Raw genomic sequence first — 72,089 nt, 5'->3', positions numbered from 1 at the left:
GGCCATTGAATGTGTATGAAGATCTTAGCGAGATTTTTGAATGACTAAGTATCATTAAAATATTTGCCCTCAACTTGTTCATTTTACGGCCTTTCCAATTTTCATATCCGCGGCATGCACTGCTTTGCTTGTTTAGAATAGATATGGTTCTAAAGTTCGTGTGATAATTTCTTAATAAATAGACAAAAACATGGAAGCATCGATACCAGTTATTTGAGGTACACTTTTTATGACATGCGAGTGTACTCTTTTATGAAAATATGCATATTTTGCTTGTCTTGACACTGCGTAGGGTACAAAAATTCGTTTGCAGCGTCTTTGGCAATGACAATTCTCTTCATTATTGTTGTATTTGAACCCTCGACAATTGTATAAGGAAGAGGCTGAGCTGCAACGTGAGCTCAGCCTCTTCCCCTCCGAACGAAATTTCTGGCTACACTACTGACTGTAGTGCATACATCCTTACAAAAAGTTTATACGTTAATGATTCATGTCATTTCGACAGTAAAAAAGAATCTGATAAAACAACTCAGCAACCATGACAAATGATCGACCTACTGGCTCAACGTTTAATAATTGTTTTCGGGGCGTAAGACGCATAAGAAGTCCATTTACAAACAACAGATGATCGCCCATAGCCCTGCGGTTTAACAGTGGGAAACAATGTGCATTGATCGTGCTACGAAACTATGCTGAAGACAACCACAGCCCGTTAAAGTGAATAAAAGGTGCGTGAAAGCTGGAGGTGTCATGTAGAATAAACAAATACTTACTGTCTCAGGACACTCCTCCACTACAACGTTGTCATCTGATCTGTATTGCACAGCCGATCTACAGACGCACAAATTTCTAAAAAAGATCTCATCATTATAATCATCGTACAAAGAACGACAATCACTGCAGTCTGTGAAACAACCTCGAGGTATCTACGCCCTAAAATTATTTATCTGATTACCCGTGACGTAACTATTAATTATGAACTGGCTATCAGCGAAAAACGTCAATGCTATAACAAAACAACGGTTGTGTAGTAAACAGCTCCGCACGTGCTGCAATGAAGGCTGTGCTATTTTTCTCACGTCCGCGGTGACAGCCGAACTCTCACGGGAGTCAAGCGGCTCTTAGTTGGCGTAAATATAAAGAATGCGCATTAATGCTTATCGTCCCAATTCCAATTTCTGGGCGTAACAAAGCAGTGATATTTTAGGTTTTCTCTTTGTTTGCCCGCCAGAACGCATAGATTCATTATCGAACATGCAGCCCAGTTCAGAACACACCATAGTCGTATCGGTATTCTTAATCCTTAGTGTACTTCGACTTAATTTGTTCGGTTTAAGAAGACTGCCTGCCCGAAATTACGGCACAAGTGGTAAACCGCCAGGCCTTAATCATGGGCGTATATGCTCCCCTAAAAGGAATTTTACATTCCCATTTCCAGTGAAGCCCCGCTCAGGTAGCTCAAGCCAGAGATAACGTAATGGCAAGAAGGTGGTGTTGGTCAGAAGCGATGTTTCTTTCTAAAGGTTGTCCAGCCTGGCCTGCTGTACATGGGCAGATGAAGTCACGAATAAAAGTGACAGCAACATTTAGTATAAGAACTCAATGCTAGTTTCGCACACGTGCACGAAATAAATACAAGTGCGTGTGTTATGTTCTTCCAAGACATAATTGTGTCGTTCGTTTAAGCGAAAGGTTTTACAGTCGGGCATTTATTTAAGGGCAAGCTATTCCGGCTTGCTTTGTGAATCATGCTGCACAATTTCAACCTGAGGCGTTCGAAACAGAAGGGCTCTTTTCCTAGCACAAACGTTTCTTCGAAATACGTTTGTTTTCTACATTTGTATTTCACGGGTACGTAGTAATGGAACTTAGGGGCGGTGGATTTTGCATGGCGTGCAGTAGAACACGAGGAAAGATGGCCAAGGGCAGAACTTTGCATGGAGCCATTCTTTCCAGAATCCAACGGTCTCCTTGGGAAGTGCAATGAGAGCTAGGCAGTCGCTCTCTCTTACAGCCCGTAAATGGAGGCATCTCCAGTGCGAATCATGTGACCACTATAGCTGACGTCTGCCACTACTGCAGTGAAACTCCTTCAGCCGCAGCCGCACCTGCGTCAGCGAAATTTCAGCAGTGGCTTAAAATACTCAGTCGAACTAAGTAGCATTAAAGCTTTTTGAGCTTTGTAGCACTGTTACTCTCCACCCGTGAGGCGTCTTTTATTTCCTTTACTTTTTCTTCTTTTTGCCTTCGGGCTACCCTTTCTCTCTGATAAAGTGCGAATCTACTTCAAAACGGATGAAGGATTTTCTGAATGTTTAATTTATTAAGAGATGGCAAGTGCTATCGGTATTCACAATGAAGAAGAACCTCTGTTATTGTGAAAAAGGCACAGAGTCTCGGTTTGAGCATTAGCACTTCGAGTTCGGAGGTTCTGCCTTGCCGCATTACTAACGTCACGAGCGTAAGCGAAAACAAATTGAAAGACTTGCCAGAAGGGCAGCGACGCAGCGAGCGAGGCAGTGTTGGCTTCGAGGAGACAAGAAAAAAATGTTCTCGAGCAAACAGCTTTGATTACCATTTCAGCATGCGCATGCTCTCTTGCATGCATGATATAATAAATTTTTAAACATTCGTTACAAAATCGAAAAACAAGACAGCGTTGAATTTTAAAGTTATTCGCTGTGTATAGAATTTTAGGTGCTAGCTCGGCTTAGAAGTCCTCCTTAATTTTACCGTATCAAACAAGACGAAACTGCAGCGAAAAAGTACTAATAGAAAACACCTCAGGATGGGGGGGGGGGGACTGTTGCCTTCAATGCGACTAACACTCAAGCAACGCAGCCACACACGGTAGACGCAAAGACATATTTATTTACAATTTAAAATTGTTATTAAGACATTTTCGAGGCTCCAGGTTCGTTACTAATTGCAGATATGTGGTTTCTATTCTTCCAGCTTGGGAGCCCATAAGGGCTACTCAGGCAGCTCAAACAAACAGCAATATAAGCTCTGCAACCGTTTTTTAATTTTTCTTTGAATATACTGTACGCCCTTCACGACCCGTGCAGGAGTGGTACCGAAATGCAATAATAAAAAATCATGATGACAAGTCAATACACTGAATGCAGTTAATAATAGAGTCGATGTTATTGCAACACAGAATATCGTTAGTTAACTTGTTCCACTGGGAAATGGCCGACGGAAAAAGGGAACGTTTGTGAACATTAACACGACTTGGGGGAAGATTGATTATTTGGAATGATTTAGTCTGGTTGAGCGTTTTGGAGGATCTTGCAGGTAATGAGAACGTGATATCTGGAAATGAGTATGGTATAATTGATAGATGAATTTTAGTCGCGAAATTGCTCTTCTCTGCGAGACGGATTTTAGGTTTGCCCTTTCTAGCAGACCTGAGATACTGGACTGCCTTTTGTAATCAGAATATACAAACCCAATTGCTAATTTTTGTATGCGTTATAGTTTATTTATAAGGCATTTGCGATGATGGCTCCAGATTAGATCAGCGTATTCTAGGCATGGTCTTATTAGTGTTTTGTACGCATTTAGTTTGAGGTGTGGTGGTGCTGCGCGCAGTCTCCTTTTTAAAAAGGACAGTTCGCCTATGGCTCTTTGACACATGGTCGAAATATGAGGCTCCCAGTTAAGGTTAGGCGTGAGTTTAATGCCTGGTTATTTTACCTGGTCGCTTTTGTTGCTTGTTGACCTTCCGATCGAATATGTAAAGCTAAGCGGGAGTTTCTTATTTGGGAAAGACATGCAATGTGTTTTGATGTGTTCAGTTTCATGAGCCAAGTGTTGCACCAAGAGTAAATAGTTTGCAGTGAATTATGAAGTTCTATCTGGTCTTCTCGGTTGTGTACACCACACAGTCATCAGAAAACACGCGCACCTGAATTGAGTTTTAATGTAAAACTGGATGTCGTTAATGTACATCAAGAACAAAAGTGGTGCCAGAAATGATCCTTGAGGTACTCTGGAGTAGACATCGAGTTGTTGTGAAAGATGATTATCGATTGCAACGCTCTGTTTACGATTGGTTAGAAAACTGTTGATCCAGGATATTATTTTATTACTCATACCAAAAGCTTTTATGTAGTCATAACTCACGACACAGTTGGGTCAAAGTGCAGCTGATGTATTTTGCCTATGACATCCTACTGGGCAGCACGGACAACAGCGTCTGCACCTCTCGACGCCAAAAAAGGAGCTTTTACTAAATGCCGCTTTTTTCTCCGCCGCTGGGACTTTAAAGTTGTGGTTCAGCACGTCGGAATTCGAATGAACGGCGATGTAATTGCATAGGATTCTTTTTAAAGCGCACCACTTTATTTTAATTACCAACTATACGAGACTTTCTTCTCAGTTTGGTCAGTAAATTGTTTGCATGGTAGCATGCTTGAAGGTGGCAGCTTTCCTGTCCATAACTCCATTGCTTGATAGTGTACACATGTCAAAGCTGCGACATCAAGAAAGAAACAAAAAAAAGGCCGACAGTTGCTGTTTTTAGGCCGATCTTATTCGCGCTGTATTGGTCGTGCAAGTGGGGAAGACGTGCGAAATGGCCTGAGTGAGCCTTGTTTTCTTTCTAATGTAATGAATAAAGAACCATGACTGCCCCTAGGAAGACCGTTATGTCTATAGATGTGGCTTCTACAGAAGTATATTCGTCTGCGCGTTTCATTTTTTTTATGCCCATAGAGAATTTGTACATGGTTTCGCGAGTGATTAGCGTGCAAGAACAGACGATCTTCATGATCGGGCTCACTTTGCATACACAGTTTAAAAACGGAAATTGAAATATCATTTTGGCACGACTTTTAGGTTGACGTTCTCCTGTCTGACGTCTATAGTCTGATGCTATCTTGTGTCACGTCTGTAATCTGACGTTCTTTCGTTCTTGATAAATATTTCATGAAGACGATGAAAAACAAATTTTTAAGAAAGCATCGAATCATAAATATCAAGATAAAGTAAAATGCGGAAAGTACAAAAAAAAATCCCTTAAGAATTGAGGATTCGAATTTACGCATCGGAATCCACCATCTTCATACTGCACCACGCCGAATTTTGTTTATTGCATAGAAAAATCAGTGATGCCATGCTAAAATTATATACACTACCTTTCGACGCGCAAGAAAATCACTACGCACATCAATTGAAGTTCAAAATTGGTCACACAAACGTCAACGTAGCAGAAGTCGTGGATTCTGTTGTTTCTCCCTGGTTGCACTTTTCATTTCGCATAAAATTTGTCCGTTCAGTGCAAATTAACTAAAAGGATATTCATGGATAAATGCTAATTTACATAGCGTACGAATTTCGCATGGTAGCGCGGATGCGAGAATGTTGACACCCGGGCAAGACGGATTTTCAATGTAAATTTGTGAAACAACCAAACATTTCTTCTCCACTATAGGTAAAAGCTCAGGCACTACTTCTGGGAAGTTATTCAATATGTCAGCGTAACAATTGGCGCAAGGCCACACGACTGTGCTTTACAGCTGACAAAATAAAACAAACTGCCCGGCCGCCTTTAGCGTTCATGCGATGATTTCGATCAGCGGTCAGTTTTCAGGGGGCCGACAATGCCATTGTTTGTGCCGTGACCTTACGTCACAATTACGACAAATCCAAGTCATTAGCCACGTCACCACCAATACCGGTATCGGTGCTATTAGCATTCCCGAATACAGAGAACCCGACCTTAAATACTACAGAAGGAAAAGTACTTTGTACACCCACGATGCAAGGCAGGCAAACACATTCAAAGCGTCCCAACGTGACAATTTATGTCGTTTCGCTGGTAAGTAGCACATTTATGACGCCGCGATTGTCGCGACGATAAGGTCGCGGCAGATAGTTCCCTTTCCGACGTCAGAATCGCTCTAGCGACAGAATGCCTCGGTTGCAACTTCCTCTCTGTCACGGCGACAAAGTTTTTCTTTTACAGCATCTAAATACCTTGTCTTTGAGACAGAATGTTTTTGTTGCGACTTGAGAATTCATGGTCGTCACAACAGAATGTTTTTGTTGTGGCGTAGGAATTGCTTCGCAACTACGGTAACTGATGTCATATCTCAGAAACTTCGGTCGTACGACAATAAATTTCTGTAGTAGTGACCGAAATTTGTGTAGTTGGGAAACGACTTCCTGTAGGCTTTTGCAACCGGGTAGTACACTGTCATTGTGGATTTCATTTTATGCATTTTACTTGTTTTCTCAGTGGAGGTGCCTCCTACAAATCTTAAAGTGCGTCAGATATTCCCTGCAAGTTTGCTTTTTGCTGCTGTAGGTAGGATTCGTTGAAGTTGTCAGCTCCTCGGTCTGGAGACTGAATAACAGTCGCTGATGAGTGTGAAGCGCAGTGATAGTGCTGATTTGTGCACTAATGTCAAGACGCAAGTGAAGAGAGGCGATACTGATAACGATGTAGAAAAGGCCGTTGACAAAGTGGCCGTGGTGGCACGCAGCTGTTACTGATGAACGGCCGCAGCATTTTCCGCGTATAACGAACAGGAGGATGCACATCGATGAGGAACAGCTCCAAAATGGCGGCGGTAGTAACACAGATTATGGCAGGATGAAGCGCATAAAGCTTGCGCAAACGAGTGACGTGTGGAAGGCGGCGTAAGGCGCTGATGAAGTGGTGCGAGTCACTGGTTAGAAAATTGAATGTCTAGAAATTCTTGACACAGGTAGGCTACTTGAGAAGCGAGATTTTCTACATATATAAGGAGGAAATCTACCTCGTAAACTGGAGATGCACAAGAGATGTATCCCGCTGGAGTAAAGGACTCATAAATAAGAGCTTTCGACGGCAACAATTCGTTGTGTTGCTCATCTGATTGAATGCTAACGCATTTCCGTCCACAGTAAATGTGAGGTTGCCTCTGCAGCATGTTTTGTTTTCATTTTATTCTACGATTCTCCTCATAGGGTCTTTTTCTCCCTTAACCCCTTCCATTGCAGCAGATCATGTAAACAAATATTTCTAAGTCCGCAAATCTGCCTGCTTTAAAGCAATCTCTGTCAGTCTAATAACTTCTCGAGTGGGACATCGAAAATGCAATTGTTCGTTAGATGAAGAATTGGCAGCTCCGGCTGAAGTCAACGCATTGAAGAATACAGCAAAGTTTAGACTTGTGATTCGGCTTCTCACGCAGTATGGCATGGTAAGAAAAAGTTAATTCAGGTCTTTCAGGTCGCTCCACATTCCTAGCCCGAAGCGCACCGCTCCCATGTCGGGACGGAAAGGGGTAGCCTCTCGGCCGCATCACGGGCCCGATAGCCTGCCCATGTCAGTTCTAGTTTTAAGCTACGCAGTGAGGGAGTGAGCGAGTGAAAAACTTTATCAGCTCTAGGTTCGCTGATCGTCTGTGGTCTTCAGATGGCTTCGTGCATCTTCTAGCACAACGGTCCGTTGCACTTAGTCCAGGGCTCCCCTGGATGCGGGGAACCGCGTCCCAACGCTCTTTGGTGTTGTCCGTGTCGCTGTGTAACGCGGTGCACCGTCTGAGCATATGTTCTAAGGCTGCTACGCTACCGCAATCCGGGCAAGTGTATGAAGCCAAGGCTCCGGGATAAATTTTGCTAATAAATAGGGTATCCGGTGAGGTCCCCGTCTGCAAGAGCCTGGGGGTGAGAGCTTGGGGTCTGTGTAGTTTTAAGTGCGGAGGCGGATATATAGGCGGATACGCCAAGTAAAAGTGTTTCGTCAGTTGGCTGTATGAGATAACATGGTCCTTTGAGTACGTGACCTCATAGTATCGTGAACCGTACGTAACGTCGGGAGCCGTCTCGTTCGGATTAGTCGGGGCTCCGTCAATTTCAGCCATGTGTGGGGGAAACCAAATGAGCGTGTACGGTTTAACGTCCTTGGCGGGAGGATCACCAGCGCCTGTCTGGAAACAATGCCCTGCGCAAATGCTCTCATTGCCGCCCTCGACTAAATGTGCATTCTGGTTATCTTGACATCCAGCAGCGCCATGCTGCTATGATAAAATGCCAAGGCGACATGTGTGACATAACATCAGAGAACCCTTCAGCTGTGCATTATATATAAAAAGCACACTGGCAGAAAGCAAGGATGTTATTTTTCTGGCGCGATGTGGAGTGCTGGCTGTGGCGTCGCAGGTACCGCACATTTATGAACTCTTCAAATAAGCTGGTAGCAGCGCTAGCGCCATGGCTGCTTTGATGCATAATTTCATGCTTGTAGACGTTGATATATTAGGAAATTCCCAGAACTATTGTCCAAGCATTTACCCAGCAGAGAAGAAATTTTGGGTTGCTTCACAAACTTCCACGAAAATCCTTCTCCCCCGGGTGTCAATATTGCGGAACCGGCGCTACTATGAGAAATCGGTACCCTGTGTAATTCAGCATTTATTTACGAACATTCATGAAGTTATTTCGCATTGAACGGGCAAAGTATAAGCGCACTCAAAACATAAGAAGCGATAGATAGCTGCGGAAATTAGCAATAACAACCCTTACAGCGTCACCGGCCACCATTGTGTATTTGTGAATTTGATAACTCAGATACACATCGTTAAGCACAATCAATGTTCCAGCACTGGAGTACTTGTCTTTGGTAACAACACTTTTGCTCTTCAGGAGCTGCACCTATTAAGGTCGCGGACTGAAAGCGAACCTTTACTATCTACGTATATGTGTAAACACCAGTCCAGACGCACTTTTTCAATGTTGACATTGTCAAAATGTAAAAGCACTAATACGTTTAGCTTTATTAGAACAAATTTTAAACTTTCATTCAACTGCGTAGTATCTGTGCGCTGGTTTTTTTATGGGTGCAGAAAAGTAAGAAGGAGAAAACTTTATTTAATAGAATGGTCCAGCGGTTGTGGTTGTGGTGGTCCCAAGGTGGAGGCTCGATGTTCGTGGGCTCGGCCGGCATCTTCGGGTTGCTGAATGGCACAGGTGTGGTCTTCCAGCTCTGAACTTTTGAGATTTGCCTCGAAGCGGCGGCGTCGTCGGCAGAGAAGGTCTTTGGCGGCTCCCCAACAGGGCCAGCGTCGGGGAGGAGAGAGCTCGACGCTTCCTGCACGCTGGTAACCGCCGCGGTTAAGGACGCGTTGCGAACGGCGGCGGTTTCAGTACTGCTGTTGCCGCCACATTACCAGAGCATGTGTGGCAGTATTGCTCTGTGTTTGCGCGCTTTAACTGCATACGTCGTGTATAATCATGGTTACCACTAGTGTAGGACGCCCGGGGTAGGGTGGTTTTGTGTTTGCAGGAAGCGTTAGGTTACATTCTCGTTCCTGTTTAATTTATTGTGTGGTGACAGGAATGCGCGTCTTTCGACTCTGTAGTTTTGGGTGAGGTTTCTCAATGTGGTCATGCGATCGCCACACGCCCATTGTGATTCTTGTTGTTGCTGCCTTTCTTCCGAGATGTAAGGTAAATAATATTAGTATGACATTACTCATATTTCTAAGCAATAAAGAAAAAAATTCCTTGTGATTCATTGGTAAGATGCTGTATTCGGATGCGCATGTTATAAACCCCATTCCAGACGGGATTTTTTTGCTTTTTGCTTTATACCTCCTTTAACGCCAATGTAATCTTTTCCATCTTTTTCAATAAATAATGATCAAGAGCTAGAGGACGTTACAATACAGATGTCATATTACCGACGTCATACCACAGACGTCAGATAAACCAACGTCTGACTACAGATCTCAGACAGCAGGACGTCAGACTAAAAGACGTGCGAAAACGAAATTTTCATTTCTGCTTTCCAACGGGCTAACCAATGAACAATGAAATTACACGATCACGAACATATTCTGTTCTTGCACACTGATGCACTCTCGTAACCATGTACTAATTTCCCATGAGGAAAAAAAGAAATGCATACAGAAATTTACTTCTACAGAAACCACGCGTATACAAATACCGGTCAACCACGGGGTTCTTCGTTCGTTACATTAGAAAGAAAACTCGGCTCACTGAGGTCATTTCACACGTCTTCCTCACTTACACGATCAACACAGCGCACATAAAACCTGCTCACAAACAGCAACTGCTGGGCTTTCTTGTTTCTTCCTTGGTGTGGCAGCTGTGCCACGTCTTCAATATTAACAACTCGCTTTATGGATAGGAAAACTGTCTCCTTGGCAATTTCTTCCGTTTCTTCGAACTGTTGGAAGCATCCCAAATATAGACGCGTTTAAAGCCATTGAAATGCACGAGGCGTGTCATCGCTTCCGGTTATCTGCCACGAGACGCGGACTGTCAAGCGGAGACATTTACGTTCACTTTAATATGCTTACACTGTCAAGAAAATGGTTTGTCGGCACGCAGATGTCAGCTCCATTTCACGTATACTTCCAAGATAAATCTCAAGTGAGAAGCAGCTGACAGTAATGCATGCTGTACGTATATTCTGTTTTGTTTGCTTCCCGTCACAAGCAGAAAATTATACCTCAATGAAGCCATCGCGCTAACGCTGCTGCAAGTTTTTCAACGAGTTCATCATTGTGTGGCACCTGTAACACTACTGCCAGCGTTCCTAATCCCGTCGGGGTTGTTACATGCTTCGTTTCTGCCAGCGTGCTTTTTATATATACTGCGCAGATGAATTGTTTTTGCATGCTAAGTCGCATATGGCGCCTTGGCATATATGTTTTTATTGAAATGAATATTAGGAAAGATTTGCGCCCTTATGGCGGCACCGTCTACACGTTGTCACTTGGCAAAGGAAACAAATTTACGTAAAAAAGGAGAATAGTGACACAAAATATGATACTCAGTAAAACACCAGACGAATAAAAACTATACAGTCCTACAGTACATGAACCGCGAACTTTTGTGCATGACTTCAGTACACATACGCATATATAAAGTGAGATAGTTTGAATCTTGGCATATTATTATAAAACTATGGATCGAGAGACGGGCGAACAGGTAGCCATCGCCCTGGCACTCCTGGATGGCAAGATTACGAAAATACACAGCGACTCGAGGGGGGCAGTGAGAGCCTTTGCCAAGGACACCGTTTCCAGACGGGCCCCGGCGACCCTCCGCTGTAAGGGCTTAGAGACCACGTGGCGCTAGGGCAGCCATGCTTGGAGGTTACATATTGTAGGGACCACCTTTTCTCATACAACGAACTCATGAAACACTTTTACTTGGCGGACAGGTCACATGCGCCTCCGCACATAAAGGTAAACAGACCGCAAGCTCTCGCTCCGAGGGTCTTTGCAGACGGCGATGTATCCGAATCCCCTATTAATGAGCAAAATATATCCCCAAGCATTGGTTCGATACCCTTGCTCACAATGCGGTAGCGTGGCCGACTTAGAACATATGCTCTGGTAGTGCTCCGCGTTACACAGCGACAAGGACAACATCAAAGAGCGTTGAGACGTCGCTCTCCGTAGTCTCGAACTAGACGGACAGACATGGGCAGTCCATCGGGCTCGCGATGCGTCCGAGAGGCTAGGCCTTTTGGCCCCGACGTGTGAGCGGCCCGCTTCGGTCTATCTAGCGTGACCTGTACGACCTAAATAAAGTTTTTCCTACGATACCGTACTATGTGAGAAATTGAATCGCAACGCTAAACTTTGCTATATCTTTGAAGGCATTGCTTACAACCGGAGTTGCGAATTTTTCGTCTAAATAGCAATTGCATTTTTGATGTCCCGCTCAAGACGGTAATAAACAGAGGGAGACTTCTTTGAAGCAGACAGATTTGCCGGCGTCAAAATATTTGCTTATATGCTCTGCTGCAATGGAAGGGAGGGAAGGAAAAAAGGCCCTATGAGAAGAATCGTGGAACAAAATGAAAACAAAATATGCAGCAGAGGCCGCCTAACATTTACCGTAGACGGAAATGCTTTAGCATTCCATCAGAGAAGTGACACAACAAATGGTCACCTTCGAAAGCCGTTATTTATGCTTCCTTTACTCCAGCGGGAAAGCACTTTCGGGCATCTCCAGTGTCCGAGCTACATTTCCTCCGTATAACTGTAGAAAATCTCGCGTCTCAAGTAGATGACCTGTGCCAAGAATTCCGAGACATTCACTTTTCTAACCGGTGATTCGCACCAGCTCATCAGTCCCTCACGCCGCCTTCCACACGTCGCCCATTTCCGCAAGCTTTATGCACTTCCTCGTGCCACAATCTGCGTTACGACCGCCGCCAATTTGGAGCTGTTGCTCATCAATGTGCGACCTCCGGTTCATTACACGCAGAAAATGCTGCGGCTGGTCGCCAGTAACAGCAGCGTGCCACCACGGCCACTTTGTAAGTGGCATTTTCCACATCGTCATCCGTATCACCTCTTTGCACTTGCTTGTTGACATCGGTGCACAAATTAGCATTATCATGCTTTTCACAGTCATAGATGCCTACGCGCAAAGGGAGCTCCACTTCAGGCTAATAAATCGTTAGTTATCGCAACCTACGGTGAGGAGCTCCTCAATATTGACATCTGCCTGAAGAGGTAGTTTCAATGGGAATTCTGAATAGCAGCTGTACACTATGCAATCTTAGAAGCCACTTTCGTAAGACATTTCCACCTATTCCTGGACATGAAGTGCTGTCGCCTAGTTGTTAGCATCACCACTGTGAGTGTCAGTGGTGTACTGTTGGCCGCTGTTGCTCCATACCCAACTTTCGTCAAGCCGCCTGCCCCTGCGAGTACGGCTCTTCTCACCAAGTTTCCTGAGGTCACTTGGCAGGCCCCGATGGGCCAGCCCCCTAAGCAGGCCCTGACACGTTGATTTGTAACCACAGGCCCACCTGTGTCCTGCCCCCATGCTCGACTCATTACTGGCAAACTCGATGCTGATCGGAAAATATTCGCGTATGTGTTGCAACTGAACATCTTTCGACATTCAACAAGCTCGTCGCCGGCGCTCCACATGGAGCTTAAAAGAAAAGATTGGCGGCCCTGTCGTCAGCACCGCGAGCTGAATGCGATCACTGTCCCTGACCGCTGCCCTCTACCTAACCTTACGGTCTGCACCACCTTTTCTTCTGGGACGACGATAGATATGGTCAAAGGCAAACCTCATCAGGACTTATCACTGGATCACTGTTAAAACAACTACGTTCCCTAAAGTATCGCCCTCCTGCTAGGGTCATAACTGAAGGGGACCTTGGCGCTAGAGTCGAAAGAGCATCTGCTCTAAAACAGCCAATGGCGGCCGTGCGGAGATTCACCCTTTAGGCCGACGCGCATTACCGGCAGATCAGATTTTCGACGATCGCCGACTGTGGTGGCTAATATCGCAGTTATTTGAGTGTACCCTATTTTGAGGGCACAGATTAACCCAATAACACGTTCATTTCATCATTCCCACTTTTGGTGCTTTCTGGACGGTCACTACTACGTGACAGTATTTTGGTATCGCAATCAGTTTTTGCGTCCCTTGCGAAACTGTGTCTTTTATTTCTTTCGCCTTCAAACGGGTGTTGCAAGGTGTCACTTTCAGAAGACCAGTGATAGCCTGCTTCAGTTTCTCGCCCGTTTTTGGTGTTTCTAAGTATTTATATTATTATTAATAACAACAATTGGGGATGCTTAGTGCCGCATCTGGTAGGCGTAGCATGAAATAGCTGGTTTTTTGCTCTGTTTTCTACATAGTGTTTTCGAATTGTTCTGAACAACTTCTGAAAGCTATTTATAACTGAAGTTTTATATAAGTGAGTGTTGTATAAACACATTCTCGCAAATCAAAAAGTACAGAAAGTGATTTAGGAATTGCCCGACAACATTAATTTCGGGAACTATGGCATGGTTCTCAAAAAGCACGTCCAGACTAAGTTCAACCTTCTTTGCTTGCTCTGGCATCCTCCAGGTCAACGCCTTTATCGTCGCCACCACAACATCGAGAAGATAAAGACGCGACACTCTCCTCCATCCAGAGAGAGCATCGTTGCAACGCTATCCGGGTTGCAGGTTTTACACAGGCACTGAGAGAGCCTCCACTTCAGCCCTAAAGATGGAGCTTTGTGCCACAACATCTACGCTCTCACGGAAATGTTGAGGGTGCCGCGAGCGGAATAGAGCGTGTTTCTTTACAGTACTTTCCAAGAGTGGTAGCTCAGCATTTGCTCCACGCAGTCAGGTACGTGAACAACAAGAAAACAAAAGAAAATGGCTATAACAATGTGTAAATAATCATTGGTCTGCGGCTGCTGAAACGCCCTCCCCCTCACCACGCGTTAACCCTCGTAGAACCGACTTCTTATCTGACATCACTAAATCGTAGCGGAGCCTTGTACTGTCCAAAATATAGGCGTAGGAGCTTACCCGAGAGCCGTCTACGGTACACAAAATTCCTAAATCTGATCCTTTGACCACGCTGGTAAACAATTTCTTCATGATTAAGATGGTAAAGCTTGGTTTCGCTATATTGAGGGCTCGTTATTCTAACATTTCGAGCAAGGCAGCTCATGATTCTAATGAGAAGTTTCCTTTGGTGCGCTGGCCAAAAATTGCAACGGCAGGCATAGAATGGTTGCAATACTGGGACTAGCGCTCTTCAAACATGATACATAACGCCGTCAGTTTGGTCGTTTTTTAACCTGACTTATGAATTTAAACGTTACATAAGGGGAAGTTGGGTCTGAATTATTGTTCTCCATGTCGGTGTTGATGAAGAGTTATGTCTATGCATGCAATGGTCAATGTGTTCGGTTAGCTGCAGTATTTGTCGTTGATAGGCAGCCATATTCTCATGCATCACGTCTCTGATTGAACCTGTATAGATACCATAAAAAAGTCAGCCGCACGACTGCATAGAATTTCGCCCGTTGTTTTGGATGGATTCTAACTAGTTGCGATCGAGTTCATAATTTGAGCGAATGTGGAAGGATTAATACGACTGATGGGCGTGCAAGGTGTAATATATGTGGACGAATTATTGTTTTTGCAATTCCTTTCCGCGGTCGGGCACAAAATACACTGTTGACAGAGGCGCTCTTCTTGACAATCTGCTAAAAGATAACCTTCCCCAAGCATGCTTGCCGCAGTTAGTGTTCCCAGAAGGGTCAGCTGAAGACCTCCTGCATTTAATGATATGGGTCCTTTACGATCGCGCTGTTGTAAGTAGCGATCTCCAATTAGGCTTACGGGCTTTCTCCAAGCATGTAGGAAAACAAGGGACCGAGTATTTCCTGAATTAATCTCTGATCTCACAACGCAGTTATGAAGTGGGCGTTTCGTTGAAACATTTCTATTATCTTTATTGATTCGTTCATGTGTTCTAGCGTCTCCTCCAAACATTTGACCTATCAACAACATTGTAGTGGAGTGCTCTGGTGTAATTTCGACTGTCCGGAGTTTTTTCACATATACCTAAACCTAAATACACCAACTTTTTTGCATTTCACCTACACATAAAAGCGGCCGCCGCGTTGGAGAAGCTGCTGGGCCACCGCAGCATGTGTTCAAATCAGAAGTCGCGCAACACAACAGACGTTTCAGACATGGCGCAGTTTTTAAAACAGAGGTATAGCGACAGGAGCAATGATCACGATGCGGCCCGTACCATTGAACTTTGAGTTAAAAACACCTCCACGTAAAAAAAAGAATATCGCGGTTTTAGGTGCCAGCCTAAATCCGCGAGATTTCTGCCAGCGATGCTACGCTAACCACTAATGAGGTTTGTAAATACCTGTGTGATGGCTGTACTAAGATAGTCTGTAGTGCATTTTACTGACTTTGATGCCGATCCCTGTAAAGTGTACAACTTGTGCACAGACGTGGTAAAAAAATAGATTCTGTGCCATGCTATAAGTATACCCATTGCAGTTGACATTGACTTTTTTTTCAAAGCTTCGTTTTTAAGCTATTTTGGCTTCTTCGTATGGCTATCGTTATTAGATTGCAACATACTCTATCTCCGAGATCATGGCATCAGTGAGCGCTTCAAGTTTTGATTTCTTGACACCTTACGAGCTAAGCACCCGTTATCAGACAAAAAGCGGTAACATTCGTTTCTGCATCTGAATGCTCGATCAGCGCGAAAAGAAAGCGATGATGTACGTGCCTTTCTTTCCAGCTTTAGCTTTACGTTTGACGTTTTCATGATCTCTGAGACATGGTACGAAAGCCACTCTGCTTTTCTTAATCCACTTGAATAGTCCACATTTTTCCTTAACCGGAGCTCTAAGAGATGTATGTGTGGGGGGGGGGGGTCGCGTTGCTGTGGGAAATGCTTTTAAAATGCGAATTACTTGACAATTTCTTTGTTGTCACCGATGACTACGAGGTGCTTACCCTAAAATCTAATTCCTTGCTCTTTACTGTCACATACCGCCCAGGCCGAGGAAGCAGTAACAAATTTCTCCATTTTATAGACGAGTACTTCAGCTGGGTAAATGATCATAAATACACTCGTATTACGCGGGGACTTGAACATAAACATGCTTGAAAAATCAACATTTCAACAAGAGTCCTACACGATACTAGAGACCAACGCATTTTTCAATATCATAAATCAACCAACACGCATTACACCCGAAATATCAACGTTACTAACACCTTCATTACTAATGCATGTGGTGAATTGTCAATATCCGGTGCACTGGCAGCTGATCTTAGCGATCACCTGCCAGTTTACTTAATTGCAATAAGCAAACCTGCAATAAGGTTTGCTATGCGTGTTCAAGACATAAACCAGACTACTTTAGAAACATTTATGATGAACTGTCGCAAGTAAACTGGAGCCGCGTCTATGAGGAAACCAATGCTGATGAAGCTTATGGTATTTTTATTTCTGCCTATAAGCAGCTGTATTGTGTGCCTTTTCCATACAAAACAAGAGGGCGAGCTTCGAAGGCGCGTAAGCCGTGGATAACTAAGGAATGCCTAAAGGCGATAGGAATTAAAAACATACTTTTTAAGCGCTTTATAAAAGCAAAATATATTGACGATATAAAGTAGATAAAGGCTGCGAGAAATAAAGCTAACAGTATTAATCGGCAAGCCAGAAGAAATTATATGAGTAACCAAATTTACGACGAAGTAATAAAGCACTCCGACATTGTTTGGGGGAGGCTCAATAATTTGCTAAACTTAAAAGAGAAGACTGTAGTAGACGTAATAGTCACACATGGCACTCACTTCTGCGGTTCTCAACTAGCAGATGCTTTCAATAATTTCTTCGTGTCCATTGCAGACGGCACACAGCCCAACAAATACCTCAACAGCATGAGTCAAAAGGCTAGTGAAACCGCGTTTTTAGCCCCTGTTACAACGAAGTTCTGTCGGTCCTACAGTCGCTGAAAAATAGTAAGAGTAAGGACATTGACGACCTGGCAATATTTCCAGCGAACTATACATCCCACATACTTTTACCGATAGTAGAAGACATAATAAACTTGGCATTTTCCTCAGGAACTTTTCCGAAAAAGCTACAGGTTGCCAATATTACCATAATTTTTAAAGGAGGAGACGAAAATAATTTCTCCAACTACCGACCTATACGATCTTGCCTGTTATTTCCAAATGTTTTGAAAAGATTTTTAAAGTGTGCATTACAAGCTTTATTAACAAACACAAAGTCATATCAGCTTCCCAGTTTGGTTTTGTAGCAGGAAAATCAACAGAAACAGCATAATTAACAATGAAGGAAATTATATTAGAGTCATTTGAAGAAAAAGAACTGACTCTCGGGATTCTGGTGGATATTTCTAAAGCATCCGACTTCATACATCACAAAATATTATTCCTTAAACTTGAGCATCATTGATTTCGTGGCACATTCCTCCAGCTTTTAATAGAGCACCACCAGTAACGCACCACCAGAAACGAGTTGTAATTAACAATTCTTCATCGCACTTTAGATCTATTCATTCGGGCGTGCCGCAAGGCAGTATTCTTGGACCCACACTCTTTAACATCTATATTAATGACATTGTGAACATTGTCAACAGCACTAAATGTATAATGTATGCAGATAATGTCACCATAGTTTTAGGGCTTGAACACTTAATGACTTGACATTAAACGCTGATGAAACTCTACGCAAATTGGTCGAATGGAGTACTGAATGTTTATTGAAAGTTAACGCTACCAAAACTAAAGCTGTACTTTTTGGACCTAAGAACAAACCACTCGGACATTTACCTACATTAACGCTTGGTTCTCAAAGCATTAAAATAGCGGAGTCAGTAAAGTGTCTAGGTGTGGCACTGCAGTGCAATCTTTTATGGGACATGTACACTGAAAGTCTTGCTAAAAAACTTGCAAAATGCACAGGCATGATATACATTGTCCGCGCCTTACTACCTCTGAGTGTTAGACTTTTAGTTTATAATTCACTATTTCTGTCTAACCTTTCCTATTGTCATCTGGTGTGGGGTACAACAACATGGTCAAATACATACAGGTTACAGAAAATACAGAAAAAGGTTATTCTTATCAATGCGAATACGCCGTTTACTGCTCACACTCAACCTCTTTTCGCATCATTAAAAGTAACTCCAATTAATGACCTATATAATTTATTGCTAAGTAAACGATATGAAAGCAAACGCAAAATAATGACGCATTCTTTGATGACACAGCTAACTTACGGCCCAAAGCTAATTACTAACCAACACTTAACAACGACGGCTGGTATGTGCCATCCTTTCGTACTAATTACGGTCGTCGAATGCTTCGACATATAATTCCAACTCTTCTTAATCGGCGCAATGATCACTGAGAACCAAACGATACGGTTTTTTACAACAAGTTTGCGCCTCCTTTCTCCCTATTTCCTTTCTTATTGTTATTCTTCGTTTTGCATTCTTCAGTGTTCCTGAGCGCATCGTGTTAATTCTGCCGCCTTAACTGATTTGCAAGAGGATCTTCGCCAATTTTTATTGAATGTGATGTTTACCTATGCATTATAGCCTTTTCCTGTGTTGTTCTCTCTGTGTTCTATTGCTGCGGGTTTTTATGTACAGGGCTGCGCCCCTCTATCAAGCCAGTCATAGGCTTTTTGGGTGCACCCCTAACATCCCTGACGTTGAAATAAAGGCATTTGTATTTTTTTTTGTAAAATCACGTTTTGATTATGAAGCGCACCCTAGTTTGGGACTCTCAATGACTCCGTGCATCGAATGCCTTGTACACAGATGTTGTTTGCATTTCCCACCCCCATGAAGTTCCGGCAGTTGCGGCCGAGATGTGATGCCGTGACCCCATGGTTAGCAGCGTTATAGAAAGCCACGAAGCAAACACGGCGGTTTACTCTAATGCTACATCATTTATATCGCCAATGGTCAATAACGCATGTATATTACCCACAGTTGCCTAGCACATTTCGGAACGTATTGTGCAAAATATATTTGTTAGCGCTGCTGATTAGGGAAAAGACCAGTCGGCACTAGCACAAAATGGTAATGACGTGCTGGGAGCGATGAAGCGTAGCATGTGACTTGACGGCGCAAAGTTAGATGAAACGGGAGCAATCGTTTCAAAATTCTGGTATTTTATTATTCTAAGAGAATTCACCGCACGCAGGCACGGCGCATTGGTAAAGTGACGTTATGAAATCTTATTCACGAAGTGCACGTCCTTAAAGCACACGTTAAAATTGTACTTCGTCAATACAGAGATATTTTTGTCGAGCCCTACGTAAATCTACACCCAGGAGTTCACACGTTAAACGAATCCCACCTACAACCGCAGAAAGCAAACTTGCAGGGAAAATCTGACGCACTTTACGTTTTGTATGTGGTACCTCCGTGAAAAAACAAGCGTAATTCAAAACAAAATGAACACAACAATGACAGCGTGCATAGCCGGTTGAAAATACTACAGAAAGTCGTGTCCCAACTACACAAATTTCGGTGAGAACTACGGAAACTTATTGTAGAACGACAGAAGCTCCTGACATGTGAGTCAGTTTTCGTAGTTGCGAAACACGTTTCGGACGTTGCCACTAAAGTTCTGACGCTGCAGCAAAAACATTCTGTTCTGACGACCAAGAACCGCAAGGGAAACATTCTGTCGCGAAGACAGGGTGTTTTGACGCTGCAACCCAAAAATTTTCTCGCGACGACGAAAAGGAAGTCGCACCAGAAGCATTCTGTCGCAAGAACGATTCTGACGTCGCAACAGGAGCTCTCTGACGCGATTTTGTCGTCGTCACAGACGCTTTCTATCGCAGTGTTATAAATGCGCCACTTTCTAGTGAAACGATATAAATTTTCGCGTCGCGACGCTTTAAACGTGTTTTCCTGTCTGACGTCGCTGGTGTACACTGTAGTTTTCTCTTAAGTTGCATTCAAGGTCGCGTTCTGTGACTACGGGAATGCTAATGGCACCGATACCGGTTTTTATGGGAAAGGGGCTAATGACTTCAATTTGTCTTAATGGTGACGTGACCAGGCGAAACAAACAATGACCCCATCGGACTATTGAAAATCGGCAGCTGATCGAAAACATTGCACGTGTGGTAACGGCTCCCTATCAGTTTGTTTTATATTGGGAGCTGTAACACACAGCCCTGTGGACTTGCACCTATTGTTACGCTCATATATTTGCCGAATTCCCAGAAGTATTGCCTAAGCTGTAGCCGAATTGACAGGAATTTTGGGTTGCTACACAAGTTTGGGAGAAAATCCGTCTCGCTCGGGTGTCATTATTCGGGCATCAGCGCTACCAACAGAAATTCGCACGCTCGCACGTAAATGAGCATTTATCCATGCATATTTACGTAGGTATTTTGAACTGAACAGACAAATTATATGCGCAATGAAAAACGTAAACAGCGAGAAACAGCTGCAGAAATTAGCAGTAACAAACCTTAGCGAATTCCTGTTCGCCGCTGTCTGTTTATGAATATCTTAACTGAGATATTTTAAAGCGAAATCGATGTTCCATCACTGCAGTACTTTCCCATAGTAACAACACTTTTGCTCTTCAAGAGAGGCGCCTGTTCAGGTTGCGGACTCAAAGCGCACCTTTACTATCAGAATGTACATGTAAACGCAAGCGTAGACTGAGCCTCTCAATGTTGGCATGGTCAAAATGCGCGAGCACTACTACGTTGACGTTTATTGGACCGATTTTCGAACTTTCATTGATTGGCATAGCATGGGTACGTTTGTTTTTCATGCACGTGGCAATCTAATATAAGTAATTTTAGCATGGCATTAGTCATATTTTTATGCTATAATATAAGTTCGGCGTGGTGCAGAAGTAAGATGCTCGACTAGGAAGCGCAAATTCTAATCCCCAATCCGGAAGGGATTTTTTTTTACTTTTCGCTTTTTACTTTATCTTTACACTAATAAATTCATACCTTCTGAAAGAGCTCTTCGTCATCGCCTTCACTAAATATAGATAAAAAATAAAGAATGTCAGTCTACAGATGTCATACAAAAGGGCGTCGAACCGCAGACGTCAGACAGGAAGAAGTAAGACTAAAAGACGCCCAAAAATGAAATTTCCATTTCCGTTTTTCCACTGGTTAGTCAAAGAGCAATGAATGCGTGCGATCACGAACATGGGGCGCTATAACGTAAATCTATTCCACACTTTTCTATTCCAATTCTGCAATCAGCCCTCCGCGATTGGTCAAAAACTTTGTTGGACTACCCTCACTTCGCCTGTCTGTCACGCGACGTCACGAAAACCGCGATAGCTCCCCATCTGATATGACGTGTACACTGATTATGCATGATTTGAACAAAAAAAAATAAAAAAAATGTTATTTCTTTTTCGACGCCGTTTGGCCATTAGTTCCCGGCTATTGGTCAACAGTTTTCGGGCTGCACCTATTTCACCTGCCTGTAACGCGACGCCACAAAACCACAAAAGCTCACCGCGTCAAAGTGACGTGTACGCATTAAAGATGCATTATTATGCCGAACAAAACTGAATTTTCTTCTCAATAGCCGCAGGCTGACCCGTTCCGAAGGGAATAAAAGATGGCTGCCGCCGATCGCTCAGGCGCTGGGTACTCGCATCTGCCGGGGAGCATGGGTTTATTTGCGTATAATACAACTTCTTGCGTGGCAGTGTAACGTTTTTGAGCACTTTCGGCACGTTTACGACCTCATTCTGCCAACTCTTCTTTACTGAGGATCCGTTTTAGCGTTCTTCTTAAGCTTCCGTTGCATGCCGCCGCAATTTTCGACCAAGCACCGCAAGCTAAGTAAGGGAAAGCGGACCAATCGCAGACGCTGGCACCGCCTTTTTCATTCAGTTATGAACATTTACTGCCGTGGCTTCGCCCACTCGAACCCCTCTCCCATTGAGCGTACTGCTCGCCTTTTGTGAGCCAATTAGATAAGACAAGGCACTCAGTGTCGGCAATGTTATTCGTTTTTCATGTAAACAAAAGTGACCTCCCATGAACGAGGAGAGCGTTTGATTGGTATATTGAGACAACCCTGTGGGTAACCGCCAGGTGTTTGCGTCGGCGGTTACTCAGATTTGACGCCAGGAGATCGGAATAAAAACATATTGCAACAGTTTTACGTTATAGGGCCCATGGTCTGTTCTTTCACGCTGACGCACACTCGAAACAATGTGGAAATTTCCTATGAGAAAAAAAAAATCTGGCAGTTGATTCGTTACATTAGAAAAAAAAACTCGGCTTACTCAGGTCATTTTTCACGTCTTCCGCCCTTACACAAGCAATAGAGCACGAATAAAATCTGCTCACCAGCACCAAGTGTTTGCTTTATTTTTGTTTCTTTCTTCGTGTTTCATTTTTATCGTGTATACACCATCGAGCAATCGCATTATTGATAGGGAAGTTGTATCCTACAAGCGTGCTACCATGGGAACAGTTTACTTATAATAGTGCGAAGAAACACTTGTCTCGCTGCCAATTGAAACGAAGTTGTGCACCTTAAAAAGAATCCTATGCAAATGCACCGCACTTCATACGAATTCCCACATTCTGAATCGCATTTACAAAGTCTCAGGGGTGGAAAAATCAGCTGTCGGTGGGAAACGTCATTTCGTAAAAGCTCTTTTTTTGGTGTCGAGAGGTGCAGACGCTGTTGTCTGTGGTCGCCAGCGGAATGTCGGAGCCTGCGGTAGGGAGGTCTTGTTTAGTGAGGCTTTGTGTTCCGGATTGCGATGCCGCTCGAGGTCACTCAATAGAAAATACAACAGTCGAATTTTGACCCTACTATCACGTCAGATCAGACTACACATAAACCGGTTACAGAGCCTATTATTGCTGTTGGGACGAGCCACCCGAGTGGGCCTTATTGGCTTAGAAGCTGGAAGAACAGACACTACATATGTGTAATTAGTAACGAACCTGAAGCCATGAAAATATCTTGATGACAACTATAGATTGTAAATAAAGGTGCCTTTGTCTATACCGTGTGTGGCTATGTTGCTTGAGTGCTAATCACATTAAAGTCAACAGTCATTGTGAGGTGTATTATATTGGTACACTTTCACAGCAGTTAAATCGAGTTTGATATCTTAAAATGAAGGAGGACTCCTAAGCCGAGCTAGCAGCTAAAATTCGATACACAGCGAAGAGCTTTAATATTCAATGCTGTCTTTCCATGTATTCTGTAAGGCATTTTTTAAGTTTATCAGTTCATGCATGAAAGATGCCATGCGCATGCGGGAATGGTAATCAAAGCTGTCTCATCGCGATAACTTTTTTTTACCACGAGGTGAACGCTACTTATCTTTCCTGCGTCGCCGCTTTTCTGGTGAATAAGGCAATTTGTTTTCGCTTACGCTCTTGGCATTAGTAATACGACAAGGAAGAAGCTCCAAAATCCGAATGCTAATGTTCAAATCGAGACTCTGTGCATTTTTTACAATAACAGAAGTTCTCCTTCATTGTGAATACTGATAGCACTTGTCAGTCCTTTAGTACGCCAAATATTAAGAACAATGCTTCCTCCGTTTTCAAGTGGGTCCACTTTTTATCAAATAGAAAGGGTAGCCGGAGAGCAAAAAGGACAGGAAGTAAAGGTAATAAAAGACGCCCCACAGGTGGCCCGAAGCACTGGTACAAAGTTCAAATTGGTTTAACGCTACTTAGTTCGAATAAGGTTTTTCAACCCACTGCGCAAATTTCATTGACGCAGATGCGGCTACGGCTGAAGCAGTTTCACTGCAGTAGCAGCAGACGTCAGTTACAGTGGTCACGTGGTTCGCCCTCCAGATGCCTCCATTCACGGGCTATAAAAGAGAGCAACTCCCTAGCTCCCATCACGCTTCCCAAGGAGACCGTTGGCTTCTGAGAAGAATGGCTTCATGCAAGGTTCTACATTTGTCCGTCTTTGCCCTTGTTGTACTGCAGGCCATGTAAGTACCATCGCCTCGAATTCCCATAACTGTATAGTGACAAGATGGGATGGACTTTCTGAGCTGCCTCAGCAGCGCTATCAGCCTGAACATTATCCGTAGTGTAAACTTGCGCAGGCAGCCTCTCAAGCGCAATTTTGCGGTGCATATACATGAATTGGTGTGTACACAGTCAATATTTCATTTCATTTCATTTTATTACCTTAAAAGTCCCATAGGGGCATTACATAAAGTGTGGGCGTACATATATTTATTATACGCCAGTTTAAGGATAATAGAGCAGTAGTTTTAAATACAAGACACGTAAAAATTAGGTAAATAATTCGATCTAGTACACACATAGACAGCATATCCCGAACATTTCTTTTTAATTCTGAAAAATGGTCTGTTAGCTTTTCCATAAATGTAGGTGCACATGGTCGTAGGTGTGCTGCAAATGGTCTGTAGGTGCAAATGATCTGTTCGTTTTTGCATGAATGTTGGTGCACAGGTTATGGCGGCAATTTGGTGGGGCAGGTTGTTCCAATATGTTACTGCGCGAAGAAAGAATCTGCCTGAAAAAGTGATAGCATGATTGCGAGGGCGGCCAACTTGGTACGCGCGCCGAGTGCGATGTGATATACGGGCAGCGGGAATAATGTATGGTAGTTGATTAGGTGAAGTATGATAAAAGTTATCAAAAAGAAAGAGAGTTGAGATGCGACGACGATTAGCGAGTGTGACCACACCGAATCCGTCTTTTCAATGACTACGAGCTGACACCATAAAAATCCGTTGAATGGATGAACCTTATGGCACGGTTTTGCACCGATCGAAGTTCGTTTAATAGATATGCTTGATGAGCGCTCCATACGACACATGCATATTCGAGTTTAGGCATAATTATGCTTTTGTAGGCTAGCAATTTCACATGCTTGGGCGCTTGCTTTAGGTTTCGTTTTAAGAACCAAGATATTTATTAGAAGATGAGGTGACGTTAGATAATATGTGTGCTCCAAGTCAAGTCATTAGTAAGAGTAACACTAAGGTATTTGTAGGACTGCACCATTTCTACGTCTAGGTTATTTATTGTGTATGGGTGAGCTAGTGGGTCAAGTCGGCGGGAGAATACGACTACTTTATACTCATTTGGGTTGAGTGTCATTGATTAGCAATCGCACCATTGTTCCAAGCGGTTACTCTCCTCCTGAAGGGAGATTTGGTCTTACATGTTAGTAATTGTTTGGTAAATGACGCAGTCATCTTCAAACATGCGAATATTACAGGATACATGCAGAGGTAAGTTGTGAATATATATTAAGAAGAGAAGAGGCACGAGGAGAGATCCTTGTGGAACCCCAGAAGTTACCGGTAGGGAAACAGATGGGCGTTTGTTAATAAGGACAAACTGTGAGCGGTTACTAAAGAAAGCTTCAATCCATCGCAATATATCGGGGTGCACGTTCGCCAGAGATAGTTTTAGTAATATTCGTTAATGTGGTACGTTATGGAATGCTTTTGCGAATTCTAGGAACACCACGTCTGTCTACTGGTTAGTATCTACATTAGTGCGAAGATCATGAAGGAAAACGGCCAATTGCTTTTCGCGCGATAATCCCTTGCGAAATCCTTGCTGTGAAAAATGAAAAGAGTTTCCTGGGTCTAAAAATTTCATTATTTCTGTATAAATGACATGTCCCATAATTTTGCAAAGTATGCTCGTTAGTGAGACGGGGCAATAATTACGTGGAGAATTCTCGACACCCGAGTTGTAGATGGAAACAACCCTCCCCACTTTCAAGTCACGTTGTGTGATGCCAGTTGAGAGTTACTGCGAGAGCAGCAAGCACAAATAAGCAGCACTGATGTCTTTAGTATTGTTTAACACTACTGAGTCTATGTTATCTACTGCGGCTGAGGATCTGAGTTTAGGATTGTCAATTAGAGACAAAATACCATCGGCAAAGAAGGTTACTGACGGCGTGAAACTAGTTGAGTTGTTAACTGTAGAGGGAAATGAGAAGCTAGGTTCGTAGGAGAAGACTGACACAAAAGGTGTATTAAAAAGATTGCACAGATTTTGCACAAACTGGCCCTAACCTTCCGGTGACGTTCCAAAAAAAACGTGCTGCACCAGAGTGCTGCCCCAGAGCATCATCAATTTGCTGGCTGGGCGACAATGTAGGAAAAAGCTCCACAGGGCGCAGCGACCTCAGTCAGCTCAGCGCCCGTAGTACACGTCCTATGGCTGCAGTCTGGATGAAATTGTACGCTAAATATATTGTACCCCGGTGTTAGTTGAAAAGGAATCAGCAGGTGCGTTATCAATACAGTACGAACCATCCAGTCTGCCAAAAGGCATTTCTTTCAGATGAGGTCTTACATTTCTGAAACGTTGTTTTAATCGAATCAAGTGCAGTATTTTCATTTCTCCTTCACATATAAGGATCTCGAGAAACAGGTGATTCAAACAAACTCACGAAACCGCATTTTCTCCTTTTTTTCTTCTTTAGCAGCATTGCCAGATGCGTATTGGATCAAAACTTCATTTCGCAAAATGTGAAAAAGAAAAAAATAATATAGATATAAATAAAAGTATTGAAACACATAAATCACACACGCAGCAAAGAAAAGAAAAAAAAGCGAGGCGGAGTAAAAACCTAAATGCCACTAAGTACGTAAGCCAGCGTAGACACGAAACGTGTATATTACTTCTGAACTTTTTTATATGCAGCTGTCGTGAAACTCACGCCACGCGCTGATAAGCGCTTTACAGTCAGTTGTTGAGAGATATATAGAACTGATGAAGGTGGGCGTATCGTAAGCTTTGTGTATTTGTATTTAAAGAAGTAATGAATATATCCCAAATATTACCGCACCTTCTTAAATAAAACGCAGCTCTTCTCTCATTGAGGCTCATTGCGTGTGTTACATACAGCCTTGTGGCCTCCTAGCTAAAGTGTTACACTTCTGCGATCACTTTATAAGCTACAGACGTTAACTACATTATTTTGGTATATATTAGAGGTTAGCGCACTCTAAAGCTGCCTTATATATCCTATTATAACGCGAATAAAGCACTTGCGTGCGAAAAATATATAATAAATAATTGTGTGTAATGCCACGTTCAACACTATTCTTTCATTTTGTTTTTAAAGCATCCATGAAGAGCAGCGCCCTTAAACTACTCTAAATACTAGTACACGACGTGGAGTATCCAAGGGTATATATAAAAGCAGGTTGGCTTTTTTCTGCAAAGGGATTTAAGCGCTTGACAGCACCGTTTTTTGCGCCTACTTTCTGGACAAATGTATGGAAAGACAAAGAACGCAGGCAGATAGGGCTTCTGATGGACTTGAAAAATATGCGGCCGAACTCTTGTCAGGATAATTGTCGACGATAACGTGTTAGTATTGAACAATATGGCAATACAACGTCTTGCTATTGTTGAAACGGCTTAAGTATGAAGCGCGTACTACAGCGGTGCCATCTCGGCGAAATCCAGCCCCGCCGCCTGCGCGAAGCCTACGTCTGGCCTCCCAAATGCATGGCAAGTTGGTGCGAGAGAACGGTGAGAAACGCGTATCACGGCAACCAAACTCCTCTCCCGCACTTTTTTTTTCTAGGCACGCAGCGCCATCTAATGGCTCTGTGGAGAATCTAGTGGCACTGTGGCCTGCGACTCAAGCGTTCAATGCCGGTGTCTGCGAACGCTTAGAATGGTTTGCCTCGCTTGCCGCAGGCTGAGTGGCACTTAATCAGTGAACAAAGTTCGCGAAAGGTGCATTGAAGACCAGCGCATATCCCGTTCATTCTTAGCGCAGCTCGCTAAAGCCTTGGCGTGAAACGTGTTCATCGAAAAGCACTCCATACCCACTGCATTCGCGGCGCACCCAGGTAATACGTCGGCTCGCTGTCCTGGTGAAACCCTTCTACAACAGGATAATTGTGCTCAGCATGAACGAAATTTAAAGGATCATGTTGGTCATTGTAGATCGGCGAATTCCCTGTGGCACATGCCTGGTTACCTGAGATACCAAGACGTCCATTGAAAAACGGCATGCCCCTACTGGCACACATACAATCACCCAATTTGGCATCGAAGAGGCTCATGGAGGCCAGTACAAACCGAGTGGCATGTGCACAGTACACCACGTTGGCATCAAAGAGCTGCTTAGACATCCATTGAAAAACGGCATGCCCCTACTGGCACACATACAATCACCCAATTTGGCATCGAAGAGGCTCATGGAGGCCAGTACAAACCGAGTGGCATGTGCACAGTACACCACGTTGGCATCAAAGAGCTGCTTAGAATAGCGTTACCCACCCACTCCCGCATGTACAGAGACGAATGTCCGCATGAAGGAAGTCCGTTGAAGCGCAGCACGTATATACGAGTTCACATTGCCTCATATTCAGTGATCCAAGCCTGTCTGATGGCAGGTGCCGAACCGTGTTCCCTAAGCACAGTTGCCCGTGGCATTAGCCATTCCACCATGGGCTACCCCATGACCCGAGTAGGCAGTATAACGGTTAGATGCACACATAGGTGCAAATAGATAGAAACATACAAACATAGCCTCAGGAAAGTGTGTGAAGTACCCTAAGAAAGCTAGCCCAATAACAACATTTTAATGCGATTGGGTAAACATCAACCAGTTCCGATATATCAGTTTGTCCTCTACAAATCCCTTTTGCCAAATTAGGTCACTGAATAGTTTATGTTGCAATGGGTAAATCATCGGCATCATGTGCTGATGGGACCGCATTCAAAACCCACCACCGGACCCCACATAATCGCTGGTATGCGGCACTGGGTATTTGCTGCTCTTCAATGACAAAAAAAATCATATAAAATGTATTCATTGTTGTACGAAACTGAACCAGAGTCATGTGTACTCAGTTAATCTTGCGTTATTACATTCAGATTTACATTCAGATGACATTCAGAGGGAGCGGTAAGCATCGGCGAATCTGTACACATTTGTCCATGTCCGCGATCGCTCAGGTGCCACTGCAGAGCGCCGTTTCGCGTATTTACGTGCAGAAATAAATTCTCGACTTCTTTGACGCAGCTGGTGGGCATGGCTAGGGTAATAATCTGCTCCTATACCCGGTCCTAAGATTATGACAACCCATTTTCGAAAAGAAGGCGTTCCGGCGTCATGCATTTCCAACTTGGAAGATTCATTCCAAGGCACACCAGCCTCACCAGCGCCTGCATTTTGCCATAGACTGAAAAAAAATGCATTGTGCGGCAACAACCGTTGATTATTAAAAGAAAAAAGCGAATTTTCTTGTCCGTGTTGTCGATTCGCTCCCACCGAAGGCTACCATCCTCCGCAAGTGTAGCGATTTACTCTCTCTTTCTATTTGTCCTTAGGCTGCTGGTTGGCATTTTCAAGAAAGCGTGCAGAATGGCGTAGCAGAAGAGCGAGCATAGATTCCGATTCCGCTGCTGGTGAAAACGTATCAGATAGCATATGCGTATATAGCTTAATAAAGGAATCCTTTCTTGCATGGACTGAAATCCACCTTTTTTTTTGCCGGGGCAGAGTGCCAACATACACTACACGGCGCTAGGTCTTGTTTTATTGCAGTCAAGTTCGGAATTTCTTTGGGATTGGTTCTGGGTTCTCTTATGTTCGAGCTCTTAATAAATGTTTTAGTGATACATATACTTTAAAATGCGGCTTTCCACAGAGGACTGCGTTGTTTATCAATAAATTTCATCCGAACGATATCAGTGCTCATTAATGATCCACTGACAGAAATAGAGGAGTGATGCTCCGCGTGAAAGATATCTCTGAATATCTGAGACACCAAGGCAATGAGAGCAACACAAGAAAACAATAAAGTTCACATGCACTTCTGCTAGCCAACCTTTGAGTTTTGCACAAAAATAAGTACATGGGAGTCACATTGATGTGAGATTATGGCGTAATGAACCCGACACATATGTGAAAGAAAAGATGTTCAAGCTCTGACGTAACCTAAGACGAACTCTAGGTCATTGGACTAGGAGATAAACATTGGGCGTATAAGTCATTTATTCGACCAGTATTACAATACAGATCATCTGTATGTAGCTCTTGGAGAGCTACTAACAAAGCAAAATTAGATAGGCGGCAAAGGAAGTCAGTTCTGCTTATTTTCAGCGGTTAGAACTGGCAGATAGGGGTATCACAGTTTTCGCAAACTGCTAAAACGCGGTAGCATGACAAGTGGCTCAAACTATCCTACCTGTTGTATTATGACATGTTACGCATTGTACAAATCATGCTCATGGAACTAGTAAGTATTCGTGCTGCACGTTCTTACCTTCCCGATAAAATCAGCAAGTACGCTTGTTAAACAAACACCATCAGAAATACATTCTTTCTACCGCACTAACTTTAAATAGTAAGTTCTATCTATCTAAGGTAAACGTTCGATTTATCGTTAGAAGCAAATAGAAAAAGGCGACTGCGATTTCTCATTGTGGTGTCATTTCATACAATCACTATTTACATATTAATATTAGGCACGACAGAATTCTGCCGAATGTTCTTGCGTTACTTTATTTGATCATTACTGTATTTTCCATTAATATTATTGTTCATTTCGGTGCTTTAATTTAGTTATTTAATTTTCCTTCCATTGGGTAGCGTGCATTCAAATCCCGTAACTTGATTTCATGCTTGGTATGTATTGTGTAACTTTTCCTTTTTAAATTATATTCACTATGTGTGTTCCTCAGAGTGTTCTTTTGACCGTCATGTATTTGATTTGTTATGTTTGGGTTGCGCACACATAGTCTTTGTTGTGTTACGGGGGCGAAATGCCAAAAAACCCGTGTTCTTAGATTTATGTGCACGTTACAGGACCCTAGGCGGTAGACATTTCCGGAGTCCCTCACTACGGCGTACCTCATAAGTGGTTTTGACACGTAAAACCCCATAATTATTCTTTGTTTTGTAAATGTGTTTTGTGTTGCAAAGTGTGTGTTACATTGCTGCAGCATTTGGTATGGTGCACCTATTCCTGCCTCGGGGGCTGAAGACAGCCCGGCAGGAATTGATACACAAAGAAATAATGAAACAAATATGTTTCAACTGTTTCATCTTGTGTGAGTGCGTCCCACTTGCATGTCTTATTAATGGCAATAATTTTTCTTAGCATTCTGTGCTTCGGACAACCGGGAAATGCTCCACAATTCCGGGATGATTCCGATCTGAAAGAATGTCCAGTGAAGGTAAGCTCTTGGGAGGGAATCGCTTCGTTTCGGTTACGTAGAGAAGAGTGGTGCGAAGCATGCTGTGCTTTTTTCTCACGCTCCGTTTCTGAAGCACTAGTAGCGTTTATTTAAACTTTAGCCTTTAGATATCAGAGTGAAATCGCTAATGATAATGAAAATTGGGTGAAGTGCGCTCGGAACAACATCATTCCTCCCGACATGATAGGTTAATAGGCGACTATTTGTTCAATTTTCCAGCATTCTCAATTGGCTGTAACAAATGGCAGCAGAAATGCAGCTGTAACATAAATGTTCATCTATACACATCGTCATTAGCGGTCACCGTCGGTAATATCCAGGGGATGTAGCGACGGTGTTCCTTGCCAAGCATAGATCAATAATTGCGAATGGGGTGAATGTATCTGATGTGAACGCTTCTCTTAAAATCTCCGGTACATAAATGTTAAAGTAAAAAGTCGCTTGTCTCTGGTTCCAGAATATCCAGAAAGGTTTTCGCAGCAGCCTTTCATACGTAGTGCACTTTGTCAACGTGTTCCCAGTAGGCCAAGTTCCACTAAGTTAAACCAACTGGGTGAAGAAAAAAAATAGGTCAAATAAGAACTCTATGAGAACAAAAGATAATCTATATTTGCTGATGGTTATTGCGAAGTTTTAATAAAAGCTTGTGGCACCTTAACGCAATAAAATATACGTTTCGGCGAGTTGGTAAGCCATATTAAACAGAACAGCGCATATTTTGACAGGGAGTAGGAGGGAGACACGACACAGACAAGCGCTGTCTTGCAACTGAAGTTTAGTCCTTGTAACGAGGCATATATAGCAGCTTCAAACAATATAACCAAAAAAAACATTCATTGATTCACAGTCAATCATACATACCGCACGGAACCATGGAGATAAATTTAATCACCCTATGGCCCCCCAGCTAAATATGACGGTTCTTTGGACGAAATTGATAAAGAGGGGCTACTGACGCATGTGTGTTTCGACCAGGTGATATGCGCTGCTTCGATGATTTCACACGTTGGTGGGTTACTACATTTACTTACGACCTGTGTATAAGCGAACTCATGGTGACAGCCCCTGCGGTCGCAGTCTCTACAGTTGATGCCAAGATGCCCTCTTACAGTATTACGCACATCGTTGTTGTGCTCCTTCAGGCGTTTATAAAGCCTGCCACATGACAAGAGAATGTCATAGAGAACACCCTCTTCACAAGAGATGAATTTATTTTCATGTTTGATGTTGCATTCCCTTGGAACGAAATCGCTATGAACCATTTTGCACATCTTCCCAAGCTTATCCGGAGCCGAGAAAACGACTTTGACACATACTCTGTGAGTTATCTTTTTTTTTTATTCTCTGGCAGACACAATGAATATAGGGCACTACAGTGTTCTTTTTTTCTTTTTTCTTTCGTGTCAATGGATCTCCCCGTTGTCCTTTTCTGCTTTTGCTCAAACTACTGAGGATAGTTTCTGAAACTGACACAAGCAGCTGCTTGGGATAACCAGCCTTTACCAGACGATCAGTTTGATGATTGAAGCCATCTTGCATGGAGTGCATGCAAGATTTGTTACGCGCATTGCGATAGCATGATTTGGCCACGCATCGCTTAACCAGCTTAGAATGAGATGACGTAAACTGTTGCAATGGCTTATCTTCGAGGCGTGTGGTGTTGCATTATTCTGAGTTTTATATGCAAAAATCTGACGACTTAGTTTTCTGGCCCTTCAGTGGTTACTATGAAGGCACTGAAGGCACTTACTATGTTACTATGAAGGCACTTACGGATGAAGGCACTGAACAAAGGTGTCTTTGATCTGCGTAAAGAGTGCGTCACATTTTTCCGCACTTGTGTCTATGAGAACAACAAAGCCGTCTGCATAGCGAAAACACGGTAAAACCTTTGACCCTTTCAATTTATCTTGGAGCTTTCTACCATTTTGTGCTAATAACAAGTCACTAAGCAAGGGAGCTATGCATCAGCTAATGCAAACTCCTCGTTTTTGCAAGTATAGCTCGCTGTCCCAGGATATGAATGTAGAAGTTAAGTACACTTGAAGTAGTTCTAAAAAGCCGCCGACGAATACGCCGGCCTTGTTTTAGAATTCAATGGATGCTTGTCGGTCAGTACGATCCTCGATGGTCGAGAAAAGCTCGTTATGCGGAAAGGAATAATATAAGTCCTTAACGTCAAAAGAGTTGTTATAGACGCAGTCTTCTGCTTCTACTGCAAAGCACCAAAACCCCACCGCATAGAAACAACAAATGGAAAGAGTTCGCTGATTTAGCGAACACAGCTGCCGAATTCTTGTGGCAACCAACCCTCCTCCAGCTGCGCGCATCACTGCCCAGCAAGAAGCACAAGACGCAGAACGTCATTCACAACGCAGGGAACGTCTCGCTGCCCACAAAAGTGCACCGTGTTCTCTCTCAGGGGCCAAAGTACGCCACAAAACCCAAAAGGTCGCCTTCCGAACTTCTGAGCTTGGTAAGGCAGCTGGGCAGTAGGCTCCGGCGGCAGAATCTGACAGGTGCGTGTCTGAAGGAGTGGACGCGTTGTTGTGTTGCAAGGCTCCAGTGAATTCCATTTCTGTTGGCGAACCGTTTCGTACTTGAAGGAACACTCGTTGCGTTTGCTTCCAGCGGACAAGGAGGGGGATTCTTAGTGCTACTTTCTGAATTCTACGTCAGGAAGGGTAGGGAAGCTATTTTGTCTTCGTTTTCTGTCGCCAAGAACATTTCCTTGAAAAAAATTAAGTATAAGGCCTGCAATGTGTGTTAAAAACGTAACCTCGAATTGTTAACGAAAGCAGCAGATAATAATAAAGGGCTCACTTTACGAGTGTCATTTAGCGCTAAGACCCACAAGCCAGGGTGTCCGTTTCGTGTATTTATATTTGAGAGAGGCACTTGGAAAGAAACTGTACCCGTTTTTCTAAGGAAGATTTTAAATTCGCTCACGTTAGACGATCCCTACTAGGTGAAAAATTCGCAGGATGTAATCCAGTTTTTAGAAACTAACAAGAACAAAGTACTGATGGCCTGCTCTTTTGACGTTAAGTATTTATCTTATTACCGCATAACGATCTTTTCTCGACCATTGAGGATTCTATTGACCGACAAGGATCAATTGAATTCCAAAACAAGGCCCGCGTATCCGCCGGCGGATTTTCGGAACTACTTCAAGTGTACTTAGTACTTACGTTCATTTCCTGGGACTGCGAATTTTACTTGCAGAAACGGGGAGTTTGCAATGGTTCATGCATAGCTCCCATGCTTAGTGATCTGCCATTAGAACAAAAGGGTATAAGACTCCAAGCTAAATTGAAAGGGTCAAACGTTTTACAGTATTTTCGCTATGTAGACGACTTTATTGTTCTTATATACACAAGTGCGGAAAAATTCCACACAGTCTTTACGCAGATCAAAGATGCCTACGTACAGTGCCTTCATCTGCTCATACTAACTACTGAAGTGCCGGAAACCGAAGTCATCAGATTTTTGGATATCAAACTCAGATTAATGCAACATAACACGTGTGGGTCTTACGAACCACGAAGCAATGAGCCATTGCTAGCTTTTACGTCATCTCATTCTAAGCTGGTTAAACGAGCCGTGGCCAAATCATGCTCTCACAATGTGCTTAAGAAATCTTGCATGCACTCCATGCAAGATAGCTTCAATCATCCTGCTGATCGTCTGGTAAAGGCTGGTTATCCCAAGCAGCTGCTTGTGTCAGTTTCAGAAACTATCCTCAGTAGTTTGAGCAAAAACAGAAATGACAACGGCGAGATTCGATGACACGAAAGGAAAAAGAGAAAACCACTGTAGTGCTATATATTCATCATGTCTCCCATGGAACAAAAAAGATAGCTAACCGAGTATGCGTCAAAGTCATTTTCTCGGCTCCGGATAAGCTTGGGAAGATGTGCAACATGGTAAATACCGATTTCGATCCAAGTGAATGCAACATCAAACATGAAAATAAATTCGTCTATTGTAAAGAGGGTCTTGTTTACGCCCTTCCTTTTCATATGGCATCTTTTATGTCGGTCAGACGGGGAGATGCCTTAATGAACGACGGAAGGAGCACAACAAAGTGCATAGTACTGTAAAAGGGCATCTTGGCATCCACTGTTAAGACTGAGACAGCAGGGCCTGCCAACCTGGCCTCGCTTGAACACAGTTTTTAAGTAAACATTGTAACCAACAAACACGTGAAATCATCGAAGCAGCGAATATCGCCTGGTCAAAAAACGCATACGTCAGTAGCCGCTCCTTATCCATTTCATCCAATGAAGAATTTTTAGCGAAGGAGATACGGTGATAACAGTTATCTCCGTTGTTTAGTGCGGCATGTATGATTGACTGTGCATCTATGAATGTTTTTTTTTTAATTTGGTTCTCCTGTCGTTTGGAGCTGCTATATATTGCTCGTTCCAAGCAATAAACTTCATTTGCAAGTCAGCGCTTGTCCGTGTCGTCTCTCCCTCCTAGTCCCTGTGAAAATACGCGCTCCTCTGTTTAAAAGCTTATCCCACTTTTCTGCATTTTATTGTCGACCTAGAGAGGCTTGTACCACTTGTGTCTTTAAGATGAAGTTTTAGCTTGCCGAAATTGTTTTTCTCGGCAATAACTTTGCCGGATTTGATTATCTTTGTTGCATTTAAGACAAAATTAGAAGTGCACTGGTGGCTGTTAGAAAAATTATGACATAGGCTCATAATATTTTTTAACAATGGTTGAAGCTAGAAAACATTAAAGAACCCTGGCGCTCATGACTCTAAATCAGCCATAAGAATGGTATTACTCTTCTGCAAATTACACGTAATAACACATATAAAGCAATACAAACCGGTGTATTATACACATATGGATTGAAGGAATAATATTGCATTAGGATATTTGGAAAAGCCCCGTGAACAATGTAATAATTTTACGCAAGATATGCATTATGACATCAAATTTGTCCTCGTTAGACGCTCTCATCTACGTAGCTGACAAAATAGCTATAACTGTTTCGATATCGATGGATTTGTAAGTGTTCTGTGTCTCTCTATTGATTGAACGTCAATTTTTGGCAATATTTATAATCACTTGCATGTCCAAGTCAAAATTCAGCTTGTCATAGTCCACTACAAAGTAACTTTCGCTCTTAAATTCAGAAACTTTCATCCAAATTATTCATGTGGTTGTTTCATCGAAACGTTTCTGCATTTTACATGTATGTTAATAGGTGGCACAATAGTTTCCACGAGCTAAATCTCCATCTTGATGTAAAAATGTAATTGAAAGAAAAAGAAAAAGAAAGCTCCTTGGAAAAGATACGGCACATTATATGGAAAAAAAAGTCGGATTCGCGAAGGTTATGTCAGCTCTGCACTAAAACCATGTTTCTTTTTTTTTCATTTCACGTGGTAAATTGCAGCACCAAACATTAAGGTTTTCCATGTTGTATCTTTCGCGATAGCTGAATGAATCAAAGCCGCTTAGGCACAGTAAAAACAACGGGACGGGAGGGGACTGGAGGGTTGGGGAGGAATAGCCGTATGCTGGTAATGTGCTGGTAAGGGCCTGTGAATTTTGTTAGCCGCAGATTAGCTGGAGCGAAGAAAACTAGCTGAAGGCGTGCCTTTCATTCTCATCAGTATTCTATGTAGCCAATGAGCTCTTCAGCAGCCTTCGCCAAATGGACATGTTGACAAAGTGAACATTTCCATAATACACGTCTCCCCCCCAGCCGATTCAGGTGAAGCAGAAATTATTCTGGCATGCAAACTAGTCGCCTGCATATACGAGCCCAAAGGCATTTACACCGCGTGTGCTTATTAATTTCATATATGAATGTTACAGGAGAGCCCCCTTTCATAGCTCGAATGATTAGGTAAACGTTAAAACAACATATCTTTCATTTATTACCTCAACTATTTTCTCTGCACAGTCGTAGTCTTCGAGGAGCAAGCCTAAAAACACTTGCCATGTGTTACATATATAATTTAAGAAAAACTTGAGTTCTGGATATTTTACATCAACATTAATTTGACAGGCTAAACAAACGATAACGAAATGGCAAATATACTTCCCAAATTTGACAAACGTAGCATTCTGCTTCATTCTCTCACCTATCCTTGCATAAGAGTACAACGGAAAAATCACGTATTTCTGCATGTGGCATGTACATGTACTAAACATCTTTACGGGCGTCACTCAAACAAAGGTTACGATTACAATATGTTTGAGAAGAATTCGTCCTGGACAAGCCTGTACATATCAAAATAAAATTCTGGTACTCCATACCAATCATCACGCCACAGTCTGCTCAGGTAGGCTCAGTTGTAACTATGTTGCAAATGTTGTAACTGCTTGTAACCGATGTAACTTCTAGCCATGCTACCTTTTAACAATGCTTTGCAAAGTTATTTAAATACAAGGTTTCTGCGGCTTTTGAGCCGTAGTCACCCTTTGACCCATCTGTGCGAACCGTCTCTGACAGTGCGTACCGGACGCAGAATGTGTGCGGAGAACAACGCATACAAGCATCATAACCGCATCATTAATTCAATCCTTCACGTGACTTGTTACAGCGACGCGCGCAGCAGGCTGCAGACTTCTTCCGCTTACCGTAATAGCGTGGCCGCGGGAAAATAATGGGACGTTGAGACCACCGACTTCGATCTGTGTTTGCCCTTCATACCTCCTACACCCCGTTGCAGTCAGAAATAAATAACAAAATCAGCTTTCCGGCGTTACCTCAAGTCACGATCATAGCATATTTCTTTCTTTTTTTTTCATAGACTAAGGCCTAAAAAAAGGTCACCGAGCGACGAAAGAGCTTTCATTTCTCCGCACTAGAAGAGCAGCCCAGCCACATTTAGCGGTATCAGTGCGTTGGAGGGGTGGAGTGGTCTGATATGGCGATACTTCACGGCACGAATCATTTACTTCCCTACCCTGGTGCGGTACATGATAACGGAAACATAAACAGTTGATCTCATGGCATAGTTATCTCAGTTCCACTGAGAGGTGGCACATGCATGTTCATGGCCTCTTGCATCACGTATCATGGTAACGTATCACGCATCGCCCGAAACAAGAACGCCCTAATAATTCAAATTAATAGGATGTCCTGCGACCCAAGCTTTATGAATATCATCAGCCTTCGTGCATGTCATCTTTCTAATTTGGTTAGTTGCAGATAAATATTCCATTCCATTCCATATTCCAATTTTTAAGCCAACGTATTTGTTCCATGCTCATTGCTTCTACTGCTGCTAGAATGTCAAATGTCAATAGAGGCGTAGAATATATCTTGTTCGCTTGAAACTCATGACAACCGCCAAGTAGGTTCACGTAGTCAAGCGGTATATTGAGCGTGCAAAATAATGAACGCTTCACAATGGTAAAAGTAAGGCGATAATGAACGAGAAAATATCCAAGTCTGAAAGCCGAGTGGTGATACCATTCCAAAAGTGCGTATTTAAATCACACTCACAATCTTTGCAAGTGTTTTTAGCAGAAATAATAACAAATAAAATCGCATTTACTTTTGCAATTGAATGAAACTGTGTTTTACTAAATTCGAAGGCCTTTTTTATTGCTGACAGTTGTATCCTTTGTACTCACTATACTCTCTCGGCCTTGTCTTATGACTGTGACACTGGCTCTGTGCCGTGCTCTATCTAACCAACCACGACTATCCCGGTAGAGATTCAGTACCACTATCTCGCTAAAGCAGCGTAGGCTTGCTGTGCTATGGAGTGTTGTGCATGAAGTGAAGCTTCCTGCATTCTCAAGCAATTATAATTACCGAGAGAACATGCTGTCTTGATTCGCAAGTTTCGCAGTAGCAAAATCATCCCTTGATTGTAAACGAGTGCCAACAGAGTTTAAAAATCCTAATCTACGACTATGGCAGGACCGTGTGTTTGCCATTACTATACTGGTGAACGAGGAATAAATATTTACACGAAAACTTGGTTACTCTGATTCCTTTTTCTTAAATAATTTACTGTCGATCTTCTTTTTTCAGTGTGACAAACACAACAATTACACGTGTGATCAAAAAGATTGCATATGTGTCTACACTGCCGGCAGTACCGGTGGCGTCTGCTACGACTTCAGTGATTACGAAGAATGATCTATGGAGTCCAATCGTACCAAAGCAAAACGGAAGACCCGTCATTTGCTATAACACGGTTAATCGGTTTAAATAAAGCTCCGATTGTGGTACAACAAAAGGTCTCATCTCAGCATGCCGACTGCGCATGCGCACTCGTGCAGCACCGCAATCTTTCCTGCGATTCTCCTTATTTGTGTATGCCCTGTTCCATCCAAAAATTATCCCTTTTTCCTCTCTGCAGAACATTGTTGTCTGGCAGTTGTTGGTACCTTTTTTTTTAAATCTATGTTCTGAGATTATCAATGCTTATCTAGGCCATGAGGCTAGAACAGTTGAAAAAGTGTGACACTTCATTGCACATTGCGCATCTTACATTTGTTCACACACCCCATTCAGGCACAAAGAGGCCGCGACGCTATGTCCGCCGCCCACCTGATGGGCTTTTGCCGTGTTCACGTCCAAATTTCGCTTCGTTCTCTGCGACCCTCATACACCGAGGGCTCTTAATCGCTCACTCACCTATTCGTCCGGCATCAGCATTGTTAAACGCAAAAGTACGAAAGTCACTTTCGAGAAACTTATAAAGAAAAAGGGGTCGCAGTGCCCCATGAAAATTTCAACCCCCGCCCGATGAAATTATAGTCGAAGACCGTGTCGCTCGATCAGCCCAAGTTTTCAGTTATGGCAGCAAAATAAAAAAATTGCGAACATGATACTGCAGGGAATAAATATGGTTTTGTACTCGCTCAAAAAACGAGTAAAGAGAGGCAGTAATATAAACAGCGTATCAAGTCCGGCGCTAACATACACACTTCGCACACATAGTCCAATTATACATAATAATAATAATAATAATAATTATTATTATTATTATTATTATTATTATTATTATTATTATTATTATTATTATTATTATTATTATTATTATTATTATTATTATTATTATTATTATTATTATTAATGCACCACAAGAAAAAATACATAGTAAGCGGGCCTGTCGAAGCCTAAATGGCTTGTGTGACTAGGCCCGGCAGTGCCGGCAACAGCGATGAGGTCATTGTTTGTACATACATGCGTAACCTTAGTGCCGACAAAACATTGTGCAAACAAAACGAAAATTAAATACATGTTAACACAATGTAGCGTGAACATATTTTCACGCTTATATCGATGAAAAACAAAAAAATTTAATACATGGTAGTCCAACATAGTGAACGTTTTTTTCATGCTTACATAGAAGAAAAAACAAAAATTAAAAACAAGTTATGGCAACGTAATGAACATTTTTCTGAGCTCATAAAGATATACAGGTTAATACGACCAAATTACTTCAAATAAACACATACCCATAAAAAGACTCAAAAGGAAGATGACATCTTCTTTAAAACCTTTTTTGTCTGAATCGAGAAAAATTCGTCTGGTAGATCATTGAAGATTTTGGGCACATAGACGCATCGCCGTGCTTCGGCATACCTGGTTGATGAACGAGGAACATTGAAACGAATGTTGTCCCTCAAAAGTCGAGGAGCTACATATTTTTCTATGAATTGGTCGTTCCAAAAATGACGAAGAACAACAGTTTGCTTAAATAACGATTCAAATGAAGGAAAACCTAACGCGGAAAATGAATTGTCACCCGACATCTGGCCACAGCCATAGGCAACACTTTTCAATATATTTTTTAGTAAACTGTCAATTCTCGTTTGCCATCTCAATGCGCAGAAAGCGAAAACGGCGATTCCGTCTCGCAAGATGCTGTGTGCGAGTGCATGCACTATGGTTTTATTTACCGATAATGGCGTGAAACCTTTTATATTAAAAATCAACCATGCGACACTCCTAAGTTTGCCACACAGATATGCCAGATGATGCTGCCACGACATGCTGCTATCAATAAATAAACCGAGATATTTCACACAGTTTACATACTGAACAGGGGTACATGTACATGAAACGCAGTGCTGGTCATGCAAGAATACTGGAATGTTTATTGCTGTGGTCTTTAATGGATTTCTAAAACATAGCAACTGTGTCTTCCTGAAATTTACATTAATACAATTTTTCGCAAACCAGTGCATTACACTGTGTATTTTAATTTGCAGGGCGTCCACAGCCTTTTCATAATTTATATGCTTTGTTAATATAACCGTATCGTCAGCATACTGATAGATAGTGCCTTTAGAAATTACTAGAGGAAGATGGTTTACGAATATGTTAAATAAAAGAGGTGATAAAATTGAGCCTTGGGGAACACCGGCTGTAAGCCATTGCTTGCTACTGATGGTTTCCTTGTCGCCCATAACTATCTGTGACGGCGGCCGCATTTCGATGGGGGCGAAATGCGAAAACACCCGTGTGCTTAGATTTAGGTGCACGTTAAAGAACCCCAGGTGGTCAAAATTTCCGGAGTCCTCCACTACGGCGTGCCTCATAATCAGAAAGTGGTTTTGGCACGTAAAACCCCAAATATTATTATTATTATTAACTATCTGTGACCTACCACACATGTAGTTTCTCAGTACCTTGTGGAATGGTCCTCTGAATCTCAATAAAGTTAGTTTCTCTAGTAGAATGTTATGATTCACTGTGTCAAAAGCTTTCCCTATGTCTAGAAATAGCGCACAGGTGAATAAGTTGTTTTCAAATGCAGAATATACTTCATCTGAGAATTCTTCCAAGAGGACTATGGTACCTCGATTCACAACAAAACCAAACTGTCTGGGCGATAAAATCGTAAACTTCATTGAGAAAGACGTCATGCATTCGTAAAGGAATTTTTATAGTATTTGGGAAAGTACCGGCACAATTGAGATTGGTCGATAGTTTTCAACGTTATCTTTCCTGCCTCCCTTATACAGTGGCTTAACTACAGCCGTTTTCAGAGTCTCGGGAAAAACTGCAGTTTCTAAAAAGCCATTGATTAAAAAAACCAAGATGTTAGCAAGCACATCGAAGTTTCTTCGCAGAGTGGCTACAGATATGTCATCTATTCCTGGTGGTTTATTTTGCCGAAAACTAAAAAGAATCCTTTTCACGTCAGGTGTGGATAAGCTAGGCAAGAAAGCGGATGCCGACACGGATTCCTTCAACGTGCAATCATTTTCCTGTTGGGATAAAGTGTTTTCAGAAGCACGCGAGAAAAATCGGTTGAATGCGTTAACTACTACTATTTTGTCATCTAGAAATTTGTCAATGGGATTAGAAGGCATGTCACTTCCTCTCCTAAGATTATTTATTACAGTCCACGTTTTCGCGGGACTTTTGTGCGACTGGTTGAATTTATTTAAAAAAATACATTCTCTCTGCTGTTCGCAAGAGCCCGACTACCCTGTTTCTTGTCATTTTATATTCAGCTTTTAATCTCTCATGTTTAGGAGAGCGTTTGCAGCGCTTCCAGAGCCAATCCCTAAAAGATATGGCACGCATAATATCGGCATTAAGCCAGCTAACATTATTTCTGCATTTTTTCATGACAGTATATGTGCTTAGGCGCTCAAAGTGTTTAAGTTGAGTGGAGAATTTTCGTATACCTTATCGGGTGCACTGCCATCAATTAGCAAAGACCAGGCAAAATTTGCGATGTGTTTGTCCAACATTTTTGTATTCGTGATTTCAATTTTCATTTTATTTCTTTTTGTGTTTCCAACCGATTGATGTTTTACAGATAGAGAAGGCTTCGAAAGGCGACATGTCACAAAGTAGCGGTCAGCTAATCTGTGATTTATGACGCAAGCAGCCACAGAATAGTCAGATGCGCGCACCACAATGTGGTGCGTCTATGCAGGACGCTACGACTCGGTTATTTAAGCACTCTTCTCTAGTCAGATGATTTATGATGGATTCCAAACCATAAGAAGACAAAATGGATAAGTAATCGGAAACAGTGGTTCACGTGACGCATAGCATATTCATGTTCAAATCACCAGCTAAGCATAACTGCACAGCTGAACCCCATTTGCCCAGTATTTCATCGAGCTCTACCAAGAATCGCCTCATACTGTTACATGGTGGACGATATATCGAAAGTAGGATTAGATCTATATTTGAAAGATTTATTTTTATGGCCAGGCATTCCGCATGAACGAACGTAATATCTATTTCAGACGTCACATACATGTCACGAACAAAAATCGCTAAACCACCTCCACGTCCTCGTGGCCGGGTCACGAAATGTGAACGATAACCAGACAGCGTAAACATATCAGCTGCGACTTGTGGTATATTTATCTCACTGAGAACAAAAGCGTCAATGTAATTGCTAGCCGCTTCCGCTATCTCTTTAAATTCATTCCAGTACTTTCGTAGGCTTGTTATGTTTACGCTGACGAAAGTAAAATTATGTTGTGAGCTCAAACCAAACGTACTTTTGAAACTTCTAAAATCAGGAACCACACAGAAACTTGACGCCATGCTGCTTAAACAATCCTAGCAATATCAGCTGGCCTGATTACTCGGATGAAAGGTGCACCTTCCTCCTTTACAAAAATGTTACCACCCTTTACCCAGGCAAACTTGTACCCGTTCTCCCTAGACACGGTTCTTGCACGCCAAAACAAACTGCGATTTGCCTTTGTCAAGTTATCGTTGATAAACAATTTGGGGAGAGAACCGTTCTGGTGTAATCGCCGCAGCTTTCCTCTTGAATCAAACCAAGCTTCTCTCGCTACTATAGAAGTGAATTGTATCAGGACTGTCGGGATTGTTTTACGTTTACTAGGCAAGTGGTGCACCGCTTCTATATCAGCGCTTGAAAAGTTCGTTAGCTCTAGCTTAATGGCTACCTCTGATAAAACATGCCTGAGGTTTTCATTTTATTCCAGTGGAAGGCCTTCAATTTCCAAGTTATTCTTTCTATTGTACTGTTCGTTTTCATTCTGTACATCCTGCTGAAGATCAAGCTGTATCGCTTGGGCCTTGACCGCTTCATTCAAGCGCAAAATTTCCTCTTCCTGTGCCTTTCCGCGTTCTGTGTTAGCTTTCATCTCCTTCAGTACTGAGTCATACTGTTTAGACACAAATGAGACCGATTCCTCTAGGTTATTAACAGTCATGGAAAGCTTACTGAACTCAGTTTCCAGCAGAAGCAGGGAATCCACTTTTGCATGCAGAGTTAACAAAGAAGCAATACTGTCTTTTATGGCCCTGAGCTCAGAAGCCAAGGATGGCTCCACAGAACTGCCGTTCCCTGTCTGGCTACACTCCATCTGCGATGCTGAAGCGTCTCGCTGCCTGCCAGCCCGACAGGTTTTGCAGACCCATGTTTTGCAGACCCAAGTACTAGGCGCTATGCTTGAACAAGGTTGACCCAAATGGTAGCCATGTTTACATTCAGCGCACGACATAAAACGACCATCATCGGGTAACGCACTGTGGCAAGCGATGCACTCTTCAAATACCATGATAAAAGAAAACGAGGTACTTTCACGAGCTCAACGAGTCAGTCCGGCGGAGAAAGGTAACAACCGAGAATCAAAGGCAACTGTTCTTACCTAACAAGAAGAACAAGCGATTATGACAGGTTCACACGCTCCGCCGGACTGCAGCCGATCGTGAGGGAACGCTCGGTTTTACAGTTTCCAGTTCTTCGTGTGATGCTTTGATTGGTCGGCGCTGGACCCTCGCTGAACGATGCCAGCTCGGCACGTGCAAGTGTCAGGTGGGTTGATGACGTCAGATGGTGATGAGCTTGCGATCCATGCGGTAGATAGACCAGGCACGTCAACCGTTTTCGAGTGCTACGACGCAGGCAGACCTAACAAGAAGAACAAGCGATTATGACAGGTTCACACGCTCCGCCGGACTGCAGCCGATCGTGGGGGAACGCTCGGTTTTACAGTTTCCAGTTCTTCGTGTGATGCTTTGATTGGTCGGCGCTGGACCCTCGCTGAACGATGCCAGCTCAGCACGTGCAAGTGTCAGGTGGGTTGATGACGTCAGATGGTGCAGAGCTTGCGATCCATGCGGTAGATAGACCAGGCACGTCAACCGTTTTCGAGTGCTACGACGCAGGCAGACCTAACAAGAAGAACAAGCGATTATGACAGGTTCACACGCTCCGCCGGACTGCAGCCGATCGTGGGGGAACGCTCGGTTTTACAGTTTCCAGTTCTTCGTGTGATGCTTTGATTGGTCGGCGCTGGACCCTCGCTGAACGATGCCAGCTCAGCACGTGCAAGTGTCAGGTGGGTTGATGACGTCAGATGGTGATGAGCTTGCGATCCATGCGGTAGATAGACCAGGCACGTCAACCGTTTTCGAGTGCTACGACGCGGGCAGACCTAACAAGAAGAACAAGCGATTATGACAGGTTCACACGCTCCGCCGGACTGCAGCCGATCGTGGGGGAACGCTCGCTTTTACAGTTTCCAGTTCTTCGTGTGATGCTTTGATTGGTCGGCGCTGGACCCTCGCTGAACGATGCCAGCTCAGCACGTGCAAGTGTCAGGTGGGTTGATGACGTCAGATGGTGCAGAGCTTGCGACCCATGCGGTAGATAGACCAGGCACGTCAACCGTTTTCGAGTGCTACGACGCAGGCAGACCTAACAAGAAGAACAAGCGATTATGACAGGTTCACACGCTCCGCCGGACTGCAGCCGATCGTGGGGGAACGCTCGGTTTTACAGTTTCCAGTTCTTCGTGTGATGCTTTGATTGGTCGGCGCTGGACCCTCACTGAACGATGCCAGCTCAGCACGTGCAAGTGTCAGGTAGGTTGATGACGTCAGATGGTGCAGAGCTTGCGATCCATGCGGTAGATAGACCAGGCACGTCAACCGTTTTCGAGTGCTACGACACAGGCAGACCTAACAAGACGAACAAGCGATTATGACAGGTTCACACGCTCCGCCGGACTGCCATAATAATAATAATAACAATAATAATAATCCTATTTTATGTCGGCTACAAGATGAAGGCCGCTCCCTGCCATCTCCAATTACCCCTGTCCAGCGTCAACCGATTCCAACAACCTCCTGCAAATTTCCTCATTTCATTACCTAGCCTTCTGCCGTCCTTGACTGCAATTTCCTGCTCTTCGTACCAATTTTGTAACCCTAATGGTACAATGGTTATCAAAACTGCGCATTACATGATCTGCCTAGTTTCATTTTTTCTCTTAATGTCCATTAACGTATCACCTAGGCCCATTTGCTATCCGATCCAAACCGTTCTCTTGCTGTCTCATAATGTTGTGATTAGCATTCTTCGTCTCATCACTCATTGCACGGTCCTTAACTTGGTCTCAAGCTTCTTTGTCAATCTCCAAGTCTCTGCCCCATATGTCAGCACCGGTAAAATGCACAGAGTGCACACCTTCCTTTTCAATAATAATGATAACCTTCTAGTCAGGAGCTGACAATGGCTCCCGTATGCGATCCAACCCATCTTTATTCTATGAATTTCCTTCTCATGATCAGGGTTTCCTGTGATTGGTTGACGTAGGTAAACGTACTCCTTCACAGACTCTAGAGGCTGGCTGGCGATCCTGAACCCTTGTTCTCTTGCCCGGCAATTCATCATTACCTTGGTCTTCTGCATATCAATCTTCAACCCCACTCTTACATTCTCCCTGTTAAGGTCCTGAATCATTTGTTGTAAGTCGTGTGCAGTCTTGCTGAATAGAACAATGTCATCGGAAAACCGAAGGTTGCTGAGATATTCGCCATCGATCCTTACTCCTAAGCCTTCCCAGTTTAATAGCTTGAATACTTCTTCTAAACACGCATTGAATAGCATTAGACAGATTGTGTCTCCTTGTCTGTCCTTTTCTTTATAGGTATCTTCCTACTAGGTGGCTGCGGAATCTCTGTAGATATGCTCCAAGGTATTTACACAAGTGGTCGGCACTCATTTATTGCGTAATGCCTCATTGACCGCTCATATCTTTACTGAATCAAATGCCTTTTCGCAATCTATGAAAACCTGATAGAGAGGCTTATTGTGATCTGCGGATTTCTCTATTATCTGATTAATGACATGGATGTGATCCATTGTAGAATATCCCTTCCTGAAGCCAGCCTGGTGCCTTTGTTGACTAAAGTCCAATGTACCCCTTATTGCATTGGAGAATATTTTAGTGAATATTTGGGACAAGACTGGGAGTAAGCTAATAGGCCTATCATTTATCAATTTATTAAGGTGTCCCTATTTGTGGATTAGTATAATTTTTGCTTTCTCCCAGTTTTCTGGTGCCCTTGTAGTCCATAGACACTTCGTATAGAGAGCCGCCAGCTTTCCAAGCATCATGTCTCCTCCATCTTTGGTTAAATCGACTGTTTATATATCTTCGCCTGCCACTCTTCCTCGTTTCATGTCTTTTAAGGCCCTTCTCACCCCATTGCTAGCTATAGGAGTTTCTCTATCCTGTGCATTACTGTTTCTAACGGGGGTATCCTGACTCCTGTGCGTAGTGTACAGGTCAATACAAAACTCTTCCGCTGCTTTCACTATACATTCCAGATTACTGATGATATTACCCTACTTATCTTTGAGTGCATACATCTTGGTTTCTCCTATGCCATGTTTCCTTCACACTGAATTAAGGCTGCGTCGGTTTTTTCAGGGCTTCTTCAGTCTGCCTCACGTTATAATTTCGAATATCACTTATTTCCGCCTTGTTGATCAGTTCTGACAAGGCGACACAGTCATTTTTTGCTGTTTTTTTATTATGCCCTTAGTTACTTAGGAGAGATTGCCAACTGGTTGCCTTGGTGCCTTGCCTCCTACTTCCATTGCTACCTCCGAAACCAGCCTAGTTACAGTTTCATTCATTACCCCTATGTCACCATCATTTCTCTGTTCAAAGGCTACATATTTGTTTGCAAGTACCAGCCTGAATTCGTCTGCCTTTACGCTTACGGCCAATAGGTTGACCTGTTTCTTCTTGACTAATTTTGCTCTTTCCCTCTTAAAATTGAGGTGAATGTTAGCCCTGACTAACCTATAAGGTCACTGGACTTTCCCGACGTAACACTTCTACATACGCCGTAAGCGGGCGTCGACAGGAAGTAGGAAATCAATTTCATTTTTTGTTTCTCCATTAGAGCTTTTCCAGATCGACTTTCTGCCTCAGAGCACTACTCAACCTAATGCACACAAAAGCGTACACTACCAACATGGTCCGCGCTATCATCCATAAAACAACAAATGGATTATGACTCTCTCCTCCAAACACTGCAACAGTTGAGAATTGGTAGCGACCGTCGCGCGTTTCCTACAACCATGGTTGGGGGCCCGGCGACGCACCAAGAGGCAGCCGGCGAACGGACGAGGGGGCGCCCCGCTGGGCTGGTGTCCCGACCGGCGCCTCGACCCGCAACCTGATCCGGGCCCCGTGCTTTCGGCGGACCGCCTGCTGGGCGCTTATGGCCGGCGCTTCCGAGAAGGACGAAGGCGTCGTTGCGGCCAACGGACTACTCGTATTTTGTATTTTCTTTTCTATTCCTTTTCTGGTCACTGCGATGTCTCTTGTAAAATAAACGTTCAGTCTTGAAGCGAACCCCGACGAGTGAGAATCGTTCCTTCGAGGCTCCTGCGTGCGCGGCCGCTGAACGCCGCCGCCCGAAAGAGTCTCACGCAGCAGTTTTGTAGTCGCACTCGCGAAGTGACCTCCACAGAGCGTTGGTCGTAGCCTTTAATTATTCCACAGCAACAGAGATATATTGCTACAGGTTACCGACTGCAGTACAAAGACCATCCACAGGATTAAGAAACCCAATTAGACGGCGATATTACAGAGACAGAAGTGAGGGCAGCCCTATGAGTCAGTCATGAGTCAAGGACACATGACCAAGGACGCCAGTCATGAGTCAAGCACACGTGACTGGCGTCATAATTCAGTACTACAGGAAGGCTGAGGCAAAACGAGCTGATCGCAGAGCATGATCACGCGCTGGAACACAGTAGAAAATGGCATAGTTTCGGCACCTGCGCACGTGACTGCACGACCGTGGGAACAAGCAGACAAGCGGAATTACATATCTCATGCTTCAGTGCGGAGTAAAACACAAAAAAACCGCAGACATTCCGCTGTTGTGTTTTGTTATTCCCCTAAACTTCAATTCGTCAATTCAAGCAAGAGATAGCACAAATAACAGATGTTGCCTTGAACAGTTCTCGAATTCACGTGTCACCACGAGCGACGTCCACAGTGGACCCAACTATGAAGCGCAGGTACGCGACGGCGTCACCGTCCGGCTTGGAGCGCGCTCGCCGCGAGAGAATGGGAAAAAGGCGTTCGGATAGAATTGTTACACTTTTCGCGGCGCGTAGTCATGTAATTATTTGCAACCACGATCGCTAACGTGCATTGTATGCTCTGCGCTTGTCATGTCAAAACAGCCAGACATAGTGAGGGGCCCTTTAAGGAGCGGAATTTTGTGAGAGAGTTCTGCTTGCCGCTGCGACGCGTGAGTGAGCTTAAGCAAGTTGCTGACCGCGACAAAAATTATTTTGACCCTGGCCAGACGAGCACTGAAGCCCGTCAGCAAAAGTAATTAGGTATGTTTAGCGCGCACACAAAACAAGCTACATGTGCTTCTTTTTTTCAAACCCTGCGGTAAGGATGTGTATCAGAGTAGCTGCTTGACTTGCCCTGTGGACTTGTGTGCTTCGTTGTGAGTTGAGCACCAAACACCTCGTCTTCACCACAATCATTCTCTCTGCATTACTGCACCTACTAAAACACTCGGTTGTTATTGGTTTTCTGTGTCAATTAAGCGCGTGTATGCTGTTAGCCGCAAATAATAAGACTGCGTTGACAAATCTTTTCGTTCATATGTGTTCTTTGCATTCGCTGGCCGTCTGCGCTAGTTATAGGTTGAGCGTCTGAATTGCTAGATAGAATTGTTCCCATGAACAATTTTGTCTCAGAGGTTCGTAGAAATACGGTCCCTGATTTCATTGCATGACGAGCGGTTAGACGGGAAGCAAAGAAACTAGTCTATATATACAAAGCGGATGAAGCTAATGAATACGACCACTTAGCATATGTTGATAAAATAATACGACAGAACTAATCTCAGAATGATTGTCCAAGGTAATGCAACGAGCATTCGAACAATGCAGTGACACACCGTATTCCGGAGGGAACGCTTATTATACAAGTGTAGAGGTGATTATCACACTTTCATTGCCTCAGCTGTATGCGAGGCACTCTGCACATGGTCCTACATTTTTCATTGCACCAGCTTGTCACGGTCACCCATGAGCATGGCGGCATGATTCGGACTGTATGACGGCGATGCAGTGACAGTGATTCAATGACGGAAAAAGGAATGACATCGATTCAAGGGAAAAGACGGTATAATGACGATGGCATGCAGACAATGATATGTAGATTCCTATAGTTGACTATCGTAGAATGGCGACAGAGTGATGACGAGAACCTAAGGACGATGAGATGAAGACTAGTGCATGACAGCATGACGGCGACGGTGTGGCGACAAGTGGATAACGAAGCTAGGATAACGACGGTGTGAGCACTGTGAAGAACGGTAGCGTCATCGCTAAACAGTGCAACGAGTGATCGTCGCGCCTAAGAGCAGCGGAAAGGATCATCCCATAGCCATTTGCCGCACGAGGTCGACGCTCTATTAAACAAAGAAGGACAAATATTGTATTCAAGTAGAGACCGCATTTCTCTTGGCATCACCCCAGCGTCAACAATGGCAATAATAAACAGACCAAGTGCTTCAGTGCGGAAGTGATTTGTTCAATGTGTCTATTGTGACGCTACCTAAGAGGTTCCCCGTGACCTCAACGTACTGTTGCGTTAATTGCATTGTCGTGGCATACCCATAATGCTAGAGATCGTGAAAGGCAAACGGAGACTGGGGGATAGTAACAAGGTGACCCTCGATCATCTTGCTGCTTTTGCGTAATAAGTTCAGGCTAAGCAGAAAAATATCACACGCCTTGCAATATAGTTACTTCCATGGCAGCATTTAGTAAATTATTCCAGTTACTACATCTTCATGCGGTAATTTTCCCCATATGCAGAGATGAAGCCGTAAGACCTTTTTCACGAGCGTTAGCTAACGATCAAAGAAATAAAGTGTATTGTGCCAAATATGGCATCTTTCTTGGTGCTCTGATCTTTCGAAAGCAGGTTATAATAGCGCATAAGCCTATGGTTACGATAGACGACCGCATCTTTACTTCGAGATATATATATATATATATATATATATATATATATATATATATATATATAGAGTGGCGGTCTGATGGTATGGAACTAGGAGGAGTTACGGGTGTCGAGAAAAAGCGAGCAATTTGGTCTGCAAGACTGTTGTTGTGGTCATGACCATGTTCTGGCACCCCGCGTAGAATTACGCCCGTCTTCCTCAAATTTGCACTAGCATTCACACCTCCGGCCACACGAGGAATTCCGCAATCGCTGACATTTAAATCACGCGTTATAACTAGAGCGTCGCATGAGTGCTTAACAGCACATCACTTTCAACAGGCTGGACGTGTCATAACAGACGTCAGCAAAGGTTTCAAAAATATGCTGGAGAATTACCGGACAGACCTGCCAGAACGAGAAGGCCTTCCTTTCGGTTATACGCCTAATTTGCTTACTCGAGCAGGTGCCCGTTAAGGCATGTGCCATTTGCCCTTCATAACATGAGCCGCAAGATGCCTTGATAAGAGTATGCGAGCACGCGAACAATATGCGCGATGGAAGACAACGGTTTCATATCTTCCTTTCCTATGCCGAGGCAGATTCTCGCTCTACATTGCATATATGTGCCCGTCTTTAACCTGACTGAATTCACTCGCAAATTCAGGAATCAGCAAACGCGCTTGATTTAGGAAGCAGCACAAATGACCCGAGAACCATGCGAACGTGTCAGCAAACAGTTGGGAGCCTAATCTGATAAGAAAATAATTTTTAGAAAAGGGAGGCACGTGCAGCGGTCGACAGTCTTTGATAAGTGATTTTTAGCTGTTTTTATGTATTTTCTTCATCGAAACGTTTTCGTCAGACCTCTTACACACGTGTATAAGCATCGCATATGTACCACTAAATTGCCACTTGGAAATCAGTGCTTGCTCCGTCTTGTTTTATTATTTGTGTTGCCTCTCGCACTGCGCAGGCTCATTATTGATCACTAACTGTACAGTAAGTGTACGGGAGTTCCGCTCAAACAAGTGCGACATAAACCAGCTCAGTAGAAACGCTAGTCTGGTTACAGTGCGCCTGCACCCATTGCTCATGCTCACAGCGAAAGGCAGACCGTGGCAGAGTTTCAGCTTGTCCGGTATTCGGGGTAAGTGCAAGCGAACTGCCAATGCAAATGTCAACAGCCTGCACGGTGCAGCCACCTTCTAGAGCAGACCCCAATCGGAAGAACACAAAGCTATTTTGAAGTTAACATGTCTGGTCTACATCTCAGATGGTGTGAATGTTGGGCAAAGGCATATTAGTGTCCCTGTAGAAAATTTCCGCCAACAAGAAAGCAAAATGCACGAGGGTACTGTAATATTAGCTCTGCTTGTTTGGTTGACCTTGGCAATAGCAGGTATTGCACCGTGCAAGCCGTTTACGTTTGTGTTTCCGTTCATCCTGTAAAACGGCCTTTTCCCTAGCGTTTAGCGAAATACCGGAGACGTTTAAACTCTGTCCTCTTTGCCGACAAGCTAATTGAGCGCATTGTTCAGGTTGCGCCCATTCTGCATCGTCGTTTTTGCAGCCAAATGCACTCCACGCCTATGAAGGCCCTCTGACTCTTCGTGCGCGTGAGAGGCGCCTGTACCGTCGATATCAAGGCAATACGATGGCACCAAGGGCGGGAATGAGCCTCGAGCGTTCGTGTTAAGAATATCGCAATAATATAACTTAGTGTCGATGCCATGTGAGGAGACCCAATCTCTCCAATGCTATTTGTTGCATACATAAAAGCATTCAAGATGTTAACTTCACGCAAAGCAGTCACAGAATACTGGGATTATTAACGCGTAATGATTTTTGGCACGCTCACCAGCCATGTCACGAGATATGTGTAATGCCTTGTATCTGCAGAAAAGTGCATAAATAGCAAAGGTAAGACATGTACCCGTTCCTTATCATCCTTACCATCAGCCTATTTTATGACCACTGCCGGACAAAGGAGTCTCCGTGCCTGCGCCAACTGATACCAACCAGCACCGAAAAATTTCCTATTTGTTGACTCCACCTAGTCATCAGCCGTCCTCGACTGCACTTTCCTTTTTTTTTGGCACCCATTCTGTAACCCTGATGGCCCACCAATTACCAAACCTACGCAATACATGGCCTGCCCAGGTCCATTTCTTTCTCTTAACGTCAATTAGAATATCGGCCATCTCATTTTCCTCTCTGATCCGTACCTCTCTCTTCCTGTCTCTTAACATTACGCCTAATATTCTTCGTTCAATCGCTCTTTGCGATTTCTTCAACTAGTTCCCGAGCTCCTTTGTCAATCTCCAAGTTTCTGCCCCCTATCTTAGCCTAGGTAAAATGTATTGTTTGTACAGCTTTATTTTCAATAATAGTGGTATGACTCCAGTCAGGATTTTCCAATGCCTTCTGTATGCACTCCAAGTCATTTTTATTCTTCTGTAAATTTCCTTCGCATGATCAGAGTCGCCTGTGAGTACTTGACTAGATAAACATTCTCCTTTACAAACTCCAGAGGCTTACGGGCAATCCTCAACTCTTGTTCCGTTGTCAAACTATTGAGCATTATCGTTGTCATCTGCATATTCACCTTCAACCCTACCCTTACCGTCTCTTTGCTAAGGTCCTCAATAATTTGCTGTAACTCGACCAAAGTGTTGCTGAACCGGACACTATCATCTACAAACCGAAGTTTGTTGAGACATTCGCCGCTTGTCCCCACTCCAAAGCCTAAGATACTCCTAAGACACGTGGCGCGTTCTCACTGGACCTTACCGAGGTGCAGTCAGAACGCAGGCGAAAGCTTGCGTGTACAGGTAATGCACGCGTAACATACGCCTTCGAAAGCGACAGTGAGGGTGGCAGGGTATGGCGGCGATGCACACACCCTCGCGCAATGTCTCACGCGCTACTGCGGAAGCTCGTCTACACTTTCGGCCACTCTGCGCCGTCGAGGCACGCTCTTTCCAGGCGTTCTGGATCAATTGGCACGATTGCACTAAAGGATCAGATGCGGCGAGAAAACCTGATAATTGCCTATGAAAGCCTATGCGTTCTCTGGCACCGGAAAGGCCATGCTTCCATAAGCTAGGAAAAGCAAATAAGCAAAACTAAGCAAAAACGAACTCGCAGCCGAGCAAAACAGCGCTTACGCATTAGTCAACATTTCTCAGAATATCAAAATCTTTTTTTAAAGAATCTGCCTATACCTACGACGTCTGCTGCAAATTGTTGACTTCATGCCAGATAGGCACGCAAACCAAGCTCCAGCAAAGCGATTTATACCAGGTGTTTCCTTATGATGACAAACATCTTTAAGGATGACCTAGTTACAGATAACTTAATTCTAGTCCTTGAGCTGGTTTGTCCAAAGGGGGTGGACACCAGTGTCATGAGTAACGGCAACAAACAGCCAAGAAATAAATAAATTTTTATTTATACGTTTAAACTATATAACTTCCGCTCTGATTGCAGTTTAAACGTTGTCGCCGATAACTTAACAAAATATATCCGAATTGAATAAATCTTGAGGATGGCGCCAATATTCAGATTACCACAATGAAACACTGTGACGAAAGATATCGGAGTTTGTAATCCGATGCATAAAATGACATAAATACGATTGAAAGTGCGACGGCGTATGTCTCGAAACTCGTATCATCGCCACTATGATTTCGTTCCAAGTGGATATCATTTCCAATCTCAATCTCTTTCACTGTCGTGTTCGTCCACATCGGGTTACAATTTATCTGTGCGTGAGTTGGCACAAAAATATCCTTTGTAATTCCTATCGATTATCCCAAGCTTGTAGTGCTTTCTTGGCTAATCTAAATCGCAATCTCAAATTACTTATGCGCTTTTCCAATTTTCTGTTGTTTCAATTCAGTGCGTTTATTAAATTATATATTGACTGGTACTGCGACCCTCTAGTGCAAGCTCAGCACATAATTACACTTTCATTCACCCTTCTCCGGATTTAAAATTTTAGAAGGACGTAAATAAAGCCAATATACCCGACGTGTTAGAATTAATATTCACAACTTCTCCTAATTTCCTTCACCAACTGATGTTTCGGCCTGGCCTAACTGAGTACTGATTATTTGAAGTAACAAAACCACCAGGACTGCTCAAAAATTCATCAATATATTACAAATTCTAATAAGTATTCTGACACTGTCGTTTTCTACATACCAAATTTTTTCTCCCTATTTTCGTGAAAAGTCCCGGTTTACAAAGACAGTCAACAACCTAACGTATACGCATGTTTTCTGGCATTCTGTCTCTCACGGTTTACTTACCATCTTTGGCATCTTCACAAGAAAAATAAACGATTTATTTCTGCGCGAGAGCAGTCTCGTCTGGTGAAAACTTTTTCACAAATCTTTCTTCTGATCTAGAATTCATACACGCTATTCTCCCCGCTAAAGACAAGCTTTTTGGCAGCACTTTGGCGTGTCTGTAAATTAGAACCCGACTTAATCCGGCAAAATATTTGTGGCAACAGGCACCCCTATATCAGGTTGCGCGATGACAAAAGTAGCTCTATTTCCAAGGAGAAATGATTCAACGTGCTAAGCAATGGTATTTCTTTCTCATTCTCATTTACCACCTGTCCTCAAGGCATGGTATAGGAAACTGCAAATATCCTGCCATAGAAGGAAATAGGCGAATGCTTCTGGGGTTGCTCGGCTTATAAACAATCTGAATGTTTCTTTTTCCTCTCATGGGCGTGAAATCAACGCGTGACATGACATGCTAGTTTTATCTAAGAGACAAAAATTATGAGCTCTCGTCAAACTTTTGCTAATATGGGGTGATGTAGAACTTAACCGCAGTCCGAGTGACAGTGCTACCAGCCTATCTAAAGAACTTATTAACGCGGCAGAAGCAAATAATTCGCATGCGGAAGCACGCCACAACGAACTAAAATGAATGCTTGATGATGTCAAATGAAGTCGGGCAGTGCTGGAACAAACAGTTCGTGATATTAACGCAAGACTTGCAGTAGTCGAGACCAAAGTAACGACTCTCGGTTACTCCCAAGTCAACAAACTTGAACAAGTTGTGGCTGAAGCTACTATACAAGAAAATTCCGAACTACGAACCCTGCTCAATGAATTGGAAGATAGGTCGTGAAGCGATAATTTTTTATGGTGTGGCTGATGGCAAAAAACGAATCTTGGACACAATCCGAAGGAAGAATCCGGTCGCTTTTCGCAAGCTGACTTGTTCAGATACCGGGAGACGGAACTTCAAGGACGCATGGGCTAGGTAACTATGCCGCTAAGAAGTATCATGCAATAATTGTCAACTTCATCCTATTGAAACTTAAAGACTGCATTTCCGCAAAGTAAAGTAAGATAAGAAGCACTGGTATGTCGGTAGGTAAGCATTTCTGCAAATGTAGACGCAATTCCCGCAGTAAGCTTCTTGATTTCAGAAAGTCGAGTAATGAGCATTGTACCTTGCATTACAATGGGCTTTTCATTAACAAAGATACTTAGTATAGTGCGTTAAACAGGATAGCGCTTGTGAAATAATGGAGAGAACTGTGCCAGCACCTACAAATGCGGACGCGTCAAACTAGCGCGCCAATAGCGTGCCGTGATCCTAGCGGATGAAAGAATACTTTATTAAAATGTTTTCCGGTCAATGTCCGCTAGCCCATGACCCATCCGCTTACGCTGTGGGGCATGAGAGACCAGTCTCAATGCAGATACTTGGGATTTTCAGGCACTTGGCAGCGCTCTCAGTACGGGCTGCCCGCACGGCCCATAATATGTGCTTAGTGTCGAGTGAAGGCGACGCGCCGACGAATCCGGTGTACAGTACTTGCTTGATTGCACTTGAAATTCGTTGAGAGACTCTCGTTGAGAGGCACTCGAGAAACTCTCGTCAGAACTGGAGTAGTACTTTCTCCACTTGTAACACATGAGGATCTCTTTAAAGAAACAAGTAATATTTGCTCCATATGAAGCCCGTGAAATCCTTGTAAGTATCGAAGTAATACTCACTCCAATTTTACCGCTTAACCTAAAAGCCCTTGTGGAAATGAATATTCACTCCAATCGGAACACCATCAAAACTCTTGTGAGAGATGGAGTTGCATAAGATTCCATATGAACGGAGCATATTACATTCTCATTCTCGAATGCACTAGGCGCCGAGGCATTCACTCCCATCCGGGATTATTTCTATTTTGTGCGTGTGTTCTCACCACTTAATTGTAGTTGAAGCGACAGTCAGCACGAAGGTGAATGCGCTCACTGCTTCTGTCGCTGTTTCTCACGCGAGCATTTTGACTACGAGTGAGATGTGTTTATGCTTGCCTGTGTGTGCGCAAACCCATGCTTGTTAATTTACGAAGCGAATGTTTGCAAGTATGGATGGCCGATAAAATTACTTTCCATAGTTAGTATATCTGTCTAATTATTTGCTATGGCAATTGATGTTTCGCCTTTCAGGCGAAATTGCGGCATAGTTTTTGGCGATGGCACTTATATAAACATTACAGACGACTTTCAACCGGTGCCGTCGCCGTCTGGATCATCGTGATCCGCCCTATAAAGTGTTTGTTAATTTACTTAGTAAGTGAAACTGTGCAGCGCTTGATGCAGCTGATGAAACGAGTAACCTGCTTCCGTATAGCTGTCTAATATTGACAAGTGTACTTGCTTATCTTTTCCGGGTGAGCACTTTTCACCGTCTAACAACCGTTATCGCTATACGTGGGAGGCGGCCACATATTTCGGAAATTTATCGAATGCTATCGACGGTTCTCTTGCCACTAAAGCTTGTGTAATCTGACTGTATGCGGGACGCGAATTGTCTAGAACTTTCTGGAAAATATACGGGCACCACTGATTACTCTAGAACCTTCGATGACTCCTGTATGACTTGTGTATAAAAGCCGACGCCGGCTACGGAATCTTCGCCGCTTCCGTGGCAGTAAGGCGGCATAGGTAATTGGAGCAATCCATCAGGAGGACGACATAGCAAATACGCTTCTGTCGCACGGCCTCCTAGCACGGCCGTGTTCTTTCGCCTCTCCCTTCAACTCCTCTCCCCTTGCCCTCCCTCACCAAACCCAAACAACTCCCTCACCTTCGACTGTCTCCGCGTGTGCCCGCTGGCCCGGCGCCAGCTTAGCCCGCTGCATGAAGTTTCATGCTTTGTTATCTGCTGTTATCGGGAAGCGTGCGCTGCTGGGCGTTGCCCGGCGTAGGAAGTTACGTCGTTTCGTCAGTTTCGTGGTACTCGATAGCTGTGTGCTTGTGATCCCCGACGTTTCACCCGTTTCTTGAGTCCCACCGCTCGTGCATCGTGCAGGGGTGCACCAATACCTTAAAAACAAGCCCTGCAAGGTTCTTCCGGGTGCCTAAAGACAACAGGTGAGCGCACAGACCCAAATATATCAGAAGGCGCATCTACACGAACACGACCCTGCGCATGTGTGTGCTCCATCAGTCCCCGTACGTCGTTGCACCTTTATTGTGATACACTACCCTCTTACCAGTAGAGAAAGCTTACAAATAGCTGTTCCTCCCCATTGTCACCTAATCTAGGAGTTGTTTTTCTATGCCAAGTCTCATGCTGCAACATCAGTAACTCACCCAGCTTTCCATTCCGCGCCCAGCGCTTTTTCTTTGTCAACCCTTCCTTCTACAAACGTACTGACAGGTGAAAAATTACTGTGCGTGTTTATGTATTACGTCAGCGATTGCCGATGGAAAAACTGCGCGAACTACCTTTATTTTAGGTATGATACGCTTTTTTTCTGGAAAGCATGAGCATTGCAAGCAGGGGCACGGCTTTGGGGGGGGGGGGGGGGGGAGGGTGGCCTAATGGGTCTTCAGCACCTCCTGAAATTTTTTCGTGCTGTCATGCACCGCGGATCAAAACAACCCCCGGTGCTGGAAGTCATGCTGGATTTTGTATAGAATGTCCTTTTCACGCTCAGAAAGACATTTCAGCGCGAACATTGTGAACTCAGGCTCAATTTCATGGCAACGCCCATTAACATGAACCTACATAACCCAAGGAGCCCATCCAAGTAGAAAGTTTCAAGGTCGTTTTGATGGCGAGCGGGCACGTCACGGCATCTCGCGGAGGCCGCGGTGTCTACGCAGCTCATGGCTTACGATGACAAAACGTTATGGTTTTAAAGTTCTCGGAAACTTTTGATGCGAAAGGTGCATTGTAATTTAAAATTCGTGCCTCAGATTTTCAATTCCGCAACTTTGTGGGCTTTATGTTCTTATAAAAATTTGACGCCAAAGGTGCCAAATTAACACAATATCAGACATGTTGACAAAGCACGCCGCGATGTCCGATGGGACGAAGCATTGTGATACATGAGTTGTGCCGTCATATCACAAAAAAGAATATAAATGTTTGTTTTTTCACCTGCGCCAAAGTATCCATGTCAAGACATTCAAGCCGGCAAAGCTAACCACGCGTACTGTGACAAATAGGGGCGCCAGGAGATGACGAAGAGGAAGAAGACGGTTGTTTTCTGTGCTCGCGCTCGCCCGTCAAGGCCGTTTTCTCTTTCTGTGCATTCACATAAAACGCCGAGATATCTAACCCTAAACGCGGACTACCAATCCATGTAGGTGCTGGTTCCCTTTTGCAATCTTGAACTCCGTACCCGGACTCTAACCCCGTCTTCGTCCTGCCGGCGGACGCGCCACAGCAATGTGCTACCGCACCACCTGTGGTCGCCTGCTCCCAATTACCAAGACAGCCAGACCCTGTCATTTTCAACGGCACCGACGTGCACGACGTCGAGTACTGGCTCACTTCGTATGAGCGTGTGAGCGCCCACAATAAATGCGATTGCGGCAATAACTTAGCAACCAGCTTTTACCTGGCAGGCGTGGCACAGCTGTGGTTCCACAACCAGGAAGCTGATATTGCCAACTGGTCGTCCTTTAAAACGCGCTTCACGGAAGTCTTCGGCCGACCCGCTCTCCCCAAGCTCCGCGTAGCACAGCGCTTACGCGGTCGCACCCAGCAATCCGACGAGAACTTTACGTCCTACAATTGAGGTTATTATCAACCTCTGTCGTCCCATCGACCCTGCTATGTCAAATTCTGATAAGATCCCACACATCATAAAGGCGATCGAGGACCACGCCTTGCAAATTTTCATTGCAACATATCCCCAAACTCCCACAGACGACGTTCAGTACTGCAAGAGCTACGACGACTTGCGGAAACAGCGCATTTCTAAACGCCTCCCGAGCTCGGACACGGCCAACTGGTCAGCACCAACTGCCGGCGCTTCTTCTATTGACACCTCAATGTTGCTGCAGCTAATGCTGCAGTTTGTCCGAGAAGAGCTGGTACAATTCTACCTTGTTCCCCACGTTTTGGACTCAGCGCAGGCGCTTCCTCCCACGCTACGACAAGCCATATAGGAGCAAATTTCTGAGACGCTAAAAACTTCCTACCAGCATCCGCCTCTTTCCGCTCTTCTGACCTATCCTGAAGTCACATGCAGACAGTCACCAGCCAAGACGCTCGGCACGGATCCTGATTTACCTGCAAATGACTTGTACGCTGCGCGTCCGCCTGTCCGCCCGAACAATTCGCCATCCCGCACCGCCGTCCACTAACCGTTGGCGCACCCCGGGACAACGAGCCTATCTGTTAAATCTATTGCTTACGAGGCCATGTCGCTCATTTCTGTTGTCGTCGTGACGTCCGTACTGGTGTGGCCGAAGAACTTCAAAGCTATATTTCCGTCCTTAGCCACAGCGCGCGATTTCCTCGCATGCAACGATCGACAGATGCTCACCGAATCGACGTGGCTACTACATACGTCGGTCGCCTTCGCTATGTCGCCGTTGACTTTCCTCTATGCTTCGTGCCCCCCCTTGCTCAAGCGGAAAACTAGCCATCGTTGAATATTCTGTGCATGTTGAGCAGCGGTTCTCTGATCATTATCTAGTGGGTATTTCCTTTCCCCATTTATCGCTTAAGAAAGGTCACATTTACTTGATTAAATCTGCTAAAGATTACTCACGTTCCTATGATGCCTGCACAGTAGAATATATGGAAAGCTGTCTGACTATTCGATAACACAGACACTTAAATCCTATGGAACTGTTTTAAGCGCATGTTCCATTACTACATTGATAACTTTGTGCCAAACAAGCGAAACAAAGTTAACAAGCAGACAAGACAGCTTGGATGACGCGTGATATCATACATCAGAGACGCAAAATAACACGATTAAGGAAGCTGCGAGTGCAACCGCGACTAATTAACATACGACAGAAGAATCTTCGATATTCAGTGCGTGATTTCAAAAGCCACTATTTCAGCACGTCTTTGCCGAACTTTAGAAAGAACGCGCAGGAAAAGTTCTGGAATTACATAAACGGAAAGAAAACCCATTGTGTCTCGGATATCAGTCAACAGTTCCATTGTCAGTGACCAGAGAGCCATTGCACATAATTACATTACCTATCTTCAAAGCCTCTTCTCGAATTCCGATCCTTGCACGCCTACAGTCGCACTGTTTCACGATGCCGAAGTAAATCTTGTTTCTTGTGCTTTGGGGGGGGGGGGGGAGGGTATTTTCGAAGTTATTAAACTTAAAAACAAAAAAAACACACATGTGGGTCAGGCAACAGTACGAACACTTTTTTACGACGTTATGATGAATACGTTTCAAAGTTTTTCCATGTGATGTTTCAAGCATCCTTGCAAACTAAGAAATTGTCAGATGACTGCAAGACTGCCGGAATCACTCCTGCATCCAAGAAACGTGATCGTTTGTTGTTATTTATCGCCCAATTTCCCTAATTTCATCATGCTGTAAATTAATTGAGCACGTCATTGCTGATCGCATAAATGAATTCCCCAATCGGCACTTTCTGCTATCCAAACTTCAACATGGCGTTCGTAAAGGGTATTTAAAAGTAACCCAATTATAATATTCGTTCATTCGCTCGCACTTACCGTAGACAGTAATGGCGAAGTCGATCTCCGATTCTGAGATTTTAGCAAAGCTTTTTATAAAGTCCCTCATGATAAATTCATTTTAAAGCTAAAAGCTAGGAGCCGTCCTGAAATATTAGTTACCTAGATTTCAGACTATTTACTAACCGTAAGCAGTATGTTTCAATTGATGGAAAACAGTCGGACGCTCTTGCCGTAACTTTTGATGTGGTTCGAGGGAGTGTACTAGGCCCTCTATCCCTTATGAACATGGCTATGTCCTTTATGTTTACTGTATGTTTCCCGCAGTTCACATGAGGAAATGTCGTTTATGTTTCCTCCATGTTGAAATTTGGCCACTGCTTTTATGTTTCCTTCGTGTGTCCTACTTTTATGCATCCTTTATGTGGCCGCAGTGATCAAATCCTGTATTTTATGTACACATGCATAGATGAAGAGTCAGAAGGGTTTGGATGCGAGCTAGTTGGTACAGATCATTCATATTTAAAACAGCGCAAGTAACATGGACAAGGGAGGGCACAGGACGAGCGCTGACTGCCAATAACACCTTTATTGGAGCCTGCGCAAATATATACAATTTGCAACAGGCATAAAGAGAGTGAAAGAAGGGGAGGGGAAGGTGAGTCATCGTTGGTCAACTACTGCTGCGCATGCGTCAATGACATTAAACAATATAAAAGAAACCATAACATGGACACAGGCCAAACTGCTTAACTTGTAAGGAACTTAAGTTCTTTATCACAAAGTGCAATAGAAGGGGAACTAACACAGGTGGCTCCTAACTGACACATTGAAGATGCCTCAAAGAAATACCTCAAAGGCCAGAGAAATCTTTGAGGCATTCTCAATGTGTCAGTGCAACAAGCTTACTACATGAACCATAAGCTGCAAGAATGCGCGCAAGCGTCAGACTTGCTTACTTTCAACATGTGGTAAGCGAACGCCCCTTCGTCTCGCAGGCACCACGCGACGGCGCTCTTTCCAGCGCGCACAATGTCGAATTGTCGATGAACACCAGCACACGAAAGCACAACCTTAAACAAATTCTTCCACGCACCCTAATTCGAAGCCACATTACCAGGTAGTTCACGAGCGAACGCGGACAGGCGAGAACAGAGGCAGCTCGGATGGGTGCTGTAGTACACAGAAGACACTGGCTTATCACAGGAAACAAAAGGCGAACTAACAGCGTTACACGAGTCCAGAAGTTTCCTGATGGTTAATGCATACGATACGGATCACATTTTGTTTAGGTACTTATAAAATACGATTTAATTACCGTTTAACTGCAACGAGCACTCTCACCGCTCAGACCAACACAACGTGGCCCAGTTCAATATATCATCCAGTAATTTCACCGGGCATAAACGTCACAATGCGGCAGCGATGCACTGCGGTTAACTGGTGAATTTAGCCTCCGCGATCCACATTTGCTTCTAGGGCGTGCAGTTTGCAAAAGCACGGCCTTCAAGATTGAATTTTGTTACTGAGGGCAAGTCGTAGCTGGAAGGAAGGCTGGTATTTAAACGCAACTTATTGAGTTTAAACTGCCTTGATGTGCTGCCTTGTTTTTTTAAGCATATACAGAGATTTTAGACGAACAATGCGCGAACTTTTGCCGGCGGACACGAGCCAATTTTCGCGCGACATGTGCAGCACCGTCTACATGGGATGGCGGACCGTTTACGGGCCGCCGCGATAGCTGCGAGACCCACCGATCAGAAATTCGGGATCACCACACATATGCACGCTTCTTATGGCGCACACTGGCGTGTTTTTGAGAATGTGAGGCCTTATCTTGAATAGGTGGAACCATATTTTCTCGTAGCATATAAGGAATAAAGGCGACAAAACGTGGCGATGGCTTGTTTGCAGCGGCAGCTAGAGCTTCGGCCAAAGTGAAACAGCCGTGCTGCTTGCATGCTCGAGTAATCAAACAGATACGCCCATGCTCCGCACACAACTTTCATACTCAGCCAACTGAGAATTTTAAATTATTCAGTTGTACACTCAAGCAAGTATTTACGGGATCCGCGCTGATGTACTACCCCTGCCAATGCCAACACAGCAATGACTCGTATACATTTGGTAGCAGCGCGAAAGCGGCACGGACAAAAGGAACAAACACGACGCTGTTTCTTCCGAGTGTTTATTCCTTGTTTCCGCGTTGCTTTTGCGTTGTTGCTTAAATTACGATGAATCCTAACGAACTCGCTCACTTTGCAATCTTGCTACAGCAATCACTCGCAGTTTTGAAAAGAAAGGCACTTTTAGCATCGACCGCCGGTTCTGCTTTGGTGAGTGAGCGAACTTTTGTGTATAATTTGTGTGAGTAGTAGAGAGAAGGTATCATAACAGGCCCCAGGGCTGAAAAAAGAAATAGCGTAGAAAAAACATGTCAAAAAGTGCTTAGAACACTGTTTTGAGGGAGCAGTGTCTCCCAATGTTAAAGATTTTTTCCGGTTTAGAGTATCAGAAACGTTATAGATATTCAATTTCACTATATTCTTTCGAACTAGGCGTTCTGAAAGTTAGCGTCAGCTCCAGTTCAGCTTTGGAGGTGGCAGCGCTATTTTCCGCTGACGGCTGCAAAGAAATCTCAACGAGCGTAATATAGAGACAGTCGTAACGGGCGTATTATATTTGCGTGTAATGATACCATCATGAAACCAATGTAACACCACGACCAGCTACTTAAATGGTAGGTTGTATATTCATATGCGCTCATAGCAAAACGGCGGATTGGCCGCGGAGGCGTCCGCCTTTTTCTCGGGTCATGTAGCGCAAGCCATCGAACACTGCGCGTCGTGACACCGCGTCTCCAGCCGCCGCGCAATCGTTATTTGTCGTGGGAGATAATTCGCAGCATGAGGCTTTGATGTACGTATGCACTGTTGATGGCACGTGGCCGTCAACGCGTCGGATGCGCCCAAGATAGATAGGGAAGGGGACGCAGGCGACCCCCCCCCCCCCGCACAAACATGACTGTTGATTAACCATTCATATATTGTAGGGCAATTGTTGAAACAACGGACTTCAACAAATTTTCAAGAGCAATTCAGTTCACTCAACCCTTGTACAACAATATTACTGTTGAGTGTTCTCACTAAACAATTTATTGGGTAATTTGTGTTAATTTTTCTAGTTGTTTTCTTTTTATATATGTAGCAGTTGAGTCCAGTATACAATAATTATAGGACTCGCATATGAAGACATTCCAAACATTTATTGCGATGCGTTCCAACCTCATTCCTCTCACTTTGCGGCAGATAGGTTGTTTCGCCTCGCTTTCATTAAAAGAAAATATGTGACCGATGGGGTGGAATCGAACGTCGGCCGTCGAGCCCGGTGCTCTAACCAATAGGCCACGAGCGCGCATACTCCTTTCATTCGAAAGCGAGTAAGCTCTGAAATGCTTGGCGCGTGCGCCGCGTGCCACTTCCTGGTGCTGTCGCTACAGCTGGCACTTTGAAGCGCCTATCTCCTGGACCGCCGCTCTTTCGTAGCCGTTTTCGCTACGTAAAAACTGCAACGTTAGACTAGATTCATGACCGCCCAAGTTCATAGCGATTTATTTCTTCGCCGCTGTACAAATGCCATCGTCGTTTTAACATACACTAGGCGGCATAGCCATTGGTACGATCCGAAATGAGCACGTTTCGGGGAGCAGAAGAATGCGAAATTCACTTGCAAACACGGTGACTACGCGCATGTGCAGTTCCCCAAAAGTAGACACGGCGGCAGCGCAGCCGGCGATAAGACAGGTGCCGACAGGCGACGACGCTCCCTTCGAGCATCGGACGCGCTGTGGAAACCGTAGGATGCAAGCGCGCACATGCTACAAACATACACGGGTGAGGTCTTCGAATTTCCTACGACGTACCCTCTATCCGCAAAGCAAATATAGTTTTTTTATCCAATCTGCGTGGTACTAGAGATCAAAGAACGAACGCGCGTTGAGATCGCCGCGCGCAGCCACTATAACCATTGACATCAAAGAGCTTCGGATTCAGCAACGGCCGCAACAGTATCACAGCTAATCGCTGTATCTGCGGTTGCTCCCGTTTCTCGCCTTGCAAGAAGCGCGCGATTTATTTGAGCCTCGCCGAACTGTCGTCGTCTCACCTCCCAAGCCTGCAGGTTTCGTATGTTCAGTTAAGAACACCAAAGGCAAATGAAAGCAATAAAGGTAACGGACACTTACCATGCCTTACTTGTCACCTTACCATCTGCAAAGGCGCTGCAAACTAATTTAGAAGCTTTATTTTTGTAAAAATGGCAAAACTAGTAGTAATCGTTATTTCTAGATGGCGCAACAAACCTCAACGTAGCGTTCGGGTGTGTATGTGTGCGCGCAAGCGGGTGCCACCGAGCTTCGTTTTGCGCACACTTTTGCAACAGTACAAACGGTTACCGCTAGTTTCGTAGTCGCATTTTTTGGTCGTAGTATTTATTGTTTAAGCTACAAATTAGGTTGTTCCTATAAATTTATAAAGGTTAGTTGATGAAAAATTATTGGTAACTAATTAGCGGTCTTTAAGTGCCGTTATTTTGTGTTTGAAATGTTTTTATAACTGAATGCGATAGTGAAGCTGTGAACGGCTTTCGGACTCAGTTATTCGGTTGCAGTTGTGCGGTGGTTCACGCCTCGTGCTTCTTGATGAAAGTATTTTTTTTCTTTTCGGACATCACGACGCACATTTTAGTGAAATGCTTTAACGACGATAAGTGGGACATTTATCCGTTGAAGTGGTTGGCTCACCCAGCTACTAGTCTTCTACTGATGTGCGAGCCTGGTTTTTTTGATGAGTTGCGCGGCAGAGGTCATGATGCCTGGGGTGCGATATTGTAGAAATGCCTTTTTTCATGCCAATGTCTTTTCGCGTGACGTCATCGATTTTGAAAGTTGTGGTTACGTAGGCACGACATTTCCTGGATCGTCCAATCAGAAGCTCCCTTCATTGGCCGGATGTTTCTTTCGTGTTCTCTTCTCTTTTTCCGGGGCTGTATAGCAAATTTGTTTGGTAAAACGGCACTTAATAAGAGCGGACTTCCATGCTGCGTAAAGCAAATTCATTTTGTTACCTTACAACGCAAAAGCTGCCGCAGTCCAAAGAAATGCAAACGCAAGTGCTCTAGTTTTGAAGCCGTAGCCACATAGTAGTCGGATGTGCATACAATTCATGCCGTTGAGCGCACGCAAAAAGCCAGCCTCTGTTTACCTGAACAGCTGACAGCCCCAACGTGTCCGTCTGGACAGCTTACAGCCCCTTGCGTGTCCGTAATTCCGCCCCTCCCCCGTCAGATACAGGATTGAGGTGAGTAACTATTTCTCGTGTAGTGCTTGCATTGTCGTGTGGTTTTCGCTGCATGCCTGACGTGTAATAATTTCTTCTTTTGGAAGGGCCAAGAATAATTATCCGTAGCCCCCGACGTCAAACTTTGCAACATAGTGGATCGAGAACTGTCAAGGCATTTTCCATAGGGCACCGCCATGACATAACGATAGCTTCGTCAAAGTTATCGCTGCATCGGTAATACTTCCTGCACTGATACGCTCCGAGAAAGAAGCTGCTACAACATTAAATGTGAGTAGTGACTTCACCTTTTTTTACATTAGTGGTATAAAAAGGCAGACATAAGTCGTAGTGAGCACTTTCTGCAGGCGCTTAGCCTAGACAGAATGTTTGCCTCTAAATTTCTTACTGTGCTGCGGGCCGGCTGAAATTCCCAAGTTGACACAGAGAAAATGGCAGCAAAAGGGCCGCGGGTGTCGAAAGAGCAGGCGGCTATTCTCGTGCAGTTCATCGAGCAGCACCCATACCTGGCGAGAGCTTCTACAGAGTTCTCGCCACGTACGACTGCTGCTCGAAAAAACGAACTCTGGGAGGAGGTGGCGGCGGTCCTTATTGCACAGGGGCCAGCCGTAAAGACCACCAACTGTTGGCGCAACCATTGGGCCAAGATGGCCCATAAAGCGAAAAATGAAGCGGCCAGGGCCGTGAGCGAGAAGAGGTGAGCTTCTAATGATGCCGACAGTAACGTCGTTTCACGTTGTCGTTGTTGTTGCCGTGTTTGCAGGGCTACTGGAGGTGGCAAAGTGGGTGGCGTCGACGGCCGCGTCCTCGACGTCCTTATGAGGACTGGAGGGGTCCTTGTTTCCCCGCCCCCCCTCAGTTCTTCGCCGAAAGCGAGGTGCGTACACTGGATTTAAAAAAGGGTTGTTTGTGTGACCTGCTGTGGCCTCACAAATTTTCAGCATTACATTGTAACACGATATTGCAAAATGTTTTAAGCCCTTTTTTGTGCTAGTTACAATATAATTTTATGTTATGTACTCTGAGCAGCAACGTTTGTACATGATGCGCATTGCACACACTGCTCGCAATGTCTGAACACTACTCTGACTGCAGGACACAAGTTCAGAGGAAGCTGCAGGGCCCAGCGTTTCCCGCAGACATCCACCAGCGACAACTTCCTTTGTGGTGTCGGGCCCTACAGATGCTGCTGGGCCAAGTGGCCTTACACGTAAGGCAGTGACCTAGCTTTTGCAGTAGCATTGTCGTTTGCAGTTGCTGTATGATCTTGCTATGAAGTAAAGTACGTCACTGTGCTGTTATTACCTTTGTGTCCAGCATCCAGCTCTTATTCATGGAGGAGAAATGCAAGACTAGAAATGACATGATGTTGTAATAGAGATTCCTTGTGCTTCTTATAAGTTGCTGCTACCAGCAACTTTCTGTGGCATCTTTTGCTCTAACTACCTGTTTTGTGTGTCAATATTGTAGCTATGCAGCTATAATGACATTTCAAAATGACTGGTGAGGACAATCAATCTGTGTAGGTCGGATAACAGTGAATGAGCAGTCTTTGCTTTTGCCTTGTACGAAGAGCCGCCGGCTACACCCCAGGTGCTCCAGCCTATCCCCCAGGTACCTCAGCCTACCACCCAGGTGCCGCAGCCTACCCCGCAGGTGCCGCAGCCTACCCCTCGAGAGCCACGGGTACCCCGCAGACAGCCCAGGCAGCAGGAACTCGATGGTGCCGCGGTGACTGCTACTGCCGAATACGTTCGCCAGAGCCAGTTGGCGGAAGCCAGAGCTCAAGAGGACGCCCGCTTCCGCCAACAACTGCTGGAGCAAAACCGGCAGGCAACGCGTAAGGCCACGGATATATATTTCTCTGCGTATAAAATTGATGAGCATATGACCGCTCTAAAAGTTATATTATTGAATGAATATGCATAACGTATACGTGTAGTCCTGTGGTGATATCTTGTACACATTCGCGTGATATGACATGTGTAAATATCTACGCAATTATGTGGCAAAAAGAAAAAAAGTGGCGTTAAGTTCAAGGAACCAGGTATAGCAATGTAACACATCTTAATGGAATGCGACGGCACAAGTTTGATGGGCCAGACAGATATTTCCAGTCTTTGAATATACAATGACAAGACAATAGCCTGCAAATGCGGATGAATGCAACACACGAAGGCCTTGTTACTGAGCTTCTGTAAATAAACTAATTACACATCTTTGCTAACAGCACCACGAGGCCCACATGCAGAGCCTGCGGCAGCACCACCAGGCCCACATGGAGAGCCTGCGGCACCTCGGGGAGGAGGTGGCGGTAATTCGGGAAGTGCAGTCGCAGCGCCTCGAAATACAGCGGCAGCGCCTCGAAGTGGCGCTTCGGTCGAGCGAGACCAACGAGCGCCTGCTTCAGCTGCTGCTGGCTGCACTGGGGCATGGTGGCAGCCAGGCCCCTGCCCCCCTCTCAGGCCCCACATAATTAAAGGAAGCAAAGGTAGCATAGGCAAGCAATTTGTAACTTATCTTAAAATTTGTTGATGTATTAATGATATGAAGGGCAAATATTGCCAGTTTGCAAATAAATAATTGCCGAAGTCACCCTTTAATGCAACCATAAGTAGCATAGCTATTGCAGCATGGATTTTTTCTTCAAGGTTTACTTCACCAATAAGAGCGTGCACACCATCAGGATCACCTGCAAAAGTGCCAGTAGGCTTGGTGTGTGCGGGCATTCCGACTGTGGCACTGCAATTGTGAGGCGCCTAGTTATTGTCAAGTCAATTTAAGCACAACGCCACACCGCAAGTGTTCTACAATTTAATCCTTGTCATCGAATGGCGAAAATTTCAGGCCATAATATAATGTCGAAAGCAACCTGTCAATATAAACAGAAAAAAGAAAAAAAGTTATGAAAATTTCTTGCCTATGCTCCTTCTTTTCATTTGTAATATTTATTTTTTGTTTGTTGCATATTTGTTTGTCTCACTACGTACTGAGCTGGAATGTCTCTTTTCTTGCACATCTGTCTCATTATGAAACACTTTGTTGTCATTCAGTAATCTTTCAGGTTGTGATACATAGTATGTTTAGCCCTTGTGGTGCAATTTGTGTACAATATTTATGCAGTTTGTCTTACTGAATATCAAAGTATGATGTTATGGCTCTTTCAGTTTCAGAGCGCCACAACAGCATGTTCCCTTACATGTAGTGATGTGCCTATACGTTTCGCTGCGATAAATATTGGGTTGGCGTGTGATTTAAGCACCTGCTCATTTCTGTTTCTGGTGCAGTTCAAGACAGTTGTTATTACTGTGTACTTGTGCAGCGTACAACAGTTTTCTTAAACGATGCATGCCGTTACCTGTGACATATTATGATGCAAGAACAATGTGATCCAATATTTATTCCAACGTGTCTGTGATATGTTGCATAATGTCTCTACTACTGAGTACTCATGATTCTCACACTTCTTCAATGTAGGGACTGTCGCATGTGATGTGTACATAAGAAAGTGTATATTGAAGGCTCAATTACAGAAAGGTCCAGTTTTCCTCTAGTGCTTTTATTTACACATCGCAATCGCACTTCTAGTGCTAGCTTGCACTGTACAAATATTACTGTATAACATTGCTGAGTTCTGCTATATACAAGTGAGGTCCCTTTGTTGAAATCTATCAACTGCGTGTGCGTCCACACTTTTCGCGGGAGCCACAGCGTTTGACATGCCGGATGACCAGTTGGACGGCATTTTCGTCACTCGAAAGAAATTTTGCCGTTGTTGCGAGACAAAATGGTGGAGGACCTAGAAGCTGCGCGTGCAACAGCACGTTCCACAGAGCGGAATGTGTGACGTGCACTGTACATCCTGGCTTTTCTGAGTTTCTCTGTGCTAGTAGAATGTAAGGAGACAGGCGCTTATGTCCATCAATGCGTAAGGGGATACGAGAAAGAATAAAAATTCTGCAGGCTACATGCGTCTAGATGACGACAGCAGCAACAAGCAAATTGTGACAGACACATTGAAAATGC

At 44.0% G+C, this 72,089-nt stretch overlaps 1 protein-coding gene across 1 annotated transcript; it reads left to right on the top strand.

Moving 5' to 3' along the window:
* Positions 1-24,129: 24,129 nt before the first annotated feature.
* On the top strand, positions 24,130-39,749 carry LOC142575981 (uncharacterized). The gene is made up of 3 exons (XM_075685850.1): positions 24,130-24,287; positions 31,428-31,503; positions 39,542-39,749. The coding sequence occupies exons 1-3, from the start codon at positions 24,145-24,147 to the stop codon at positions 39,647-39,649; spliced, it is 327 nt and encodes a 108-aa protein (XP_075541965.1). The 5' UTR covers positions 24,130-24,144; the 3' UTR covers positions 39,650-39,749.
* Positions 39,750-72,089: the final 32,340 nt, after the last annotated feature.

The sequence above is a fragment of the Dermacentor variabilis genome, chromosome 3 (genome assembly GCF_050947875.1).
Source record: "Dermacentor variabilis isolate Ectoservices chromosome 3, ASM5094787v1, whole genome shotgun sequence".
NCBI lineage: Eukaryota > Metazoa > Arthropoda > Arachnida > Ixodida > Ixodidae > Dermacentor > Dermacentor variabilis.
This window is presented reverse-complemented; position numbering and strand designations above follow the sequence as displayed.

Excerpts from the sequence above, each read along its gene's own strand:
- LOC142575981 (XM_075685850.1), top strand. The coding sequence starts at position 24,145 with ATGCCTCCATTCACGGGCTATAAAAGAGAGCAACTCCCTAGCTCCCAT. Across the intron at positions 24,288-31,427 it reads CTTGTTGTACTGCAGGCCAT|CATTCTGTGCTTCGGACAAC; the intron begins GTAAGTACCATC and ends AATTTTTCTTAG. Across the intron at positions 31,504-39,541 it reads TGAAAGAATGTCCAGTGAAG|TGTGACAAACACAACAATTA; the intron begins GTAAGCTCTTGG and ends TTCTTTTTTCAG.